The sequence below is a fragment of the Hemiscyllium ocellatum genome, chromosome 22 (assembly GCF_020745735.1).
Source record: "Hemiscyllium ocellatum isolate sHemOce1 chromosome 22, sHemOce1.pat.X.cur, whole genome shotgun sequence".
NCBI classification, from domain to species: Eukaryota; Metazoa; Chordata; class Chondrichthyes; order Orectolobiformes; family Hemiscylliidae; genus Hemiscyllium; species Hemiscyllium ocellatum.
In genome coordinates this window covers 37383537-37446299 of record NC_083422.1, presented here as the reverse complement: position 1 = coordinate 37446299, position 62763 = coordinate 37383537, and the positions used below count along the sequence as shown (strand labels likewise).

The following is a 62763-nucleotide window of genomic DNA, read 5'->3' as shown; positions in this document are numbered from 1 at the left end:
TGTCCTACGAGCTTATAACAGAGTCCGAGTGGAGCTGAGATTGAAAGTTGAAAAGCTGTTTAGAAGCACAGCTGCTAAAAGAGGAACACAGGAATGTTGAGAGCTTCTGAACGCTGTTAGACATTACAGAAGCTGCAGAAAATGAACAAAGAAGCATGCTGCAGCTGAAAACCAGACATATTGGGCTGAATTTCATTTTTTTTTGGCTAAATGCCCATTGTGTCCAAGTTTTTGAAGGACTCTTGTCATAAGGACTAGTGAGATTTCTCACTATATGTACCAATGTGTCTCACTATCTAACCCACCCCATATCACCCCTCATGCCTGATTTGATCCCCATGTTGCCATGAGCTTTGAAGTAACACCACAGAAGCCAGCATCCCATCACAAGTGGCCCTTTATTTACATATGGAGAGTCCTTGGTACTGATATAGCTCCCTCAGTGCCAGCTCTCAGAGTGAACAGAACCTCTGACACTCCTGTTTATATCTATCAGCCAAACTCCCTGATTGGACCAGATTAACAGCCCCAGTCAGGGAACTCATATTCTACAAGGTCCACCTGGCTGACTTCATTACAATTACCACATGATATTCCCGGAACAACTTGCTTGGCATCCCTTTTACCTTCATCATCTTTAAAAATCCTTAGCGCACCCAGAGAGGCATTTTTAGTCTGGAGCTGCCTGGCACGATGGAAATTGGAAGGAAATGGGTGTCCCACTTCATGGACAGGGTGGTGCAGAGGTAAGATGCGCTCTTCCTCCAGGACCATCAGAGCAGATCATGCCACCCAGGTCAGTTATGTCTCAGCCATTTGGAGACATGACCAACAGTGGAAAGAGTATCAATGAACTCCTCCACTCCACTAGAATAAGTCCCACCACTTCTCTCTGATCCCTCACACTCACTCTATCTTGGCTCCTGCACCCACCTCCCAACGAGGCTGATGCTCTAGTACTCTCACTACTCCCTGCAACATTCTGCCTCACTTGCTGTTATTGTCACAGCAAACCCCTGACAGTAGTCCTGCCTGTCAGTGTTGTCTGTTCATTCATTTGGAACATATTTCCACCTGCAGGAAAAGTAACAACTATGCCACCCATTTTCATCTTCCTTAATTCCTGCCCCTCTCTCATTCCAGGAGTATAACAGCCCACACAATAGGACAGAAAGAGTAAAGATGGATGGCAGGCTACCCCTTATGAAATCCCTGACTCTGACCATCCTGAGTGGCTGACTGACCATGTCCAAGCCACTGGACTGGTATCAGAGGCTGCCCTAGGCTTACTATGCTGGGACCCCCTGAATGCAGACTGTCCCCCTTGAGGACTGCCAACAACCATAACACGCCTCCTGGCTTTGTGACAGCACTAGCCAGCAAGACAAGGCAAATCAGGGATGCTGTGAGATTCCAGGTAGGCTCACGCTATCCTTGCAGCAGCATTGCAATTGGAACCAGGCAACAGGACAAACTCCGGGACACCCGCACCAATCAACCACACTGCCCCATGACCCAACATTTCAACTTCCCCTCCCACTCTGCCAAGGACATAGAGGTCCTGGGCCTCCTTCACAGCCGTTCCCTCACCACCAGACGCCTGGAGGAAGAACGCCTCATCTTCCGCCTCGGAACATTTCAACCCCAGGGCATCAATGTGGACTTCAACAGTTTCCTCATTTCCCCTTCCCCCACCTAACCCTAGTTCCAAACTTCCAGCTCAGCACTGTCCCCATGACTTGTCCGGACTTATCCTACCTGCCTATCTCCTTTTCCACCTATCCACTCCACCCTCTCCTCCCTGACCTATCACCTTCATCCCCTCCCCCACTCACCTATTGTACTCTATGCTACTTTCTCCCCACCCCCACCTTCCCCTAGCTTATCTCTCCACGCTTCAGGCTCACAGGCTTTATTCCTGATGAAGGGCTTTTGCCCGAAACGTCGATTTCGCTGCACTTTGGATGCTGCCTGAACTGCTGTGCTCTTCCAGCACCACTAATCCAGAATCTGGTTTCCAGCATCTGCAGTCATTGTTTTTAGCCTGTTTCACTAGTCAATGAGATCATGGCTGGTCTGTGGCCTCACTCCACATATCTGCTATTGACTCTTATCCCTTAATAGCTTTGCTTAACAAAACTTTATCTATCTCAGATATAAAATTGATAACTGACCTAGTGTTCACTGTCATTTGTGGAAGAGTGTTCCAAGAATCTACCACCCTTTGTATTGTCGAAGTGCTTCCTAACATCTCTCATGAGCAGTCTGGCTGCAATTCTCAGATTATGTCCTCTGGTTCTGCAATGGTAGCCATGATGTGGAGGCGCCCACGTTGGACCGGGGTGAACAAAGTCAGAAGTCACACAACATCAGGTTATAGTCCAACAGCTCCAAGAGCTTGTGATTTCAAATAAACCTGTTGGACTATAATCTGGTGTCATGTGACTTCTGACTTGGTTCTAGGATGATAGTTGCAGCTTGAGGTGCAGTAGATGTGGTCATCTGGTCAAACATGAGCAAAGTACAGTAACCAAGGACCATCAACCAGTGCAGTGCTTGCAATGAATACCAAGCTGAACAAGCTAGAGAGCTGCTGATGACACATAACATCCCAAAGTGCATTGTCTTTGCAGGAGGTGATTATCTGGTCACCATAGACTACTTTTCTGACTATTGGGAGGTGAACCTGTTCGCTTCATTGACTACCAGTGAAATTGTGGAATGTGTGAAAGCTACAGTTGTTCCAGCCTTCCAGATATTGCAATGTGTGACAATAGCCCTCCATTCACAACTTAATAATTCAGCCTCTTCATCAAGGATTGGGAAATTCAACACCAATCATCATCTTCACATTGTCACTGCTCAGACGGAAAAGCTGAGGCAGCAGTAAAAATAGCCAAAGGGATCACACAGGAACCAAGCAAATACACCATCATACACACACACACATATATATATATATATATATAATATAGTATATATATTATATATATATTAAACACACACAAAGCAATTTTCAAGTGAAGTATCATACCTACGTGAAACATGGAAAACAGTCCAGTTCAAAGATTAATATCATACTGTATCCAAACTACTCTTTGAAGAAACACAAAGTAGTAACAACCATGAGTGACAAAATCAAGGCAAAATGGCAGAAAGCCACTTTTCATTTCAACAAAACTACCAAGCCATTGCAAGAATTGAGCACTGGAGAGCCAGTCAGGGTATTAGTCTTTAACACTCTCAACAAGAATTAGCCCAAGTGGCAACCTGGGACCTGCCTAGAGTATTTGTACACTGGAGAAGTAAACAGCCAGATCCCAATCGGGGGCATACGTGCACAATTAGAGAAGTTATTACAGGGGTCATCACTACCACTGGCCAGGGGACAGCAGTGATTTTGCCAAACAATCCCGGAAGCATCGACTTGTGTTCCGTGAAGACCATGATGTCGACGGTGATGAACTTAGACAATCTCAAATGGGGAGGCTGGTGAAATGCCAAGTAACAAAAGTCCTTTGAGGTCTTCCATATGAATAGGGAAAATCAAGCAGGTAGACACTGAGGGAAAGACTGAAACCTGGGTTGTGGGGGTTGGGGAGGGGTGGATATGGGGCTGGGGGAGGGACAGAGATGGTGGAGGCGGGAATGGCATCACTCAACAGTGGTCACTTTGGCACTTGCATCGACCTCCTCACTCCTTCATTCATCCCAGGATTTGTGAGCCATCTGGTTCGGCCACTTTTGGAGTATTGCATATGATTCTGGTCTCCCTGCTATGGGGTCGGTGAGTCCAAAACTAGAGGACATAGGTTTAGGGTAAGAGGGGAAAGGTATAAAAGGGACCTAAGGAGCAGTTTTTTCACACAGAGGGTGGTGTGTGTATGGAATGAGCTGCCAGAGGAAGTGGTGGAAGCTGGTACAATTACAGCATTTAAAAGGAATCTGGATGGGTATATGAATAGGAAGGGTTTGGAGGGATGTGGGTCAAGTGCTGTTAAAGTGGGACTAAATTAGATTAAGATATCTGGTCAGCATGGACAAGTTGGACTGAAGGGTCTGTTTCCATGCTGTACATTTCTATGACTCTATGACTGCAGACAGATGTGAGGAAGATGCGAATTCACCATCTGCACAGACCACAGGTTAGCCATCAGTCCCAGAGGTCGACAGCATCTCAACAACGGAAATGGAACAAGTTACTGTGACAAGTGATATGTGAACCATAGTCCCTAGGGAAGGAACCTCATCTAGATGAATGACCAACAACATACATGGATACCTTTAAGAGACCAGTACGATTTTAACACTGTGTCCACAATGCATGTGCAGAGACTGACAACAGTAACAAACTGCTCATGTCGAAGAACAGTGTGTGCATCATAGCTAACTTGGGTAACCCAAGTATAAATGAAAATGATAGGATTTTCCTTGCAATATTGGCTTGCCATAGTCCTGTGACCATGGTCACAGAGATCTTACAACTGTTCAATGAAGAGACAGTTCAAGCCAGATCGTTGTAAACTTGTAACAAACTCTACCTTCTAATTTTAACTTCATGTGGATCCTCTATTCTGCTTTCCACATGACTGGTGGCCATGTCTAGAGCTGTCTCGGCTTATTCTTTAGAATACACACTGCCAAGTATCTCCACATCTTCAACTCCATCTCCACCTTTCAGACTTTGCTTCTGATATACCTTCTCAACCAAAGCATTTTGACCCTCCTAATATTTTTATATCTTGTCCATTTTTATCTGATTTCACCTATGGAAAGTCACTATGAGATATTTTTCCATGTTAATGATGCTAAACAATCAAGTTGTTGCTGTACTCCTGTGACCTTTTCATTAAATGCCAGTTCAATGCATCAGCACTGTTCTAATTCAGGATATTCAAATTTTGAGAGAACAGTTTCAAGGCGAGTACAATTTGTACATCTGTGATCAGCCTTCCTTTCTTACATTTTTTTTGGTTTTTATTGCAAGGCTCTGGATATTACAAGAAACAAAATATAAACACCAGAAGGAACCAATTATACCAATTACTCGGATTGAACACTGATATCAGAACAAGTAATCATGGAAGAAAACACTTCAACATTTCAGCCTATTTACCCTCAATCTTTATATTCAGAAAGAAAAGCACCATTGAAACTTCTGTAAGAAAGACTAAAGGTGACTGGTTTTCAAGTGTACAAAGCTGGGTCATACAACTTTGAGGCTGTATTTAGACAGGTTTCAGATAGCAGCTAGGATTGTGGTTTTCAAGTAGGCAGTATGGTGCTCCATTTACTTTGGTAAAAGGCCAAGTTCTGCATTCTGCAGATGCTTTTTTATATTCTTACACATACGCATGTTACTCATCACCTAAGTTAAATTTAAAATGTTTGTACAATGCAGGTGGCAATGCCCATGTCAGAACTGAAGAAGAATCATTTTGGATCCAAAATGTTAACTCGATTTCTCTCTTCACATTGCTTCCAGAACTGCTGAGTTTTTCCAGTATTCTGTGTTCTGTTTTCAGTTTGCAGGTTGGTTAAATGTGTTTTTCGGTCAAAGGAACCCTGAGCCTTCAACCAAGTTTGAAGTTGAACTCCATGCAATGTCAAACTGAAGTGAAGGGGTGCCAGTACCATCAACTCCTAACAGTCTCACATCGCTCTGTTCTGAGATTCTCTATGAAATTCATTTTTGGAATTTGCCTGTCACCCCACAGAGAAAGTGAGGACTGCAGATGCTGGAGATCAGAGAGCAGCAAGAGAATTGATGTTTTGGGCATAAGCCATTCATCAGAAATCCTGACAAAGGGCTTGTGCCCAAAATGCCGATTCTCCTGTTCCTCGGATGCTGCCTGACAGGCTATGCTTTCCAGCACCACACTCTCGACTCTGTCACTGCATGGCCAACATTTATTTCCCAGTTCTAATTGGCATTGAACTGAGTGGCTTGCTAAGCCATTTCAGAGGGCAGTTAACATTGTTGTGGGTATGGAGTCATATGTCAACCAGACCGAGTAAGAATGGCAAATTTCCATTCCTAAAGAAGATTAGTTTACCAGATGAATACTTACAACTATAGACAACATTGTAATGGTTGCCATTAGGTTAGCCTTTTAATGCCAGATTTTTATTGAATCTAAATTTTGTTATCTGCCATGGCAGGATTTGATACAGGATCAGCCACGACCATATTAAATGGCAGAGCGTTTGCTACTAGTTTCAATGTTTCTATGTCCCCAGAACATAGCTCTGAGGATTACTAGTCAAATGTTGTGGTACTGGAAAAGCACATCCAGTCAGGCAGCATCCGAAGGAGCAGGGGAGTTGATGTTTCGAGCATGAGCTCTTCATCAGGAATGTGGTGGGAGGTGGGTGGGGCAGCTAAGGGCGCTGAGAGATAAACGGGTGGGAGGTGGGGCTGGGGAAAAATAGCTGGGAATGCAATAGGCAGATGCAGATGGAGGTAATGGTGATAGGTCAGAGTGGAGGGTGGAGCAGATAGGTGGGAATGAAGGTGTGCGGTAGGACAGTTCAAGAGGGTGGTGCTGATTTGGAGGGTTGGATCTGGGATAAGTGGGGGGAGGGAAGATGAGGAAACTGGTGAAATTGAAATTGATCTCATGTGGTTGGATGGTCCCAAGGCAGAATATGAGATGTTCTTCCTCCAGGCGTCGGTTGGCTAGGGTTTGATAGGGAAGGCCCAAGACTTGCATATCCTTGGCAGAGTGGGAGGGGGAGTTGAAGTGGTCGACCACAGGCCAGTGGGATTGATGGCACGTGTGTCTCAGAGATGTTCTCTGAAACACTCCACAATTCAGCATCCTGTCTCCCCAGAGTAGAGGAGACCACATCGAGAGCAGCGGGCATGGTAGGTGAGGTGTTTGGATGTGCAGGAAAATCTCTGTCAGATGTGGAAGGATCCTTTGGGGTATTGGATGGAGGTGAGTGAGGAGATATTGGCACAGAATTTACATCTCTTACGTCCTTGTTGTGGTTGGAGGAGTGGGGTTCAAGGGCAGAGGTGCAGGAAGTGGAGGAGATGCGCTGGACAGCATTGTTGACCATGTGGGAGGGGAAATTGTGGTCTTTGAATTAGGAGGCCATCTGGGATGTGCTGGAGTGGAATTGGTCCGTCTGGGAGCAGACGTAAAGGAGGCAGAGGAATTGGGAGTAAGGGATAGCATTTTTATGGGGGAGGGAGAAGTTATAGCCCAGGTAGTTGTGGATTACTATTGGATTGCCTGAGGATTACTAGTCCACTGACAGTCCCACAATGCAACCCCTTCCCCAAGATTGTGTCAGTGCCTGACCCAGAATGGCCAGTGGAAATTGAAATTATATTGTAAAAATATTTTCAGGCGTAGGAGAAGACAATGTGAAAACTCCATTTGAAGACAAATTTCTGGGACTCTGGGTGGTGGTGAACTGTTTCACTTAACAAATTACCAATGTGAAAATAATCTCACTTTTCTTCATTTGTAGAGTAAAATTCTATTGCCATCAGGTGAATTTTGGATTGTGCCAGCAAAGTGTCAACATAAAGAAGAAATGATTGTTTTCTTTTTCTCTTGACAAAAATCATGAGAAATAACCTAGATTATCTAGACAGCAAGATTAACTAAACCATGAAGGTTCTAATGATAACAAAGTCCTCTGATCAGCTTACAACATCCATCAATGTAAATGATATCCACAATTCCCCTGCTTTATAAATGCGAGAAGGTAATCCTTCATTATTCAGGTCATCTTGCATAATTAAAACCTGGTTTCTGGGTGTAACTGAGGCAACTTTCCCAACTATTGTTGAGAAAGCATGTTACTTGATCTTTAAATATGGTAGCTAGGATAATTTCTATTCAGCACAGCAATAATTATATTCTGTGTTTACATTTGTCCTGGTAGATTAGTGTACAAAGCAATTATAAGCACAAAGACTTATGATAACCTAGCACATAAATTTCATCATTTATAATAAAGCTGCCAATACTCTAACTGGATTGCAAAAATGACCCTATAGGTTATTTTTGTACTTATTTTTTAAGAATAGCTGTCCAATTGTTAATGTTATGTGTTATGAATTGGACAGAGATTTTTATTGTAATTGTTTTTTTAAAAAGAATTGAAATGCCTTAAATTTTCTGGTACACTGCCATATTTCTCAAATATTCTAAAAAGATAGAGGTACAATCTTTTGCTTTATATCGGTAAATGTTGGGGAAAATACAAATTCAAACAAATGAACAGCAGTTGAATAAATGACCAGATAGCCTGTAAATAATGGTACAGTAGAGTGAGGAATGTTAGTCAAGATATCAGGAGAACTTCTTGATCTCTAAATTATGCCATAGAATCTCTAATATCAGGACCTCAAGAATAGGCAGATTGATTTAACATCTGGTTTGAAGCTATCTCCTAGCATACTGACATTGCTACTGTCAGATACTATGGTCTGAACGTTACATTGTTTTATTTAAGTTCAAGTTGTATCAGGTTTTTTGGACACTTTTCCACTAACCTAGCAGGTTTTATCACCGTATCTTAGCAAACTCACCATATTAGTTACAGACCGTGTGCCCCATTGGTATGTGTTACATATCATGTCCACCCCGTTTTATCTCATGCCCTTCCTGAAATCACTTGCCACTCAGTGGATACCCTTCTGTTTGTGTCATCTTTGAAAGGTCATTGTGCACCCAGATAAATGTTGACAATTAGGTGTTGTCCCTCACCAGAAATGTCATAGCACAGCAGCCCTTCAAGCCATACTACCCATGGACCAGAGCCAGCATGGCTGACACTCCCTTGCACATACAATCCCATTCTCTCTCCATAGCTGATGTTTAACCATCAAGCTACACTCTTTACCTGTCTGTACATCCTATCCCCATTGTCCAGTGTAGATCTGCAGTACGTGTTGTCCAGTAGGGGAACATCACATACAGACGAACAATTGGACAAATATAGTTAGGAGCTTTGATTTACAGAAACCAATAGAGGCTGAAGTTACTCCTGATAATGCAACTCGAATTTCTGCATCATGAACAAATATTAATTTACAGTCCACCCTGCTCTTTTCTCTTGGAACAGGATATAGGTGAAGTTCTGTCTGGCTTGTATCACCTAATGTAGCTGAACCCTGTCATGGACAAAGTCAGCTTTCTCCTCCCCAGTGTATTCCTCCTCATGAAGATTGCTCCTGTTCTCCCAGTTCTTCAGCATCTATCACATTAGCTGCTGCAATTATACAGAACACAGCATGCCAGGGTGATGTGATACACTCTGTCCAGATTATCCTTGAAGCTCCAAGAACAGGAGCCTCAGCAGTCCTGTCATCTGATCCAGTGAGGCCCTGGTTGAAGCCTGGACAACGGCAAGGACATGGGTTGCAAGACTCTGGCAGAACTAAGTACCTGAGTGCCCATAGCTCAGCCCTGAACTGGAATTGGATCAACCCCAGGACTGACTGCAGCAGAATCCCAGGACTGACTGTCGTCCTCCTTTGCCACAGGATTGCTATCTCCAGACTGTAACACATGGTCACATGCCTGAAGCGCGAAGTATAAACTGCTGGCATATGTTGCAGGCATCATGTTGATAAAGCTTGATGACACAAAGTGACATATCCATCCCTATGATTGTTCAGTGCTCCCCACCATAACAAACCACCTCCTGATTCCTCTGCACTGAGAAACTGGGAAACTGTAAGTGAGTACTGAAGACCTTGTCTTTTAAAGAAGTTATGTGAGGCACACAGAGGCTAGCAGGCTACACATCTGTATTGAGGCCAGCAAGTGAGCATGAAGGAAACTGTGTGAAGTATACGGAGTAAACGCAAAGTGATTGAGCATTAAGAAAGTGAGCTGAGAGCCATGAGATGCATCCTATGCAGATAGAGTCATAGAAATGTACAGCACGGAAACTGACCCATTCCGTCCAACCCGTCCATGCCAACCAGATATCCCAACCCAATCTAGTCCCATCTGCCAGCACCCACCCCATATCCCTCCAAACCCTTCCTATTCATATACCTGTCCAGATGGCTTTTAAATGTTGCAATTTTACTAGCCTCCATCATTTCTTCTGGCAGCTCACCAGCCTCTGCGTGAAAAAGTTGCCTCTTAGGTCTCTTTTATATCTTTCCCCTCTCTCCCTAAACCTATGCCCTTTGGTACTGGACTCCCCCAATCCATGGAAAAGACTTCGTTGATTTACCCTATCCATGCCCCTCATAATTTTGTAAACCTCTATAAGGTCACCCCTCAGCCTCCAACACTCCAGGGAAAACAGCTCCAGCCTGTTCAGCCTCTCCCTATAGCTCAAACCTCCAACCCTGGCAATCTCCTGTAAATCTTTTCGGAACCTTTTCAAGTTTCACAACATCTTTCCGATAGGAAGAAGACCAGAATTGCATGCAATATTCCAACAGTGGCCTAACCAATGTCCTGTACAGCCACAACATGACCTCCCAACTCCTGTATTCAATACTCTGACCAATAAAGGAAAGCATACCAAATGCCTTCTTCATTATCCTAGCTACCTGTGACTCCACTTTCAAGGAGCTATGAACCTGCACTCCAAGGTCTCTTTGTTCCGCAACACTCCTTAGGACCTTAAAATTAAGTGTATAAGTCCTGCTAAGATTTGCTTTCTCAAAATTCAGCACCTCACATTTATCTAAATTAAACTCCACCTGCCACTTCTCAGCCCATTGTCCCATCTGATCAAGATCCCATTGTAATCTGAGGTAGCCTTCTTCATTGTCCACTATACCTCCAGTTTTGGTGTCATTAGCAAACTTACTAACTATACTTCTTATGCTCACAATCAAATCATTTATATAAATGACGGAAAGTAGTGGACCCAGCATTGATCCTTGTGGCCCTCCACTGGTCACAGATTTCCAGTCTGAAAAACAACCCTCCAACACCAGCCTCTGTCTTCTATCTTTGAGCCAGTTCTGTATCCTTGAGGTAAATGTGTGATATTGTGTGTAAAATGACCTGGAGGAAGCACACAGATTATAAGTGCTCCTGAGCTTCAAATTGTTCAAGGCTTGAAGTGTTGACAGAGTTAGTCTGAGAGCAGGCATGCTGAGGTGATGACGCGGGTACTTTGCTGATGCCAACTTGCAAGGTTATAAAGTCCCACAAAGGATTGTGCGCATGGACATTTCTCTGAAGAAGCAGTTATATGATGGTCAATAAAAATATTCAGATAGTGGCAGCTACCAGGTAACCGCTCTGAATTATTTATGGAAAATTGTGCCATCCGCTTTCACGTTGGACAAGAGGAAAATTGAAGTGTTGCAATACAGTGTGTTGGGGCTTTAATGAGATGCCACTCAAGAATGAGATCCTGAAGTCACCATTTATGTCTTAAAGGGCAAATCAGGAAAACAATCTCAACATCAAAGACGTGTTTTTTAAAATTCTCACCATATTTTCCCACATTTCTTGCCATTGCTCATGTCACACCAGGGCACTCCATTTTCCAAGATGGGAATGAAAACAAGTATAAAGCAAAGTTACAAATTGAATTTAATACAACTTATATTGAGAAATTGATTAATATCAGGGAGAAGCAGGTAGATTCTGGCAAAATTGGACTGGAACCACAAGACTTAGGTTTATCTTCTGAATGTGCTAGAAACTTGGATATATCTTGAACTGCTTTTTGTATTTAGTAAAGCCCCCTTACTGTATTTTCCATGTTTCAACATGTTACATAGAGAAAGCCATACCAGTGCAAATGGAGAAAAGATAGCCAGGAGGAGAATTATGAGCTTCTGCAAAGAAGAGCTACAGTGGTGATGGAACAAGTCATACTTCTTTCAATCTATGGGGCTGAATATTACTCTTTTTGGCCAAGTATCAGTTTTGTTGGGTTTTCACAGAATGTTTCCCTCCATGGGTCCTAGAAAAATTTCTTGATGCATCTTACCAAACTCACTTCATTCAACTACCTATCTCACACCACCACCATTGGTGGGCGGCACGGTGGCATAGTGGTTAGCACTGCTGCCTCACAGTGCCAGAGACCCGGGTTCAATTCCCGCCTCAGGCGACTGACTGTGTGGAGTTTGCACGTTCTCACCGTGTCTGTGTGGGTTTCCTCCAGGTGCTCCGGTTTCCTCCCATAGTCCAAAGATGTGCAGGTCAGGTGAATTGGCTATGCTAAATTGCCCGTAGTGTTAGGTAAGGGGCAAATGAAGGGATATGGGTGGGTTTCGCTTGGGCGGGTAGGTGTGGACTTGTTGGGCCGAAGGGCCTGTTTCCACACTGTAAATAATCTAGTCTAATCACATGCCCCTTGTTTGATTCTAGCTCCATTCTACTATTTGCTGTACCCAATACAGGGATAACCTGAGATGCACTGGCATCCCTGCCATTGGTACCATCTATCAAAGGTTATTGTGCACTTGGACAAGCACTGTTAGTCTTGCGCAATGCCTGACATTTGCCCCGTATTTGCATATCTCACTGCATGGTGGAGTGTGCTCAGACCGCAAGGGTTTGCCACCAAGAGGTGACAATTTTGAGCTCCAAGGAATTCTTTCCAAACTTCTGTTGGCAACTTAGATCCTTTGCACACAGAGTGGTTAGAGCACAGTCAGTCCTGTGAAAGTGTATAATATATAAAATCATAATTTGGGAATTTGGATTTTTCAAATAGAGACAAATGAATTTTAGTTTCAATGTTGTGAAGGTAACCTTTTTTAAAAATAGAGGTCAGAAAGCCATTTTGAAAAGTGACCTAAACATATCATTTCCAAGAAAATAGATGACTTAGTAAAAGCCGAGCCATATTTAACAGTGCTAATTGATGGAGTTTTTAAACTGCTGAGTATTTTACGTACAGAAAAACAAATGGCAGTTTAGTTTGAGTTCAGTTCAAAAGAATTAGACTCCAGATTCATTCCTGCAGAAGAATTCAGATTTTGGTTCAGAAAAGCAGTTTCATCCTAGCAGCAAGGCAGATTTGTTGGGTTTGTAGAATCTACAAGTTGAAAGAGTTTGTGCAGAAATTACTTTTGGCTGTCAGAACTGAAAAGGAGTTTGACATTTGAAAATAAGTCAAAATGTTTCAACAGTCCAAGATGGAAAAGTGGTCAGTCAATTAACAATAAAGAATTAAGAAACAAGTGATATTTCTCTGGGATTGAGTATCTGAAAAGGATATTTTTGGGGAAAAAGTTTTGGCTGTTTATGTTAAGATATTTTCAAATTGGCATGCATATATACACATAGGTTTGTTAGTGTTTATTTTTCCTCTTTGAATAACAAACCTGTGTTCTTGTATTAAAAGATCACTGCAGCCCTTGTGTGAATATGCTCAGGATCCACCCAGTAAGATAACCAATGGCAAAAATAAAAATTATGATCTGTTCAAGCCAAGTTTCATTCTGGGATCTGATTTGTCCTGTAGTTTCATTAGCTGGGACCAAAACATTGGTAGGTCAAATAGATATTCATAGATTCATAGAGTTTCTACAGCCCAGAAAGAGGCTCCTTTCTAACCTCCTTGCTCTTGTATTCAATATCTTGACCAATAAAGTCCAATATCCCATTTGCTGTCTTGACTACCTTCTCTTTATGTCCTGTTGCCTTCAAGCATCCAGGGATATGCATATCAAAGTCCATCTGGGGCTTCCATTTCCTGGGGTCCTACCATTATACATGTACTTACTTGTCTTATTTGTCCTCCCAAAATTGTCTCACATCTCAGGATTAAATTTCATTTATTACTGTTCATCCCACTTGGGCTGGGCCAGCTTTTACTGCAACAAGTCAAAGGAGGGAATTAATTATTATGGACCTTGGATGAAAATTAGTGATGATGCAGTAGCAGGAGAGATGCTGAGCTGCCCCAGGCAGTAAATAGGAAATGTTGAGGATAGGAAGGGTTAGTTATTTGGGAGGATGAGGTGGGTGAGAGCGATTGAGTGGACATGATGCATGCAATATTGAGGGTTGCCTTAGTGAGTTGTGTATGCAGTGGTAGAGTTAGAATGGGTGCTGGCCATGTGAGTGAGAGGTAGCAGAGAGATGATGCCATTAAATGTGGTGGCAGAAGATCATTGACCTTCTTCCCATATAGGTGGCTATTCCAATTCACTTGCAATTTCTGTCTAAGTTGGCTTGGACCGCCGGCATGGCCTCCTGCAAATGGCTGCTTTCTCCATGTCTACTAATACTTCCAGGTTCCTGTGCACAAAGCAAGAAGCAAACTTTCCTTTCTGTTGGGCTATGTGATTTGTAATAATGATCAAGCACCACAGTGTGTGTTGTCACTCTTGATTTTCAGCATCATAAATGGCATATAGCTGCCTTTTAAAAATGGTGTCAGATGAGTGAAAGACAGAAGGCTCCAGCTGTGGCAAGTACTTCTCTCTCTCCAGCCACATAATCACCCAATAAAATTTTGCAAGAGCCTGGTCATACTATCAATGAAGTGAGAGCAGAAGGTTGTGTGAGATATCTTGTTACAAACTATGTTGGACCAGGTACAATGACTTGCGCTTGAATAAACATTAACAGAAAGTGGGAACATTCCATCCATAGAAGCAGACCCGAAATTTGGGGCCTTGAAATTTTACGCTAACTTTTATCACCCAATAAAATCAGTAAATAGTAGTCTTTGTCCTAATTGTAATCCTTAGTAGAAAACTCCCATATAAGGCATCCATAACTAAAGCAAGAAATAACCTTTACAAATTTTGATATAAATAGCAGCTAAAGTCTATATTGATGAGAGTCCTACACTTCCACTATTTTAAATAAATTACGTTCACAATGTGCATAATGATGCAAAGCACAAGATACGTGAAGCCTAAAGTCAATGCCATGTTAATTGAAACTAACCAGCAGGGGGTGCACAATGCTTCAATACATTATAACAAGTGCAATTTGAACACTGGCTCAGGTATATATCATCTTCACAAGTGGTAATGAAAATACCAGTTACTACATTGCGATAGCAATCATACTCGTTATAAACAACTACGCATTGGAATTTAATCTACTGGTGCTTGGTGATTATTTTTACTTCCAATTAAAAGCAACACTATTTGAGATCTTAAGAAATTGCTTCAAGAGGCTATTGTGCTTAAGAGTAAATTTTGTTCATGTATGGACATTTCAGGAGAAAACAAATTGGTTTGACAAGCTGCACTGAGCCAAGGTTCTTCCTTGTAAATATGATACTAGCATCAAATTCTTTTGGTTTGGGGGCATTGTGCCTTCATACAACCTCAACAAGAGATATTCTTTTAATGGAAGTGTTTCTTTCTATGAAATATGAGTTTATTGATCACTCTAAATTATGTAGGCAACCCATAATGTTCGTTTGAAAGCAAAAATTCAATTTATAACACAAATCCATTAACAAAATGTTTTATGAAATTTGTTTAGTAGATACTATTACCTCAACTTCTCAACATGCCCATTAAGTCCTCTCAGTTTCTTGTTTCTACATTTGTTAAGGTTTATCACTTACACAGAACTCTTTGTAAAGGCTAAAAATATGCACAAATGCCACTCAAAATCTGTAAATATATTTACTCCTGTTTTTGATCAATTTAAGAACATCAGACCACAGGATATAGGAGCAGAAACTAAGCCACTTGGCTCATCGATGGCTGATAGGTTTTTCAACCCCATTTTCCCAATTTTTCCCTGTAACCTTTGATCCCCTTGACATTCAAGAACTTATCTATCTATGTTTTAAATATACTCAATGACCTGGCCTCCCCAGCCTTCTGTGGCAATGAATTCCACAGCTTCACTACTCCCTGGCTAAAGAAGTTCCTCCTTATCTCCGTTCTAAAATTTCTTTATTCTAAGGTTGTGCCCTCAGGACCTCATCTCTCTGCCAATGGAAACATATTCCCAAAATCCACTCTGCCCAGGCTATTCAGTACTCTGTAAATTTCAGTCAGATCCCTCCCTCATCCTTCTATAATTCAAGTAAAATCCCAGAGTCCTCAAACGTTCCTCATACATAAAGCCTTTCATTCCTGGGATTATTCTCATGAACCTCCCCTGGACCTGCTTAAGGGCCAATACATCTTTCCTGAGGTACGCAGCCCAAAATTGCTCACAATACTCTAAATGTGGCCTGACCAGAGCCTTGTAAAGCCTCAGAGGTACAACCTTGCTTTTATATTCTAATACTCTCAAGATGAATGGGAACACTGCATTTGCCTTCCTAACTACCAACTCAACCTGCAGGTTTACTTTTAGAGAAACCTGGAGTAGGACTCCCAAGTGGCTGTATTTTTTTTTAAAAAGTATCTGTCACTTTGTATACCTGAGTTCAAGCTAGGAATTTGCCTATTCTGATAAAATAAATTGGGGTTAATACACAGCTTGCTAGGGCCAAACAATACCCAATTGGTAAATTCCCCATTGTTAAAAGTATCATCAAGGAATAAAGGGGTTCAAAGATCAGAGAAAGATTTAATTTTGTATACTTTATGGAGGAGAAATACAATATTTTAATATAATTATACACAAGATAGATTAGATTACATACAGTGTGGAAACAGGCCCTTCGGCCCAACAAGTCCACACCGACCTGCCGAAGCACAACCCACCCATACCCCTACATTTACCCCTTACCTAATACTACGGGCAATTTAGCATGGCCAATTCACCTGACCCGCACATCTTTGGACTGTGGGAGGAAACCGGAGCACCCGGAGGAAACCCACGCAGACACGGGGAGAACGTGCAAACTCCACACAGTCAGTCGCCTGAGTCGGGAATTGAACCCAGGTCTCAGGTGCTGTGAGACAGCAGTGCTAACCACTGTGCCACCGTGCCGCCCACAGAAAACAGTATGTTAAATATTTAAGAGCAGACACATAAAGATTAAAAATTTAATGAAGTATTTGCTATGTTTGGCAAAGACTGAAGTTTCAATAGGATTGCACCCCTCCACAAATCAGACTTCAGTCATTACAACAATATTCTTAGGTGATTCTGACCATTGCTTTTCATTTGTTTTAATGCAACTGGTGACAAGATGAGTTATCACAAAATATTATCAGGTTCTTTCTCTAAATTCTAAAAGCTAAGATAGCCCCATTAGAACGAAAAGTTTAGATAAACAAATTTCAGCCATAATCAACAAGACTTGTTTCTAATTTTACCAATGAGATTAGGGAAATCTAACATTTTGGTCCAAGGAAGGGTTGGACAAAGTCAAGTAAAATAGTTAATTGAGATTCCATTAACACGGGTGTGGCACATGTGTAACTATTACAAGGAAAACATAACCATATGTTTCTTGTCAAGAGTGGAAAATCAGATCAGGAAAGCTGCACCTTGATTTGAATTATGTAGAAAGATAATAATGGAGAAAATGGGCTAGAAATCACTCATGCAAGTCCTCAGACTCTTGAACACCAATTTTGGTGCACATGCACAGTTTGACTAGTTGGGCACTAGCTATCAAGATTGGATTCAAGTTTCAATGGCATTCTTAAAAGGATTCATTACATATAATGCAGTTACATGCAGGTATGTCATCACAGCCATAATTGTGTACATCACTGCCATTTTCTACTTCATTTCTTAGTTACTCTATAGCAGATTAAAAACTGCACATTAGAAGATGAAATGCTTTAAGTTACCGATTAGGAAGGTATGGAAAATGTGCTGATGGAGAAATGAGAAGCCAATCTTAGTTTGTATTTTCTTTCTAATGAAAGGTCACTGAATTTGAAATGTAAGCATTATTTTCTTTCTTTGGATGCTACCAGACTTGCCACGTTTCTCCAGCACTGTATTTGTTTCAGATTTCCAGCATTCACAGTTCATTATTTTATTTGCATTTTCATTTCAGGCTATTCTCTACGAAGTCAACACGCCCAGAGTGAACATGCAAAAGTATTACCACAATTCACTGCATTGTGTTAATGTTGCCTTGATGATCTTTGTCTGTTTTACATTTCACAAGGTAAATCCACCTCGCCACATGAACATAGAACTTACAAGTGGAATTAGGTTGATTGATTCTTTAAGGCTGTGCTGTGATTTAATTAGTTCTTAACTAATCTGGTGTTTTCAACTGTAATAGCCCGATTACCCTCATAGCCAGTGTCTATGAAGAAAATACCAGAGTTGAATAAATTCAATAACCCAAACACTCCTGTTTTCTGTGGAATTGAATTCAACATACTACCCTCAATCCCATTCTTAAACTGTATCCTTTCTTCTTGGTCTGCACAGTTGGAAGCATCCACCCAATCAAGACCCCTCAGGATATTCCATTCTTTGATAAGATCATCCCTCATGCTACTGAACTTCAATAGGTACAGGCCCAACCAAACCAAATTCACCTTATAAGACAAGCCTTTCATCCCAGGAAGGAGTTGAGTGAATCTTCCCTGAATTGTTTCTAATGCAGTTCTATCTATTTTCAAATGAGGCGGTTAAATCTGTGCACAGTACTCCAGCCATGGTCTCATCAAAGCCCTGAACAGCTTCAGTAAAACTGAAAACATTTGCAATAAGCAACGTTTCATTTGCTTTCCTAATCACTTGCCGCACCAGCAACCTTTCGTGGTTCATGTATCTAGATACTGAGGTCTCTCTCTACTAGAGAAGTGCAACCTTTCTCCGCTTAAATAAATAAATTACTTTTCTATTCCTCCTCTCAAAATAGACAAGTTCACATTTTCCCACATTATACTCCATCTGCCAAAGTTTATGACTACTCACTTTGCCTGTCCATCTCTGTTCAGAGGAGATAAGAGAGTTCAAACAAATTTCCTACTTATTTTAGTGTCTTCAGCAAATTGTACTGACATCCATTTGGCCTGTTCATTGAAGTCATTGATATAGACTGTAAAGTGTTGAGGACGTAACATTAACCCATACTGCCTTCCAATGGTTAATATCTTGCCAACCAAAAAAAAGTTTATCACTGTTCTGCTTCTTGTTAAGCTAACCAAGTCTCTAGGCATGATCAAATGTTACCACCGACATCGTGAGCCCTTATTATGTGAAGTAATTTTTGATGCAGCACCTTGCTGAATTCCTTTTGGAAATCAAAGGATCAAAGTTCCACTTCATCCATTTTGCTTACGAATTCTTTGAAACATTCTAATAAGTTAAACATGGCTTCCTTTTCACAAACTCATGTTAACTTTGCTCAATACCTCCACAATTTTTTTCCATGAATTCCCCAGACTTATGAAGGTCAATACTGACAGTGCTCAGTGGTTAGCACTTCTACCTCAGCGCCAGGGACCTGGGGTCAATTCCTGCCTCAGGAACGGTCTGTGTGGAGTTTGCACATTCTCCCTGGGTCTGTGTGAGTTTCCTCCCACAATCACAAAGATGCGTAGGCTTTGTGATTGTGAATGGACTATGCTAAATTGTCCAGTGTTATGTGCATTAGGCAGGGGCAAATATGGGTCTGGATGTGTTACTCTTCAGAGGGTTGGTATGGACTTATTGGGCTGAAGGGCTTGTTTGCATATTGTAGGGAATCTAATCTAGCTTCAGTTAGCCTTTCCCTCTGATTATCATTACACAAATTGCTATCCTACTGTTACTTTTTTGTTTTCCTTTGACTTACCACATCACTTCACACGTGATTCACTTACCTCCACTATTTAAAGTCCTCTCTACTACAATACTGAGGTAGGAAGAGGGATGAGTTTCAAAAGTAGATTTCAGGGAGTTGGGAAGGAAAATCAAGAGAGGTCCTCATAAGCAGTAGTCACAGGATTACTCCAGTGCGTTACGAGTGAAATTAAGGTCAGGAGGATCAATCAATTGAACACATTGCTGGAGAAGTGCTGTAGGAGGAGAGTGAGTATCAGATTTCTGAGGCTTTGGACCATATTGGACATGTACAGGCTAGTCAGGTTACATCTTAAATTGGGCTGGGACTGATCAAGAGACTTGACCTACGCTGCAAAATTCCATGATTCAAACCATAATAAAAAAAGTATTAAATATCATAAGCACACTGAGTAACAGGGAGAATTTAGACTTGGAGGGAAGAGACTATACTTTGAAATATTATTTCCAAACGAAGAAGCAAATTAGGAAATGTTGAGATATATTCAAGATGAATTTAGATTTTTTTGGCAATCTCAAGGGCACAAATATTAAATGGATTGTATTAATTGGGATAAGTACTCAGGAACTTAAAGGAGGTGGAGCAAGTGTTATTGGTTACAAGGAGTCATATTGGACTCAAAACATTAATTCTGCTTCTCACAGTTATGCTGCTAGACCTATTAAGTTTTCCCAGCAATTTTGGATTTTATTTCAGATCTCCAGCACCCATAGTGTGCACACTTTGGGGAGGTGGTAATGAAGTAGTAATGTCACTGGACTAGTTGTCCAGAGGCCCTGGCTAATTTGAATGCAAATGGAGAATTTGAATTCAATAAAAACTTGCAAAATTAAAAGCTTGCTTAATGGTAGCCATGTAACCAGTGTCAATTGTTATTGAAGCACACCGATACACTAATGCCCTTTAGCAAAGAAAATCTGAACATGGTCTGCCAGACCCACAGCAATACATTACATTGTGTTACCTTCTGAAATGGTCAACAAGTCAATCAGTTCAAATGCTTTTAGGGTTGGACAACAAATTCTGGCCTTGTCTGCAAAACCCACATCACATACAAGAATGTAGAAGAAAGGAAACATTTGGTCTGATAGCAAACAGATAAACTCAAAAAGGCTGCAACTTTAAAATTGTGCTGCACCTTTGAAAGAGCATGGTCATTTTGCTCTATTTTAATCCTGTTAATTCAAGGAAACGGTCAGGAAAGTGTTTGGAATACTTCCCATACTTGCCTGGACGAGTGCATCCCAAACACTATCAGGAGGCTTAACACCATTCAGAACACAGCAGCCCATTCTTTGCCACCACAACCACAACTTCACTCCCTCCATCACTATACCATGGTAGAGTGCTGTAACTATCTGAGCTGCACTACAGAAATTCACCAAGACTCCTCAGACAGCATCTTCCAAACTCAAATCACTACCACCTGGAAGTGGTATCTGGGCAGCCGACATGTGGAATACAACCAACTAGAAGTTGCCCTCCAAGTAATTCACTCTCCAGACTTGGAAACATATAGTCATTTCTTCAGTTTCAAAATCCTAGAATGCCTTCCTAACAGCACAGAGTCTTAACATATTAAGAAGCAAGTTCACAACAACCTTTTAAAAGAATGGATAATAAATTCTGGCCCAGCCAATGGCATCCACAACTCAAACAAGTTGAGGAACTAAGTAAAGGTTTATAAGCAAATCAAAACATCAAGGATGGAGTAGAAAATCAATTTTGAGAGAAGTAATTTGACAAGAGAAATTTTTTTTAGAGACACAGATAGTAGAGGCATAGTCAGTAGCGGGTTGTGATGAATTAGGTACTAATAGATCTACACATGGAAGCAAATGTCAAGGATGAGGTATGAATCAAAGAATGGCTACACTGAAGGAGCACAAAATGCCAGTCATGTCTAAGCTGGTTGTATGAGTTCCCTAGCCAGTCATACTTCCACCTGCCTTTTCTCTGTAGTTCTGCGACCCTTCTCTCTTCAGACAGTTACATGATTCCTTTCTGAAAGCTTTGAAAAGTCAACCCAAGTCAAACTCAATGGAAGGCAATAACTCTTAGAAAGCTTAAAGATATTGGGAAACTGAGAATACGGACACATTGGTAGAACGGTCTGGCATTTAGCAGATTAAGTTTAATAAAGAATGAGAAAAAATGAAGAATACAATTCAAAAAGTACAAAGAAGTGAGAGCTATTTGTGCTTAAATCATTGAAGGTGTGGGATAAGTTGGACTGATAAGAAGGTATGATATTCTGGTCTAACTACAAGTAATTGTAAAAAGCTCCTTGAACTCCAGTCTGAGCACCATACAGCAAGTAGATGGCGAAAACATTGGGCAAGGTGCAGAAAGATTTAGGAGGATAACTCTAGGGATGAGGCACATGAATTCATAGATGAAAGCTTGAAAAGAAAAAGGTTAAAACCAGCTTTCACAAAGGGTTTTGAAATCCTTGTGATTCGCCTGAGAGATATTGCTTCCAATGATGAAAGGACACCAATGTAAATTGAATGGAAAAAGAACCAACAGTAACTTGAAGAGAAATCTTTTTATACAGGGAGTGGTTAAGAATGTACAATGTGTTGGATGTACAAAAATAGTGGCTACAATAGAAAATTAGATAAACACCTGGAGAGAAAGTTTTGTAGGACTATGGGGTAAAGACTAAGGAATGGAACTAACTGATTTATTCTTGAAGAATGCCAGAGTCATGGAGGTTGAATAGATAACTTTCATGCTGCAACCATTTTATGATTCTATAGTTGTCATGCTGCAGAGATCCACTGCCAAAAATAATCCAAATGACAGAATTAACTCAGCACAACAAGCTTTAGGTATTTAACTTGCAATCTATTTTTCCAATGCTTTGGATGTGGAAACGAGAGAATGTGGAGAAGGTTCACTAAGTTGTTGCCTGCTCTCGAGGCCATTGGCCATGAAGAAAAAATTAAAATAAAAACTAGGATTGTTTTTGCTGGAAAGACACCAGCTGGAAGGAGACCTTCTAGAGGTCTACAAAATTATGAGAGGCATAGATAGGTTGAATAGTCAGAGGCTTTTCTCCCCACAGTTAAAGTTTCAATTACAAGGGGGCACAGGTTCAAGGTGAAGAGTTTAAGGGAGATGTGCGAGGAAGGTTTTTCCATGCAGAGAGTGGTAGGACTTTGGGACACACCACCAGAAGAGGTGGGGAACCAGGCAATTTGGTGACATTTAAGAGGCATCTGGATGGTGACATGAATAGGGAGGGGAGAGGCGGATATGGACAGAATAAAGGCAGGTTTGTTTTTTAGTCTAGTTAGGACATTATGATCAGCACAGGCTTGGAGGGCCAAAAGGCCCGTTCCTATGCTGTATTTCTCTTTTGTACTTTGTTTGCTAGCTAATGATCTGAATTTCTGAAATACAACACATTCCTGAGCACTGTTGCAGCTTTAAAAGAAATTAGAGGACAATGGAACATAAGCATGCATATCTTTATTTTGAGGCAGGCATGATAATGATATATTTTAAAAATCAAGTCAGTAGTTATTAAAACATTAAACTTAAATGTAGAGTTCATAAAAAATAAATCTCAGGAGACAATCAATTAATTTCTGGTACCTGGTTAGCTATTACCTCAATATTAGTTGTCACAATATATTGCCAGACCTTGTACATCTGGCTTTCTTCAAGACATGTCTTCTGAGAGAGAATTCAGTAGTCCTAGTTCTTGATTTCATTCAAAATTACTAGACAAACATTTTAAACATAGTACTTTAAAGGTTTCTGAATTTTAATCAGACAACCAACACTATTCTCTGGTTTAAAAACATATTCCAAAAAAATCCAAGATGGAACAAGAATAGTAAGAATGAAATTTAGAGGCTACTCCTTGATCTTTGCAAAGTATTCCTTAGAGGCTTTTGGGGAAGGCTTGATCTGTAAAATAAATCATGAACAAATTTATTACACTTTGTGAAACATATATTTGCTATTAAATTTTAAAAGATTAAATAAGTTACAGGGTGTAGTATAAACATGGGAAATTTTAAGTGCAAACAGCTCAAGGCAGTTCAGAAATTTATTGGAAATGGTCATTGGTAATATACTGAAAGCTGTTGTCTTATATTGATTATGGTGAATACAATTGCAATCCCATTTCACCCTTTTGACTTTGGACTGATTATGGAAGGAACTGAATGTAAATTAGTCAAATAAAACAGCATGACCGTGCACAAAATATAGCATCAACACACAGCATGTGTTAAATAGCTTCAATTCCCCAATGTCAAATCAAGATATCACATTGAAAAGGAGAAAGTGAGGACTGCAGGTGCTGGAATACCAGAGTTGAAAAACGTGGTGCTGGAAAAACACAGCAGGCCAGGCAGCATCCGAGGAGCAGAAGAATCGATGTTTCGGGCATAAGCCCTTCTTCAGGAGCCAAATAACTTCTCCAATATTGAAAATTGAGGAAGCAGTGTAAGCTTCCATTTTAATTATGTGGGATTTCTGTCCTAGTACCAGGATCTGACAACTGGATTGTTACTTTTGTTGGTAATCTTATGCATAAACTTGTTGACTAAACTTTAATATGTCATGAACTACAGATTAGCATTGCTGATAGCAAATTATAAACAGAATTACAGCAATTTGGGAGCACTTGAAGCAGCCTATGTTGCGAAAATAATTTATAACATTTAATACTGTAAAATCAAACCATTCTTCTTCACACGACTGTATTAAAGAAAAGACACCATTAAAGAAAATTAGTCTCCTAAAGCAGGAATGTTCGATTTTACCAAAACCAACATACAAAAACTGGAGATTAAAGATCAAAATGTACATTGTAAGAAAAGTTGTATTCAGCATAATCGTCATTAGTTTGAAGACAAGAAGAGAGGAAATGCATCTTTAGCTCTGCTGGAAGGAGGAACAGTTGATGTCAGTGGTTATTGGGAGTATGTTAAAACACAGCTATATTAAATGGGAAATCTACTGATTTAAACGCAAGAAATTTGACATACATGTGGACATTTGAGGAATAACCAGGAAATAGAGATTTTGTAATGCATGAAAAGAGTGTTCAAATCATTTGCACAGAATTCTGGTTTTGCTTTTACACAGAACACAAAGAAAAAACACAAGCATTAAATTGTAACAACTGAATTTGAACAAACCGTTGGAGAGTGAGGTGTCCAATCAGCTGGGCAAACTTCTCCATGTGTTTCCACAAACTGGAAGGCCTTAACCAAACGTAGAGTCTCTTCAACACTGCGACCTACAGGCAGGTCATTGATGCCAATATGCTTGATAATGCCGTTTGTATCTATGATGAATAGACCTCTGGAAAAATTGGAACATTTTAGATGTGAGTAAATGAGAAGATATAATTCTGTAAATATCTGTCAGTAATGCATTGATCATATCTCAAATTCATAATGCGAAGAACCGAAACACTTATATTCAAGCATCGTTAAACTGAAACGAGTTGAAAACATACCTGAAGTGTTTCAGTGATGGGTAAAAAGCATTAATGTTTAAAACTGAGTATAGGCAATAGATAGAACACAATGCTAGCACATGGCTGTTTTAATTCTGAATCTGAAGTTCAAGCGTTGTTCAAACTGAAATTAAGTCTTCGACACCTGATAAAGTGCCTTAAGTTGCTGAAGAAAAAACTACTTGTAATTTAGGACAGAGGGAAAGCTGTCAACATCAAGTCACAATAATTGATATGGAAGGTTACAATCATGCAGTTAAAGTTATTCAAGGTCATTAGTTGAGGTACACAATTCCTTCATGAGATGCTTTACACTGCAATGGCAAACTCAAAGTGCCATATGAGTAAATTCCCCTTTGGCAGCAATGATAAAGTATGTAATAACAAAATTGATATATGAGTGTTACATACACACAAAATTTGGCAACATAGAAAGGAATTGTTGAGAATAAGTATTGGTCACTTCTTCAGTCAGCAACTTAACCATCAACTTTTGATAAATGTGGCAGATGTAATCATATTTTGCTTTAAGTGATAGATACAGATGCCAGAAAACTTCAATAGACTTGTAATATTTCTTTCAGGTTCTAGGAGATTTGACAGGAGACCCTGAGGATGCAAGTCTTCTCTTAAATGACACTATTCATGAATAGGCAGTTCGAGTGAGAACAGAAGGAGGGATTGCTTGTTCTGCTTTTGCAGCCTTTATTCTGTGAATTCATGGAATGCTGGAGTACAGAACAAAGCCTTTCAGTTCATTATGCCCATACCAGCACTTGAAAGGAGCTGGACTTCCCCCATCTTTAACCTTACCCCAAAGTTTTTATCTATACATTTAAATCCTTTCTGAAATATTTCCATCATTCTTCCACAGTGGATTCCAGATCATTAAGACTCACTACATACAAAAGGTTTCATTTTTTATTATATAGGGTATTTTTGCCAACAACCTAATGTCTGGATCCTCCATTACCAATCCTACTGTTGAGGAAAAACTGTTTTTATATCTACTCCATTAAAGTACATGTTCTCAAAACTGCTTTAAGCCTGCTAAAGCACTCACATCCAAATGGTTTCTAGTGTAGCACATTCAAGACTTATTTCTGGGATTCAGAAGCATCACTACACTTATCCCATTCTACTCTAAAACATGCACAATCACATCTACTCCTGATGGCTACTCTTGTTAGGAAAACTGATCTTCCACAACCTTTTGCCATTGGAAAATGGACCCTCTTTTTCTCACCTTTGTTACATCATGTGAGCTTGTTCTGCCAACCTCCGCAAACCTGCATCCACAACCTTTTTTTTGAATGGTTTAAGAATTAACTGCAACAGTGTCAAGGGGCCCACATGCAGATGGCTTACAATCACAAGCACACGTCAGTTGTGTGCTTGGTTATGGTACTCTCAGATGTAAGCTACATCTACAAAGTAGCATTTCTGCATAATCTAGACAAACTTCTGAGCAGCGATGGATTAGTGCTGCACCAGCTAACAATGGGAGTCGTACTATATAGTGCAAGGTCTTTCTTTCTTTATCACTGCATGACAAGGCATTAATTCCAACATACAACTTAAGTGAAATTTCCATTCCTGTTTAAGTGGAGTAAAACTATAAATGTGCAAAAAGAAAAAGAACCGCACCATTCAATTTCAGGTAGGAACAAAATATGAATAAAACAGTGTACAATTCTGGCAGAACAGAAAAAGTTGCCAACTTTTTTCTGCAAATTCATATTGTAATGTGTAGTTAGTAAAAGCTCTATCTTCTAAAAATTTGTGGAGATGTGGAAAAAGACTGCCAACCAGCCTGAGTCAAGAGCTTTCATTTCAGTCTGCAAACAAACAAGTTTTAAAAATTCAAGATTTAAATTCAAGCTGAGACTAATGAAATAAAGCACAGGTTCAATTCCTGCTTTGCCTAAGGCAGAATGGGCACATGCCTCCTAGCTCTGCCCAGACAATCTACCATCGCAAATCTGCTAAGGAACTTGGCTGAGGACAAAATTATCAGAAGGTAATGAGCCAACAGCCGGCCTTTGGGCAGGATACAAAAGGGAATAGGGGTGAGGAAAATAATTTTAAAAACTTGCACTCCTATTTAGTACATTTTACATAGTCAGAAAATCCCCAAATCCTTTACAACCAATGCACTTTTCAAATATAATTATGTAGGCAAAGTCACAAACATTATGTATAGAGTGAAGCTCTACATTTGGACTATGAATATGTATCCTCAAAAGATCAGTTTGCGATTATTTTGAGGGAGGGAAGAAAATTGTAAGATCACTTGTGTCTACCTAAAGCAGCAGAATTAACAAATCATCCAAAAGATAGCACCACCAACAGTGCAACAAACTCCATTATAGTAGTGCAAGAAAGCAAGCAAAAAAGTGAAAATTTTGCCAATCTTTGGAACAGAGGTTGTTGGTGCTTGATTTTAACAGCATACTAATCTATAGCTCCTACTGATCCAGCCTGCTGGCTTGAAAAAACTATTATAATTGGAGCGTTCCATTTCGCAAGTCACAATACCACAGATTTTAATAACCTATGTCAGGCTCTACCTTAGTTGCACATAATTGTCCTGATATTTATTTTATGTTCAGTAAGATTACATAGTAATTTTAAACTCTTTTCATGGGACATGGCATCGCTGGCTAGGACAACATTTATTGCCTCTCTCTATTTGCCCTTAAAGCAGTGATGAGTTGCCTTCTTAAACCACCTCAGATCATTTGACATTGGAAGACCTACAATGCTGTTAGGAAGGGAAATTGATAAAACCTGTGTTATTTGTTGGTTTATCATGTGAGATTTTTTCCAATATGACTGGCTGCTTAGCCTGTCTAATGGCATCGATATTTCTAGAGTCTTCCTACATCTAACACTACACTGCATTTCTCAATGCTAAAGTTCATGACATCATGTGGATAGCTCAAGGTCAATGATAAAAGATAATGACTTCAGTGAGTGCTCGACCTGGACCAAATTAAACATAGATTTTATGGTCAATATCCAAACATATCTGCAAGCTTGAAAACACAGGTTGGAAGGCAGGCCTTTTTATCAATTTGCAAGCAACTAATCAGAACAAATTCCAATACTATTAGATTTGCTACAGTATGGAAACAGGCTCTTCAGCCCAACAAGTCCACACCGAAGAGTAACCCATTCAGACCCATTCCCCTACCCATATTTACCCCTGACTAATGCACCTAATACTATGGGCAATTTAACTTGACCAATTCACCTGACCTGCACATCTTTTGGATTGTGGGAGGAAACCAGGGCACCTGGAGGAAACCCATGCAAACATGGGAAGAATGTGCAAACTCCAGTGTACTTGATGACATACATTAAGCTGCTTTTAAAAAAAAAAGTGCCCTCAATCTCAACTTGTACCTCATTATTACAACTATACCAATTAATTCCACTACCACTGAGGTAGTCAAGAGTGAAATTAGACCACTGTTTCCATTCTGCTTAACCTGCAACAATGAAAAACCTCTTACCTCAGTGCAATACCAGCGTTTTCCAATAACACCCCATAATCACGAGAGATCTGCTTTGTTATATCAGACAACAGTGGTATATGCATATGCCCTAGACCTCCGCTCTGAATTGAGAGAACAGAGGAAAGTTACCAAAAACAAACTAAAAAGGAAAATTTACTTCCTAACACTGAAGTTACTAATTAAAAAATTTTATACTAAGTACAATAAGTTTGAGAATTTGTGATTACTGTGCCCGACTTTCTATAATAAGACTAATATCAACAATACTATTTTCAGATACCACCGAAAATATCATTTTATTAGTGCTTGATAAGACATTCTTTCCTTTTCAAAACTGTAATTTTGAAACAAATTCAATATTCTGAGAGTTTGAAACAGCATTGATTGTTTAGAGGTTATCTTATTCAAACACTAACTTTATAGAACTACCTCAACTGAAACAGTTGCTATTCAAATTTTTCTAAAAGGCAAATAAACTTCAAAGGTCCAGATGTATAAATCTTCATCTTTATTTCCATACCTTTCTCGGAGTGTTGATCCAGGCAAGGTGAGAGAAATGAGAGTCTACAGAAACACCAATTACTTCACAGTTTACATCATGGAACTCATTTGCTTTGTTACTGAATGCAACAATCTCAGTTGGACAAACAAATGTGCTGCAAAAATAAATTTGAGAAAAAAATTCAAGTGTAAGATCACGCAGTCTTTTTAAATCAACTAATAATAACCAGAACAGTAAAAGGTAAAACCTGGTTAAAAGAAAATCCATTATGTCTTACATTGTGGCAAACATTTAATAGGTTAAACACAAATACATGTGTTTTATTTGCACAACTGTATTTATAGAAATGGTTCATAAACTGCAACTTGAACTCTGGAATCTGTGTCCACATATCTATAGCATAAAATATAGTATTGGGAAAGAAAGAAAAAAGCAATAGGCAAAGTTTACGACAAATAGATTTCACTGTAGATGAATACGTTGTCACCCATTTTGGATGTAAAAAAGGGACAAAACAAAAGTACCATCAAAATGATGCACAGTCAGAAAGAGAGATCCAGAGAGATTTGGGTCTCCGTGCAGATAACAAAATTTTGTAGCAGCAGAAAGTAATAAAAAAACACAATGCCAACTTTCTATTTAATCCAGAGGATTATACAAAAGGAGTACAGACAGTCCAACAGTTAAATTTACTACATTACATAAACTAAGTTTGTATTCCTTGGATTTATATTGGAGGTGTTTTGAATCAAGTTTTCAAGATATTAAGGGAACAGATGGGATAAGTTAGGAGTCATAAGTTAAAAACTAGAACATGCAAAGAGTGGTAGAAGTTTAGACCTTTCTTCTGGTAATTGATGTTTGATCATTTGTGGAGGGATATGGGAATATATACAAACTTCAGCAAGTTTTATTTTAGGTACCTTTCCTCTGTTTGTTATTTCAACACAGAATGAAGGACTAGGGCAGACACATGCAATTAGGTCGCAAAATGGCCTTAGTGCCATTGAATAGTGGAACAAAATGAATGGCTGAAAAAGATCATGTGCACTCAGAAAAGACAGACATGTTGAAGGAAAATAGGAACTGATAATGAGAGAAGGAAAAGTACCCAAATACCTCAACAACTGCCCAATTGGTCTTTAGGATATACACATGACTACGTTCAATGCATTATTTTGTTCAATTTTAGAAATAATTATCATTCATTGACATTTATTACTCTTAAAGTGTGAGGCATATTTAGTACAACGTTTAATTTACAACATTTAGAAAATGTGCCAATACTAATGGGGCACTTATTTATACGTTTTTGATAAAAGTGCTATTAAAATCTTAAACTCAGTGATCATTGAAAAGGAGCTATTTAGTAAACAGGGTTAAACAATCTAAAAGCTGTTTTGAAAACATACATGTACAGTTCTCAGCAGGTTCATCTCCAAAACAGTCAGAAGTGTTTGATGTGGGAAAGCCATCATGATTGCTCAAGCGTGAATAATTGAGAAAAAAGCCCCAAGATCAGAAAACAATATATCATTTACAACTTCATAAAAACTGCCTGTAGAAATCTGATTATTTTTAATGTAACATTTAATTTCTGGTCAAACTTCCTAAATATTGCAAAACAAACTCGTGCATAATAAACCAGCAATTCTAAATACCTTCAACAGTGTGGTTAAATACATTTAATTCTGCATAAAAAACAAAATATTTTGTTTTTCACTTGCTATACTACAAAAAGCATGACTGGAATGCAGACCAGAGATTACAACAACTATCCCATCCCTACAAAAATGAACATTTGAGCCAGGAAATTAAAAGTAGAAAGGTAGCCATGCATTATTGTTTATTTGGTGGGGTTAGGTTTACAGTTATCGTGTGAAATAGGGATTCAGAATAGAATAAAACAAAGTTCCAGGTCAGAACAAACAAAAAACAGAAGTGAAAGCTGATAAAGAAAGTAACAGAATAACCAAAAACTATACACAAGTTAAAAATCATAGATTAAACAAACCCCACCCACAAAGTAGTGTGAGTAATCAAGATATGGAAGCACAACAGTTGTTCTTCCCTGAAAGATGTACTCCACCCATCATTTGCCTAATATTTTCAGAACTGATAAGACAAGATGTGCAAGGCCATCTCCTCCTCAACTGAGCAAAACAGTGTAATTTCTGTCATGACTATAAAACTATCCTCAGAAAATAATCAAAACAAAATACTGTTTGTATGCATTAGAATTGGTCTTGAAAAAGATGTCAAGAGGAATTTTGAAGACTACAAAATGAGAGAGAAGTGTGGCAAAAAAATTTCTTCCTCTTAAAATAAAACTTCTTAGCAAATTCAGATACCAAGGTTACTTACAAATCCAAAGGATAGAAGAAAATGACGAGATATTTTCCTTTGTAGTCATCCAAATTGATCTCTTTGAACTCACCATTGACCACAGCAGTGCCCTTGAAAAATGGAGCAGGTTGGGTAACAGCAGGAGTAAAGTTTGAATAAGCTGGAAGGTACAAGGGCCAATTATCTACACTCTTCCTATTAACCACTCAATTACACACAAAGAACATTTGCACAAATATTCATATCCTTAGCATGCCTGCATAAAGAATACTTTTAGAATTGCTAGAATAGAAACATCAATTCGCATTCTCTGGAATGTGAAAATATGATCCTCAAGAGAAAATACTAACCAAAAGATCAGAAAGAGGTAATACACACTAACAAAACAAAGCAATATTTTTCACAAAGTGGAGTTTTAAAATATAATTCTAAAAAAAAATACAAAACACTGGAAAACCACTATTTTCTACAAAGACAAATCTTGTTAATTCAGAAATATGGTCATTTTGCAATAAATTATGAGTGGAATCCATTCCAAGTACCATTTAGTTAGTCACTAAAAAAAGTCTTGTTAGACAAATCAGGAACAATATTTCAGTACTTTTGGGGAAGACTAGTAAACCAATTTTAAAAAACCCAAATGGTGCATCATAGCAAGTTACTCAATATGCAAAATTCAATCACATTCTGTTTACTAGTTCACACTAATATGATACTGGGAATAGTATAAGAAAGCAGATAGATCCAATTTGTAGGGTAAGCACAATGATGCCCATTGCAAACTCATGAAACTACGACTACGTTTATTAGAGAAGTGCAGGCTTAGAGGTAATTATCAAATAAAGTAAACAGATTTTGTCCAACTGGATAGGTAATTTGAAAAGCTACCAAGGTGATATCATTTAGAGTACCTGTATTTGCAAGGCCAAAGTGAGATTACATGGCAAAGGAAGAATGCTTCAAGGCATAAAAAGTTAACTGTGGAGTAGCTGACGACAGAAAGACTTGACTTACTATTGTCTCCCACAGCTTGTCTGATTCCCTTACAACACAGAGACTAACCTCATAGTCCTATCATTAAATTGTCTCGTTCTATTCCATATTTTGTTTCTTCCAGAAAATGGATACAGGTTTGATAACAGTGTCTGTTGCTGCATTAATTTGAATTTCTTGCTTATTAGTGCTGGCGAGTTTAGCAATAAAAATCAATCTGCTTCCATTCAGTCTCAAGGGATAGGCTCAGTTTAATGATTTTCACTCAAACTAGCTGAGGTCATTTTAGAACACATTAGCTTCCCAGAGTACTTACTTGTACTGAAATTGCATTTATGATTTATGAAACATGCTGAACTCCGCCAGCTTGTTGCATTTTGCTGTACGTAGTGCAGTCGGAGAGCCGCAGAAACTCCCCTGGCGAATAAGCATGCTCGAGAAAACTACAAATCAACAGAAACAGAGCAAACAAGAAATTACACCAACTGAATGTACGTTTAGACAAATGTTACATTTGTGTTTCTGTAAGATACAAAGATAAATAAAACCATACGCTCATAGTAGCCTAGCTCCCCAAACAAATTAAATTAAATTATGATAAATTCAAATCACTTCGTATCGTTTAACTTGGCAAAACAAAAATGCAGAGAGATGTTGGGGGAGGAAAAGGGAAGGTTGACCTTCAGCAACTGCACGGCAGGAATTAAAGGTAGGCAGGTTGCCTCCTGATACTGCTCTAGTGAACACGCGAAGTCATGTCGCCATGTGATTGAGCTAAAGCTGGTTCCGCACAATCACTACGCGGCACGGAGCTAAAAAAACATAAACTCCAAGTCCCTGTCGAGAGGGACAGGACACATGGGAGTCCAGGGCATAGGACACTGAGAGCAGCGAGTAGCCAGAGGGTCCAGTAAACACTATCGAAGCCCACGGTACTCATAAATAGGGACGTTTAGAGATCAAAAAATAAAGTCAGCATGCAGAGATAACCGGGAATTCGTAATGACCGAAATCAGAGAGAAATAAAGAGAGAAAAAAAACCCTTCTCCTCACCCGACTCACAGCTACCGCCGCCATCTTGGTGCCCACAGCCCCGCCCCCTCCAGGAGAAACCTGCTGCCGCTAACAAAGACGGTCAATAATAAAATCAAAAACATCCCTCAGTCAATAACATTGAGTCCGCGATACATCAAATAGAAATAAAACAAACAAAAATAAACAGAAGGCGACGCCAGCTCAACCAATCGGATGTGACGTCACCAGTCTCGCGCCTATTTCCGGAGGAGCAAGATGAACTACATGCCAGGAACAGCCAGCCTGATAGAGGACATTGACAGTAAGGGAATATACTCTATTATCATCACAGGGAGTTACTGTCGGCCTGATAGAGGACATTGACAGTAAGGGAATATACTCTATTATCATCACAGGGAGTTACAGTCGGCCTGATAGAGGACATTGACAGTAAGGGAATATACTCTATTATCATCACAGGGAGTTACAGTCGGCCTGATAGAGGACATTGACAGTAAGGGAATATACTCTATTATCATCATCACAGGGAGTTACTGTCGGCCTGATAGAGGACATTGACAGTAAGGGAATATACTCTATTATCATCACAGGGAGTTACTGTCGGCCTGATAGAGGACATTGACAGTAAGGGAATATACTCTATTATCATCACAGGGAGTTACAGTCGGCCTGATAGAGGACATTGACAGTAAGGGAATATACTCTATTATCATCACAGGGAGTTACTGTCGGCCTGATAGAGGACATTGACAGTAAGGGAATATACTCTATTATCATCACAGGGAGTTACAGTCGGCCTGATAGAGGACATTGACAGTAAGGGAATATACTCTATTATCATCACAGGGAGTTACAGTCGGCCTGATAGAGGACATTGACAGTAAGGGAATATACTCTATTATCATCACAGGGAGTTACAGTCGGCCTGATAGAGGACATTGACATTAAGGGAATATACTCTATTATCATCACAGGGAGTTACTGTTGGCCTGATAGAGGACATTGACAGTAAGGGAATATACTCTATTATCATCACAGGGAGTTACAGTCGGCCTGATAGAGGACATTGACAGTAAGGGAATATACTCTATTATCATCACAGGGAGTTACTGTCGGCCTGATAGAGGACATTGACAGTAAGGGAATATACTCTATTATCATCATCACAGGGAGTTACAGTCGGCCTGATAGAGGACATTGACATTAAGGGAATATACTCTATTATCATCACAGGGAGTTACTGTTGGCCTGATAGAGGACATTGACAGTAAGGGAATATACTCTATTATCATCACAGGGAGTTACAGTCGGCCTGATAGAGGACATTGACAGTAAGGGAATATACTCTATTATCATCACAGGGAGTTACTGTCGGCCTGATAGAGGACATTGACAGTAAGGGAATATACTCTATTATCATCATCACAGGGAGTTACTGTCGGCCTGATAGAGGACATTGACAGTAAGGGAATATACTCTATTATCATCACAGGGAGTTACTGTCGGCCTGATAGAGGACATTGACAGTAAGGGAATATACTCTATTATCATCACAGGGAGTTACTGTCGGCCTGATAGAGGACATTGACAGTAAGGGAATATACTCTATTATCATCACAGGGAGTTACAGTCGGCCTGATAGAGGACATTGACAGTAAGGGAATATACTCTATTATCATCATCACAGGGAGTTACTGTCGGCCTGATAGAGGACATTGACAGTAAGGGAATATACTCTATTATCATCACAGGGAGTTACAGTCGGCCTGATAGAGGACATTGACAGTAAGGGAATATACTCTATTATCATCACAGGGAGTTACAGTCGGCCTGATAGAGGACATTGACAGTAAGGGAATATACTCTATTATCGTCATCACAGGGAGTTACAGTCGGCCTGATAGAGGACATTGACAGTAAGGGAATATACTCTATTATCATCATGGGGAGTTATAGTCGGTCTGGTAGGTAACATTTTCAGTGAGCCTCCTGCTGAAGCACTGTTCATGTATCCTGCTTTCTATTTATATGTTTGATTTTCCTAGGGTGGTTGAATCATTCCCTGTGGTGACAGCATTTCCCATGGTGATTTCATTTACTGTTCTTTTTCTCGGGGTGGTAAATGTTGATGTGTTTGTTTCGGTTGGAATGCCATGCAATTTTCGTGCATGTCTCTTTGGCTTGTCCTAAGATGGATGTCTCAGTCAAATTGGTGTCCTTCCTCATCTGTGTGTAAGGATACTAGTGAGCGTGGGTCATGTTGTTTTGTGGTTGCTTGATGTTCATATATCCTGTTGGCTAGTTTTCTACCTGTTTGTCCATTATACTGTTTGTTACACTTCTTGCAAGGTATTTTGTACTTGTCATTAATTTTGCTTGTTTGTGTTAGGGTCTTTCAAGTTCATTAGCTGCTGTTTTAGAGTATTGGTGGGTTTGTGGGCTCCCATGATGTCAAGAGATCTCAGTTGTCTGGCAGTCATTTCTGATATGTCTTTGATGTAGGGGAGAATGACTAGGGTTTCTGGACATGTTTTGTCTGCTTGTTGCTGAGAAATCAGTGGACTGTGTTCATAGGGTACGCGTTCTTTTTGAATACACTGTATAATTGACTTTCCTCTGATCTGTGTAGTTCCTCTGTGCTGCGGTGTGTGTTGGCTCATTGAAATAAAGTTCTAATGCAGCTCTGTTTGTGGATGTTGGGATGATTGCTTCTGTGGTGTAACATTTGGTCTGTATGTGTTATTTTCCTGTAGATGCTGGTTTGAAGTTCCCCATTGGCTGTTTGCTCTACTGCAACATTTAGGAATGGTGGTTTCTTTTTTATTGTTGCTTTTCTCCTCCTTTTTAGTGAATTTTATGCCAGTAAGGGTATTCTTGATGGTCTTGAAGGTTTCCTCTCATCCTTCAGACAAACTGATGGAACAACCATGGTATCTCCAATATCATCGAGGAGAAAGTGAGGTCTGCAGATGCTGGAGATCAGAGCTGAAAATGTGTTGCTGGAAAAGCGTAGCAATTCAGGCAGCATCCAAGGAACAGGAGATTCAACATTTCGGGCATAAGCTCTTCTTGAAGAAGGGCTTATGCCCGAAACGTCGAATCTCCTGTTCCTTGGATGCTGCCTGACCTGCTGCACTTTTCCAGCAACACATTTTCAGCTCTATCTCCAATATCAGGGTTCTTAGCAGTGGCAGTAATTCAGAGACTTGAACAAACACTTCTGCCAACCATCCAACCCAAAGTTTGGATCCGCGAGTTGGATGACACCTTTGTCATCACTAAATGAAACTAATTAGAGGAAATCTCTAACAGCAAACACATTGACTTGGATCCTGTTTATCACCCTCTGAGAAAAAGAACAGGAAATTATGTCACCACAGGAAATGACACCACCAACCCTAGGAAACTCAAACATGTAAATAGAGAGCAAGTTACGCCACCAGTGCTTCATTCAGAGGCTCATTGAAGATGTTACCTAGTATGGTGATGAAACATCTGAAAAAGAACATTCTAGCTCAGAGAGCAAACCTACGTTCAGTAGCCAGTCTCATCGAGGGCTATTGACAGCAAGGGTATATGCTTAATTATCATCATATTAAGCTTTAGCTAGTCTGATAAAGGGCATTGACAGTCAGGGAATAGATTGAGTTATAGTCAAGTTGAGTTGTAGTCCATCTGATAGAGGAGATTGAAGTCAGTTACCATGTTGACAAGTAGTCAATCCAATAGTAGACATTTATAGGCAGGGAAAGTGCTCAATTATTATCTTGTTGAACTGTAATAATTCTAATACAGAATGTTGATAATAAGGGCAGATACTCAATTATCAGTATGTCAAACTGCAATCACACTGTTAAAAATCACACAACACCAGGTTATAGTCCAACAGGTTTAATTGGAATCACACTAGCTTTTGGAGCGACACTTCTTCATCAGGTGATAGTGGAGGGCTCGATTGTAACACAGAATTTATAGCAAAAATTTACAGTGTGATGTAACTGAAATTATACATTGAAAAATTGATTGTCTGTTAAGCCTTTCATCTGTTAGAATACAGTGATAGTTTCACTTCTTTCATGTGTAAATCACAAAAACTTTTTTTAAAAGTTGCATTCTCAGGTTAGCTGTTAACAATGGTGATAGCTAGACAATATGTTGAAGGTGTTAGCCCCCTGTGTTCTGTCTATGACCTGATGTTTAGATTGATTCTAATCTAAAAAGTGAGATAACAGAGTTTTACATAAATTCATGCAGTTTTTGAGCTCAGAGTTCTACATGAATATATGCACTTTTGAGCAAAGTGCAATGTAACTCTGCAAGTACAAATTCACCCCACAAAATATATGTGTGCATGTGGGTCTTTGTCTGTGTGTGTGTGTCTGGGTTGGGGGGTGTGCACTCTGCACTCACTACACTCACAACTCCCACTCCAGAGACACATACACAGACAGACAAAGACTCAAATGCACGCATATATTTTGTGGGGTGAATTTGTACTTGCAGAGTTACATTGCACTTTGCTCAAAAGTGCATACATTCATGTAGAACTCTGAGCTCAAAAACTGCATGAATTTATGTAAAACTCTGATTCTAATCTAAAAAGTGAGATAACAATCTAAACATCAGGTCATAGACAGAGAACACACGGGGCTAACACCTTCAACATATTGTCTAGCTATCACCATTGTTAACAGCTAACCCGAGAATGCAACTTTTAAAAAAAGGTTTTGTGATTTACACATGAAAGAAATGAAACTAACAGATGAAAGGCTTAACAGACAATCAATTTTTCAATGTATAATTTCAGTTACATCACACTGCAAATTTTTGCTATAAATTCTGTGTTACGATCGAGCCCTCCACTATCACCTGATGAAGGAGCGTCGCTCCGAAAGCTAGTGTGCTTCCAATTAAACCTGTTGGACTATAACCTGGTGTTGTCTGATTTTTAACTTTGTACATCCCAGTCTAACACCAGCATTTCCAAATCCATGCAATCACGCTGATAGAGAACATTTACAGTAAGGTCATAGACTCAATTATTATCATGTTGACCTATAGCCAGTCTGTTGGAGACATTGAAAGTAAGGGAGATGACTCGATTTATTGTCATGTTGAGTTATAGTCTGTCTCACATATAATCATCATAGCACACTATAGACAGTGATTTGGGACATGGAAATAGAGTCATAGAGATGTACAGCATGGAAACAGACCCTTCGGTCCAACGTGCCCATGCCGGCCAGATATCCCAACCCAATTTAGTCCCACCTGCCAGCACCCGGCCAATATCCCTCTAAACCCTTCCTATTCAAATTCTGGATCAGTGGTGCTGAAAGAGCACTGCAATTCAGGCAGCACCCAAAGTGCAGCGAAATCAACGTTTCGGGCAAAAGCCCTTCATCAGGAATAAAGGCAGTGAGCCTGAGAGGAGGAAAACTTCTTCAAGGCAGGCATCCTTGCAAGACGATTCACAGTAGGGTTAAAATCAATAAGGTAAAACAATGACTGCAGATGCTGGAAACCAGATTCTGGATCAGTGGTGCTCCAAATGCCTCTTAAATGTTGCAGTTGTACCAGCCTCCACCACTTCCTCTGACAGCTCATTCCATACGTGTGCCACTCTCTGTGTGGAAAAAGTTGCCCCTTAGTTCTCTTTTATATCTCCCCCCCCCCCCCCCCCCCCCACCCTAAACCTATGCTCCCTAGTTCTGGACTCCCCGACCCCAGGGAAAGGACTTTGCCTATTTACCCTATTCTTGCCCCTCATAATTTTGTAAACCTCTATTAGGTTACCCTTCAGCCTCCAATGCTCCAGGAAAAACAGCCCCAGCCTGTTGAGCCTCTCCCTATAGCTCAAATCCTCCAACCTTGGCAACATCCTTGTAAATCTTTTCTGAACCCTTTCAAGTTTCACAACATCTTTCTGATAGGAAGGAGACCAGAATTGCACTCAATATTCCAACAGTGGTCTAACCAATGCCCTGTACAGCCACAACATGACCTCCCTACTCCTTAACTCAATACTCTGACCAATGAAGGAAAGCATACCAAATGCTGCCTTCAGTATCCTATCTACCTGCGACTCCACTTTCAAGGAGCTATGAACCTGCAGTCCAAGGTTTCTTTGTTCAGCAACCCTCCCTAGGACCTTACCATTAAGTGTATAAGTCCTGCTAAGATTTGCTTTCCCAAAATGCAGCACCTCGCATTTATCTGAATTAAACTCCATCTGCCACTTCTCAGCCCATTGGCCCATCTGGTCAAGATCCTGTTGTAATCTGAGGAAAACCTCTTCGCTGTCCACTACATCTCCAATGTTGGTGTCATCTGCCGACTTACTAACTGTACCTCTTATGCTCACATCCAAATCATTTATGTAAATGACAAAAAGTAGAGGACCCTGCACCAATCCTTGCGGCACTCCACTGGTTACAGGCCTCCAGTTTGGAAAAAACAACCCTCCACCACCACCCTCTGTCTTCTACCTTTGAGCCAGTTCTGTATCCAAATGTCTAGTTCTCCCTGTATTCCATGAGATCTAACCTTGCTAGTCAGTCTCCCATGGGAACCTTGTCAAACACCTTACTGAAGTCCATATAGATCACATCTACTGCTCTGCCCTCATCAATGCTCTTTGTTACTTCTTCAAAAAACTCAATCAAGTTTGTGAGACATGATTTCCCATGCACAAAGCCATGTTGACTATCCCTAATCAGTCCTTGCCTTTCCAAATACATGTACATCCTGTCCCTCAGAATTCCCTCCACTGAGGTCAGGCTCACCGGTCTATAGTTCCCTGGCTTGTCCTTACCGCCTTTCTTAGACAGTGGCACTACGTTTGCCAACCTCTGGTCTTCTGGCACCTCACCTGTGACTATCGATGATACAAATATCTCAGGAAAAGGCCCAGCAATCACTTCTCTCGCTTCCCACAGAGTTCTAGGGTACACCTGAGCAAGTCCTGGGGAATTACCCACCTACGTTCGGGACACCACCCACGCCCTCCACCTCCTCCAGGATTTTCGCTTCCCCGGTCCCCAACGCCTTATTTTCACTATGGACATCCAGTCCCTGTACACCTCCATCCCCCATCACGAAGGACTCAAAGCCCTCCGCTTCTTCCTTTCCCGCCGCACTAACCAGTACCCTTCCACTGACACCCTCCTTCGACTGACTGAACTGGTCCTCACCCTGAATAACTTCTCTTTTCAATCCTCCCACTTCCTCCAAACTAAAGGAGTTGCCATGGGCACCCGCATGGGCCCCAGCTATGCCTGCCTCTTTGTAGGATATGTGGAACAGTCCATCTTCCGCAACTACACTGGCACCACCCCCCACCTTTTCCTCCGCTACATCGATGACTGTATCGGCGCTGCCTCGTGCTCCCACGAGGAGGTTGAACAGTTCATCAACTTTACTAACACCTTCCATCCCGACCTGAAATTCACCTGGACTGTCTCAGACTCCTCCCTCCCCTTCCTAGACCTTTCCATTTCTATCTCGGGCGACCGACTCAACACAGACATCTATTATAAACCGACTGACTCCCACAGCTACCTGGACTACACCTCCTCCCACCCTGCCCCCTGTAAAAACGCCATCCCATATTCCCAATTCCTTCGTCTCCGCCGCATCTGCTCCCAGGAGGACCAATTCCAACACCGCACAACCCAGATGGCCTCCTTCTTCAAGGACCGCAGATTCCCCCCAGACGTGATCGACGATGCCCTCCACCGCATCTCCTCCACTTCCCGCTCCTCCGCCCTTGAGCCCCGCTCCTCCAACCGCCACCAAGACAGAACCCCACTGGTTCTCACCTACCACCCCACCAACCTGCGCATACAACGTATTATCCGCCGCCATTTCCGCCACCTCCAAACGGACCCCACCACCAAGGATATATTTCCCTCCCCTCCCCTATCAGCGTTCCGCAAGGACCACTCCCTTCGTGACTCCCTTGTCAGATCCACACCCCCCACCAACCCAACCTCCACCCCCGGCACCTTCCCCTGCAACCGCAGGAAATGTAAAACTTGCGCCCACACCTCCACACTCACTTCCCTCCAAGGCCCCAAGGGATCCTTCCATATCCGCCACAAGTTCACCTGTACCTCCACACACATCATCTATTGCATCCGCTGCACCCGATGTGGCCTCCTCTATATTGGTGAGACAGGCCGCTTACTTGCGGAACGCTTCAGAGAACACCTCTGGGCCGCCCGAACCAACCAACCCAATCACCCCGTGGCTCAACACTTTAACTCCCCCTCCCACTCCACCGAGGACATGCAGGTCCTTGGACTCCTCCACCGGCAGAACACAACTACACGACGGCTGGAGGAGGAGCGCCTCATCTTCCGCCTGGGAACCCTCCAACCACAAGGTATGAATTCAGATTTCTCCAGCTTCCTCATTTCCCCTCCCCCCACCTTGTCTCAGTCGGTTCCCTCAACTCAGCACCGCCCTCCTAACCTGCAATCCTCTTCCTGACCTCTCCGCCCCCACCCCACTCCGGCCTATCACCCTCACCTTGACCTCCTTCCACCTATCCCACCTCCATCGCCCCTCCCCCTAGTCCCTCCTCCCTACCTTTTATCTCAGCCGGCTTGGCTCTCTCTCTCTTATTCCTGATGAAGGGCTTATGCTCGAAACGTCGAATTCTCTATTCCTGAGATGCTGCCTAACCTGCTGTGCTTTGACCAGCAACACATTTGCAGCTGTGATCTCCAGCATCTGCAGACCTCATTTTTTACTCGAAGATTTATCCACCTTCACCCATTTCAGGACATCCAGCACTTCCTCCTCTGTAATATGGACATTTTGCAAGATGTCACCATCAATTTCCCTACAGTCTATATCTTCCATATCCTTTTCCATAGTAAATACTGATACAAAATACTCACTCAGTATTTCCCCATTTTCTGTGGCTCCACACAAAGGCTGCCTTGCTGATCTTTGAGGGGCCCTATTCTCTCCTTAGTTACCCTTTTGTCCTTAGTGTATTTGTAAAAATCCTTTGGATTCTTCTTAGCTTTGGTAAATAAAATTATCTCATGTTCCCGTTTTGCCCTCCTGATTTCCCTCTTAAGTATACTCCTACTTTCTTTATACTCTTCTAAGGATTCCCTCGATCTATCCTGTCTGTATCTGACATATGCTTCCTTCTTCTTCTTAACCAAACCCTCAATTTCTTTAGTCATCCAGCATTCCCTATACTTACCAGCCTTTCCTTTCACCCTGACAGGAATATACTTTTTCTGGGTTCTTGTTATCTCATTTCTGAAGGCTTCCCATTTTCCAATACCATCAAAATTGGCCTTTCTCCAATTTAGAACTTCAACTTTTAGATCTGGTCTATCCACTTCCATCACTATTTTAAAACTAATAGAATTATTGTTGCTGGCCCCAAAGTACTCCCCCACTGACACCTCAGTCACCTGCCCTGCCTTATTTCCCAAGAGTAGGTCAAGCTTTGCACCTTCTCTAGTAGATACATCCGTGTACTGAATCAGAAAATTGTCTTTCAAAGTTTGGGAGAAGATTTGTAGCTCGGGTGCTCGTTATTGTGGTTCTGTTCGCCGAGCTGGGAATTTGTGTTGCAGTCGTTTCGTCCCGTCTAGGTGACATCCTCAGTGCTTGGGAGCCTCCTGTGAAGCGCTTCTGTGATCTTTCCTCCGGCATTTGTGGTGGTTTGAATCTGCCGCTTCAGGTTGTCAGTTCCAGCTGTCTGCTGCAGTGGCCGTTATATTGGGTCCAGGTCGATGTACTTATTGATTGAATCTGTGGATGAGTGCCATGCCGCTAGGAATTTCCTGACTGTTCTTTGTTTGGCTTGTCCTATAATAGTCCTGTTGTCCCAGTCGAATTCATGTTGCTTGTCACGACAGAGAACAGTCAGGGAATTCCTAGACGCATGGCACTCATTCACAGATTCAATCAATAAGCACATTGACCTGGACCTAATAGACCGACCACTGCAACGGACAGCTGGAACTGACAACCGGAAGCGGCAGATTCAAACCACTATAAATGCCGGAAGAAAGATCACAGAAGCGCTTCACAGGAGGCTCCCAAGCACTGAGGATGTCACCTAGACAGGGGACGGAACGTATGCAACACAAATTACCAGCTCGGTGAACAGAACCACGACAACAGAAAATTGTCTTGTACGCACTTAACAAATTTCTCTCCATCTAAACCTTTAACGCTATGGCAGTCCCAGGCTATGTTTGGAAAGTTAAAATCCCCTACCATAACTACCCTATTATTCTTACAGATAGCTGAGATCTCCTTATAAGTTTGTTTCTCAATTTCCCTCTGACTGTAAGGGGCTCTATAATACAATCCCAATAAGGTGATCATCTCTCTCTTATTTCTCAGTTCCACCCAAGTACCTTCCCTGGATGTATTTCCAGGAATATCCTCCCTCGACACAGCTGTAATGCTATCCCTTATCAAAAATGCCCCCCCCCACCCCCCCGCTTCTCTTGCCTCCCTTTCTATCCTTCCTGTAGCATTTGTATCCTGGAACATAAAGCTGCTTGTCCTGAAGAGAATTGACTCAATTATCGTCATGTCAAGCTGTAGTCGGTCTGATGAAGGACGTTGACAGTAAGGGAATAGAGCTGAAAATATGCTGCTGGAAAAGCGCAGCAGGTCAGGCAGCATCCAAGGAGCAGGAGAATCGACGTTTCGCACATGAGCCCTTCTTCAGTAAGGGAATAGACTCAATTGTCACCATGTGCTGAAGTGATTCTGGTAGAGGACATTGACAAGCATGGATTATACTTACATTATACTCCTAGTATACTCAAATGTTGTCACATCGAGCTTTAACCAATCTGTCCAAGTAGTTTGATAATAAGAGAATATACTCACTATGCGTACTCAATTATTGTCATGTTGAGCTATAGTCAATCTGCTAAAAGACATTGACAATAAGGGAATATACTCGCATTGGGTGACTAAAATCTAGCAAAAATCATGAAAAACCACCCGTAAAAGCTTCAGTAAAGTTTTTAAGATGTAGATATTTGACTGAAACAAATATGGATCCTTCACAGGTAAAGTTAGTAGAATTTATGATGGGGAATCGGAACATGAGAGAGAAGTTAAATGATTTATTTTTGTCTGTTTTTATAAGAAAATACCAGAAATCTATCCAAAGTAGAGATCCCAGTGACTGAAGATAATGAGTTGAAAGAATTTAGAATTAGTATGAAGATTGTACTAGAGAAACAATGGGTCTTAAAGTTGATAAGTGCCCTGGCTTGAAACAATTCATCCCAGAGTGTTGAAGGAACTGGCTATAGAGATTGTCATTGCATTGAAGGTTATGTTTCAAATTTCTGTTCATTCTGTAAAGATACCTGTGGATTTGAAAAATATCAAATGTCACCCCACTATTTAAGGGACTGAGAGGGAAAACAGGCAAGGACACACCTATTAGCCTGACATCAGTAATCGGAGAAAATGCTAGAATCTATTCTAAACGATGAGATAAGTAGACACTAGTTGATGATTACTTGGTTGGGCACAATCAGGATGAATTTGTGAATGGAAAATTGTTTAACAAGCTTATTGGAGTTTTCTGAAAACGCTACAACAATGAATAAAGGAGAACTGATGGATTTAATATACATAAATTAAAATAGGAAAAAAAAGTTCACATCATATTCAGGAAATATCAAAATGAATTGTATATGTAGAACTAGTACGAGCAAGCTAATGAGATACATATCTGGTGAAATTGCTCATAAGCCAGTGCATAGAATGGAAGATATGAGTCTTTTACACCTACTCTGAGCATTTAGCAATCCAGATCAACTGTAACACAGAATGATGGTTACTTCAGGTGTGTGGGGCCAGGTGTAGATGTCTTGTCTGTTCTCCACAATGTATCCAATGATCTGCACTAAACTACAGACATAAGAGTGTAAGTTATGAGTGTGCCTTTGGGGGCTCTGTTCATATTTGATTATAGTAATTGTGGGAAGTGTTAATACATATAGCACTAGCCATCAGTGCACCAGAGACTGATTTCCCACATGAAGTACGAAGTGCTAAGTGTTCTTTTGAAATTATTTCTAAAAGTGTATATTATAAATGTCATTTAAAGAACCTTTTGCTGTACTATAGACTTAAGTTTGATTCTATAAAGTTAACAGACCTTCACATCAATTGAACGTAGTAATGTATTTCATCATTGTTTGACATCAAATATTGTTGCATGACTATGAACATCATGACATACAAAAATGTACAGTATCAAATTAAACTGAAGACATACTTTTTCTCAGTTATTTTAAGAAGGAAAATATTATGCAACTTATAACACCAAGCATGTATATTTTGACATAAAGCATTTGAAATTGAAAGTATTGCTCTTGTGACCCCTTTTAGTATTTCAAACAGTTAAACTTTACTTTGAAAGAATCACTTTTGAAAACCAGATAGATCTTCGAATCTGAAGTTTTTTTTTAATGCATCCAAAGTTTGTGAATCTTGCTCATAGAAGAGGGCTAATTTCCTATTAGTTATTTGTTATTCAATGAGTTGGGATTATCTTTCTTTTCAGACCAGATAGTAGTGGTAAAAAGCTATTTTAAAGAAATTCTCAGTATAAACTAAACATTGGTAAGTGGATCATCCATGGGAATAATGGTTTTTTTAAAAAAAAGTGTAGTATTGAGACTGGTTTCCAAATTTGATAGTATACTTGTCTTTGCACTCTCATAAAAGGAGCTTACCTACTATAAGTTCTGTGAATAGATAAATAAACCTCCAATCTTTATGCAGTAACCCCCCTTTTTTTATTTATTCATGGGATGAGCATATCACTTGTAAGGCCAGCATTGATTGCTCATCCTAATTACCCAGAATGCAGTTTAAAGTCAATCACATTGCTGTAGATCTGGAGTCACATGTAGGCCGGACCATATAAGGATAGGAGCTTCTTTCCCTAATGGACATTAGTGAACCAGATGGGCTTTTCCCAACAGTCAGCAATGGATTCATGTTCATTCTTACACACTTAATTCCAGATATTTTTTTAACCGAGTTCAAATGTCACCATCTGCCATGGCAGGAATCAACCTGGGTCCCCAGAACATTACCTGGGTCTCTGGATTAACAGTCCAATGTTAATATCACTAGGCATTGCCTCTCCTGAAAGTGTTTAAGATTAAAGTCCCTGTATACATAGTAAATTGATGTGCATGTGTGTGTTTGATGAGTAGAGAGTATCATTTTATATCAGAACAGTTATATCCTTCCACTATCAAAATTCACTCATTGTTTTTAAGCCTTTTACTGAAACTAAACACATGTTAGAGAGGGTTTTGCCATACCCCATGGTCCAGACCTGAACATAATTTACTATGTTGAGCAAAGGAAATTTTCGAAGGTCATGTTTACTCTCTTCATACCAAAGGTGCAAGAGAGTACCTGCCTCTTCAAATCTAGTTTCCAAAATGACAGTCCAGCCACCATTAGGAAGAAACTGCATGGTTCTTTTCAATTGCTTTATCCACAAACCACTTGCAGTGAGCCACTGCCAAAGTACACCTTCTGAGAAAAAAGATTTTGTGTGAGAAATGACTTTCCTTTTAAGGCTTGAATAATTTGATAGCATAGTCAGGAAAGGATTCTTCCCCACTGGTTAACACCATATTTGACACTGACTCCTCATTAGTGATTTTATTTGTTAGTTTATACTGTATTTTCTTGCATTCCTCCGTATTTATTTTGTAAAAATTCCTCATCTAAAAACTTTGTTTTGAAACAAAGTATAATGAGCTATTTGTATAATCTGTCAGATTTAGCTGATTATGCTCATTATAACAGAACCTACACTGTAAATATTGCATATTTTTTTCCAGATCGTTTCCTTCAACTGATTGGCACGATCATTGTTTGCTATGTCTGACTGCTACGTGCAAGATGGCAAAATGCCTAGGTTGGCTATTGTCTTTTTCCTCCATATACAGAGGGATTGGTTACACCTTCTGCTATCCATCATCCACCTGTGGTTGAAAACAAATTCTGGTTAATCTAACTCTGTCCAGCTGCTGAACACGTGCCTGACAGTGCCCAGTTGACTGTTACCTGTAAACTTAAAAAAGAATGAACATACAAGGCAAAATTGGACTACAGATTCTCCTCGTATAAAAAGTGAGGTCTGCAGATGCTGGAGATCACAGTTGAAAATGTGTTGCTGGTTAAAGCACAGCAGGTTAGGCAGCATCCAAGGAATAGGAAATTCGACGTTTCGGGCATAAGCCCTTCCATGCCCGAAACGTCAAATTTCCTATTCCTTGGATGCTGCCTAACCTGCTGTGCTTTAACCAGCAACACATTTTCAACTACAGATTCTCCTCATCAACATTCGAAAAGCTTGTGTGAAAGAAAATTGCTAATCCCTAATTTGTATTCTTACATTTGCATCCTCATCTTTTTCCAGCATTAATCTGTTCCTATGATTTAAATTTGGCTCTTCCTATCCACCTAGCTTTTACTCCTAGTTCAAATAGGATCAACATTAGTACAGCAGTCATTCTTGTCAGTTTCCCCCATGGCAACTTAACCTTTGTGAGCTGTCACCATTTCCCTTTCTGGTGCTGTCTGGAGAAGCTTCTGTGCTGATGCAGTCAGGAAGTTCTTTTAAAGGTATAGCTTTGCCCTTTCAGAAAAGTTTAAACCAAATGATCCAAAAATAATTTTGGCAAAGCAAGCAAGTATACTGACAAAATTCTCCTTTTTGATTAAAGAGGAGGTAATGACAAGGACTGCCTGAGAATATGCAGACCGATGTTCTTCATTGAGTTATACAGTTATCGCGTTGTACAACACTGAACAGACTGTCAGGTCCAACTTGTCTACGGCGACCAGACATCCTAAACTAGCCTAGTCCCATTTGGTCCATATCCCTCTTAAACTCTTCCTGTTCATGAACCCATCTTGATGCCTTTTAGATATTGTAATTGTACCAGTCTCCACCACTTCCAGTGGCAGCTCATTCCATGTATACACCACCCTATGTGAAAAAGTTGCCCCTTAAGTCCCTTTCAAGTCTTTCTCCTCTCACCTTAAGCATATGCCCCCTAATTCTAGACTCACCCACACTGGGAAAACTCCTTGGCTATTCATCGTAACCATGTGCCTCATGCTTTTATAAACCTCAACAAGGCCACCCTCAGTGTCCTACACTCCAGGGAAAATAGCCCCAATCTATTCATCCTCTCCCTATAGCTCAAACCTTCTAACCCTGGCAACATCCTTATAAACCTTTTCTGCACCCTTTCAAGTTTAACAACACCTTTCCTATCGCAGGGAGACCAGAACTGAACACAGTATTCCTAAAGTTGCCTAATTAATGTCCTGTATAGCCACAACATGATATCAATGCACTGACCAATAAAGACAAGCATATGAATCGCCTTCTTTCCTACCCTATCTACTTGCGACTCCACTTTCAAAGAACTATGAACCTGTACCCCAAGGTCTCTTTGTTTGACAATACACCCCAGGATCCTATCGTAAAGTATAAAAGTCCTGCCCTACTTTGCCTAAAAACAAAGCAACACCTCACATTTATCTAAATTAAACTCGATCTGCCACTGCTCAGCCCATCTGATCAAGGCCCCATTGTATTTCAAGGCAACCTTCACTGCCCACTACACCACCAATTTTGGTGTCATTTAAAAACTTACTAACTACACCTCCTATATTCACATACAAATCACTTCTATAAATGATAAAAAGCAGTGGACACAGCACTGATACTTGCGGCTCACTGTTGGTCAGGCCTCCAGTCCGAGAAACAACCCTCGACCATCATCGCTCTATATTTCCCTGGCTTTTGCTTACCACCTTTCTTAAACAATGGCACCACATTAGCCACCCTCCAGTCTTCTAGCACCTCACTGGTGGCCATCAGTGCAAATATCTGACCAAGGGGCCCAACAGTCACTTCCCTAGCTTCTCACAAAGTTCTAGAATGCACCGGATCCGGCCCTAGGGATTTATGCACCTTGATGCATTTTAAGGCGCCCAGTACATCTTCCTCTTGGACACTTTTCAAGATATTGCTGTTTAGTTCTCAAAGTTCTATAGCTTCCAATTGCTCCACTGTAAATACTGGTGCAATATTAGATATTCATTTAGTATCTTATCCATTTCATGTGATTCCACACACACACTGTCTTGTTGATGTCCCTAGTTGTTCTTTTGCCCTTTAATGTATTTGTAGAATCTCTTCAGGTTCTCCTTAATCCTTAATCCTTAATCCTAATCCTTAACCTTATTTGCCAAAGCTATCTCATGTCTCCATTTTGCCTTCCTGATTTCCCTCTTGGGTTTACTCCTACTGCCCTTATATTCCCATTCACCAGCTGATTGAGCATTTCCAACCCCTCTTAATCTACGCAATAGAGATCCACTTGACCTTTCAAGATAGCATGACTGGCGGGATAGAAATAGATTTATTACACGGGGGATATTTTGACTTTGTGTAGTCAAATGAGTGATTGCAAATTTTCAACCTGTTTTACATCTTTCCTAGTTCTCTTCCACTGCTACCATTAAGAACATCATTGCAATATTTAGCTCTTTTGCCTCTCTTACAGAGCGAAAAGATCGAGAAGTATTGCATAGTGCCTTGTAAAATGGAGAAGATTGCTGTGAAATGCTGATTTGTAGAACATTCTCTGAATTTGCATTCCACTCTTGAATGAATCACTTAATAAGCAAAGCTTCTTTCTGAAGGGAAATAAAATAAACAGCGTTAAAATAACATCAAGCACTCAGTGCTATGGATTCTACTGTTTGATACATATTCAAGGAGCCTCGTAGTATTTTGCTTTTGTGTTGAAATAGACAATCACTTCTGGAAACTAGAAAGAAAAACAGAATTCTGGGAACTTGCAATAGGTCAGGCAGCACATGAAGTATTAGCAGTCCATCTCTCCATTTTCCATTTCACTTATGTAAGTTTAGTGATTTTCATATGAAATTTCAATAGCAATTACTTATTTTTATTTTGAATGTAAAATGTTATCGGGCAATTGTTTCCCATTTACAAGAACGGGGAACTATGCTATCTGAACAATATGATTAGGAGGTCCCTGCCCTATTTGTAGAGAAAATGGGAACATTTCCAGCAACCTCTATTATACTGCAGACAGAGCTGGATAGCGCATTAGGATGCTAGTTATCAGCAGCGGAGCCCTTGGCGAAGAGATGCTGGCTCATTGTAACTTATTTTTGAGTGGAATAATAACAATGAGCAAGCTAAGTTTTCTTCCATCAGTGAGCCATTTTACTCAACTTAAAGAAATGGCTTCTAACTATCTTCATGTAATCTTCTGAAGCTAATGAAAGTTTGCCCTCAAAACCTGTTTCAAAACCTGTTGCCTGTGTTTCTGTCACTGTGCTCACAACAAAAGAGGAAAGTCTCAGCCAGAACAACCACTTTCAATGTTATAGTCTACCTCATCAGCAATTTAATTATCTTTCATTTTCAGTTCCTTATTTACAAATACTTTGCACTAAGGCAAATCCCATTAATCTAACATTTGACTTGTGATAATGCTACTTGCCCTCATCTGTTTAATGACATCACAAAGTTATTTGGTCCATTTTACTTTTCTATGTTCAAGAGCTGATTGGCTCAAAATTAAAGCTCTGAAATAATGGAATAACGATTTTCATGTTTTAAAATTTGAAATATGATTGGTTTACTAAAATGGTTGGCCTGAATCCTGCAGCTACACATAGGACCTTGCTGTGTCAATTCAAGAGCTTTTAGTAACATATCTTTCATTCTTGTCCTCTTTTTTGACCTCATATTAGTACTGTTTCTTCTAAAATTGAAACAATTTGTATTTTATTAAAAATATTTATTTATATCTATTATGGAAAATGATACCAAAAAGTTGCACAGAGATGTAATGCAAAATTAATGTTAAAACAAAATGAAGCTACTTCTAACCAAAACAGGAATTTGAGGGGAGTTTGGAAAATATTTATTGTAAGAGACAAAAACAGCTATAGGAGTATGTAATCAGAAGGAAGGTTCTGTAGCTGCATGACATACAAATTAATTTCACAGATCATGAAATATTTCCAAATCAGCAGCCCTGTCAAGTTGCATTCCACATGAACAAAGTTACCTCCACAACTCTGATATATGAAGATAAAGCAATCTCCCCAGGCTGAGTGAATTTTCTTATGTATGTATCCTATTTTAGATTGTCTCAACAAATGAAGGAAATTTATCTCAAAATGTTGGCATACAGCATGCTGCTAGGTGCTTTAATCCACTTGAGGTTATTTGCAAACAAAAGAATTCTTCTGCTTCTTGTTTACTCAGAGAATCAAAGGATCACAGATGTTTGGAAAACCTTTTATTCAGAATAAACTGCCATGTATCAATTTCATGTTAATAGATTAGATTAGATTAGATTAGACTTACAGTGTGGAAACAGGCCCTTCGGCCCAACAAGTCCACACCGACCCGCCGAAGCGCAACCCACCCATACCCCTACATTTACCCCTTACCTAACGCTACGGGCAATTTAGCTTGGCCAATTCACCTGACCCGCACATCTTTGTGACTGTGGGAGGAAACCGGAGCACCCGGAGGAAACCTCCGAGTGCCTGTGGGAGGAAACCCACACAGACACGGGGAGAACGTGCAAACTCCACACAGTCAGTCGCCTGAGTCGGGAATTGAACCCGGGTCTACAGGCGCTGTGAGGCAGCAGTGCTAACCACTGTGCCACCGTGCCGCCCATATAGCCGTGATGTAAGTGACAGATTGCTGTATTTCAATTTATAAATTAAAAGATGCCAATATTCATCTAGACAATGCATTTTTAGAATGCAGAACGGGACCGTTTTTAAACAATGTAGCAGCAAAAATGGCAACATCTACTGAAAGGAGAAAGGTGAGATCTGCAGATGCTGGAGATCAGAGCTGAAAATGTGTTGCTGGAAAAGCGCAGCAGGTCAGGCAGCATCCAAGGAGCAGGAGATTCGACGTTTCGGGCATAAGCCCTACTTCAGGAATGAGGAAAGTGTGTCCAGCAGGCTAAGATAAAAGGTAGGGAGGAGGGACTTGGGGGAGGGACGATGAAGATGCGATAGGTGAAAGGAGCTCAAGGTGAGGGTGATAGGCCGGAGTGGGGTGGGGGCGGAGAGGTCAGGAAGAAGATGAGGCGCTCTTCCTAGGTTGGTTGGTCCGGGTGTCCCAGAGGTGTTCCCTGAAAACACCTCCTGGGACACCCGGACCAACCAACCAACCCAACCACCCCGTGGCTCAACACTTTAACTCCCCCTCCCACTCCACCAAGGACATGCAGGTACTTGGACTCCTCCATCGACAGACCATAACAACACGACAGTTGGAGGAAGAGCGCCTCATCTTCTGCCTAGGAACCCTCCAACCACAAGGGATGAACTCAGATTTCTCCAGTTTCCTCATTTCCCCTCCCCCCACCTTGTCTCAGTCAAATCCCTCGAACTCAGCGCCGCCTTCCTAACCTGCAATCTTCTTCCTGACTTCTCCGTCCCCTACCCCACTCCGGCCTATCACCCTCACCTTGACCTCCTTCCACCTATCGCATCTCCATCGCCCCTCCCCCAAGTCCCTCCTCCCAACCTTTTATCTTAGCCTGCTGGACACACTTTCCTCATTCCTGAAGAAGGGCTTATGCCCGAAACATCGAATCTCCTGTTCCTTGGATGCTGCCTGACCTGCTGCGCTTTTTCAGCAACACATTTTCAACATCTACTGAAATATGTGCTCATCCTATGTTCAAAATTCCAAAAGGATACCTCACATCATAAAATAACTGCTATGTCATTTTTAATGTTTAACCAATTTAATTGATAAAAGAGGGGAATATTCTCAACTTATGCTATTAATTCAATATTGAAAACAACCCATTTATTTTATAACAACTACCCTGTTTCCATAGCACTTCTAAAGCAATAAAATATTTTGAGGCATTGCGCAAGAGCATTATGTGTCAACATTTGGCATCAGAAAATATGAAGATAGTTGATCCAAAAACTTTGTCATAAAAGTAGGTTTTAAAGGATGCCTTAAAATAGCAAAGAGATAGAAATGTGGAGTGTGCTTTATGTGTGGAGTTCATGATCGTAGTGCCCAAGCATCGGAAATCAATATTCCCTGAAATCTCTGTGGCTGCGTATTCACTTTAAACAGCATGTTAATGCTGTGCTGATGCATTCACTTCCAGTTTCTCCAGCCTTTCCCTCTCACCAACCTCAGAGGTCCAAGCAGCAGGTGGAGAAATTAGTGGGAACATTGACTGAATTCATTCTCAACAATGGTAAAACAATTAAATTGGGAAAGTTTTGAGATGCCAGAATAAGAGGAGTGGCGGTTTCTCTGATTTTATAGGGCTGGAGGAGGTAATGAAAAGGAGGAGCAAGGTCTTGGATGGATTTATAAACAAGGATAAACATTTTAAAATTGAATGCCTGTCGTTACTTAGTCAGAAACTGATGTGTGAACGTAAGCGGCATGCACAAGGAATTGGGATTTGGTGCAAGTAAGGGCAGAGGAAGCAGAGTTTTCTAATGCCTTGAGTTTACAGATAGTAGAATGTGGGAGCCTGACCAGCATGAAATAGTCAAGTCCAGACTATCAAAGGCATGCAAGAGTGTTTCAGCAGCAGACAGGTTGAGACAGGGCAGAGTGAGATGATGTAAGAGGAGGGAATATGCAGTTTTAGTGATGGCACGAATCTGTGGTTGGAAGCACATTTTTGTATCAAACATGATTCCAAGCTTCCAAAGATAGTTCAGCCTCTTAACAGATGCTAACAAAGTGATAACAGTCAGAGCGAGGAGATGGAGTTTTAGCATGGTGATGAAAAATAATGATTTCAATCTTCCCAATGTATGATTTTAAGCAAGTTTTGGATGTTAAAAATTCTGATAACTTTGAAATAATAGAGGAGTCGAGGAAGGTGGTGTGACATGGAGCAGGGTGTCATCAGTGTTGATGTGAAAGTCACTGCTCTGTTTTTGGGTGTTGTGTTTTTGACTGAAGAGGACAGTTAAATGTTTCAGAGACACCGGTGAAACTAGTGCTGGAGCAGGAAGAGAAGCCATTTCGGATGATGTGGGCTACAATTAAATAGTAAGGTCAGGTGAATTGGCCGTGCTAAATTGCCCGTAGTGTTAGGTAAGGGGTAAATGTAGGGGTATGGGTGGGTTGCGCTTCGGCGGGTCGGTGTGGACTTGTTGGGCTGAAGGGCCTGTTTCCACACTAAGTAATCTAAGTTGAGAATGGAGTAAGGCAAGAACAATGTTAACTACTTCAGAGAAATATAAATTGTTGGATTATGAATTGTTTGGCCATTAATATATATTGAATGAAGAAAAAAGTCAGTATCTGCAATGAAGGAGTCTGTACGGTTTAAATTTGATGTGCTTGAGAAGACTGATAGCCATGGGAGGTCAAAAAGCACAGGATAATGGGTAAGTAGGATTTGGTTCAAGACAGAGTACAAGCATCAAGGTTTTGGATGAACAGAAGGTGAAGCTTGGGAAGTTGGGGGGGGTGGGAGGGGGTGGTGGTGATGGTGGTGATGGCTGGGGGAATGGTGCTGGTGCTGGCTTGGGGGGCATTGGGGAAAGCATTGGAACTGTTGAGTTTGAAGATATCAAAGGAATGAATGTGGGTTTCAGCAGAAGTATGGCAGTGACAGATAGGCACTGTCACAAGGATAAAAGCTGTTGGTTTTTGTAATTAGCAGAGTATGAGTCTGAAACCTCACAGGTTAATGCCTCAGTTAAGATAACAGTCAGCGGAATGTCAGGCATCAAGCGCTATCCTTCACACAATATAGGTTCAAGGTTTTAATAATGGTTTATTCGGAGACAGAAACAGACCATCTGACTCAAGTCCAAATTGATGTCTATGTCTACCAACTTCTGTTTCTGCTTACTCTTCAATAGGGAAGGTCCTGTACTGTGCATTGTCATTTAGGGATGGGACCTTCAAGCATTCCAAAGTACAATTGTGTACTTGTGTTGAAGTACAGAGCAAAATTGCCTTTAGTTTATTCCTATCAGTTTGCAAGACTATTTTTTCACTGGACCTTTATGATTAATTGTACTACATAAAATATCTCTTTTTTTATTAACAGAGAAACATTTAGTTGTACTTCGAGATGGGAGAACGTTAATAGGATATTTAAGGAGTGTAGATCAATTTGGTAAGTATTATTATGCGAACAAAATAAAGTTATTTAAGCATTGTGGTGGATCAATCATTTTTGATCATTAAAAGTTGCGTTGGCCATGTGGTCAAAGTTGTTAAATATCTCCATAGACAATTAAAAGAATTGTTGTGTTGCTATAGTGATGGATTTGAATCAGTACGGTTATTGCAGATCACTAGAGCTGGGAGATATTTTAGCATCACAGGAAGTATGGAATTGTTCAGATTCAGATTGTGATTTGTTTTAATTGAATGCAGAAGCAGTACAAATGTAATAGGGATATCATTACTCCTCCCAGAAATTAAATAGAAGCAAAGAGGTATGAAAAGTTAGAATATCCATTTTAATGTATTAAGAACATTTCACGTATAACTACATGGCAGAATGCACCTTGACACAATTGAAAGGTACAGTTAATAAAGAAATTGACATTGGTGGTCACAAGGAACATTAAGAGATTTAGATATTCATATGCCAAGCCAGTAGTTTATAATAGCCTGACAAGAACTCCAACAAATGTGGTTAAATAAAATCAAGACTGAGCTTTCAAATATAAGAGAAGCAGTTCGAAAAAGGGGACGATGCAAAGCTCTACAGCTGGAATTTCTGTGCATTTGGAAGACTGAGTTTTATACTGTGTTGAGAGCAAGATTAATTAATTGTCTCTTGAAAGTGTCCAAATATGGCCCTTTGCTCAAGCAGGCCTGCAGAGCGCTGAAGTTCACAATTGGAAAAATCAAACTTAGTTTTTCAACCATCTCAGTTAGAACATTTTCATTTTTTTGGCCTTTTAATAGTTAGTCAAATGTGTTTACTAAACATCTTAGGAGAGTTTATTGTTCTTGTACAATTCAGAGGGATGGGAAATATTTTGTGTCAGCTTTGTCAGTGACTTTTCTCAACAGTTCTTTTTGATCCTGGATATAAACCCATAATTTCTTCATCCCTTCGTAATTTTGCCTCTATCTGCTTAGAGTAACTCAAGTCACTTGTGTTTCAGCAGGAGAGATCATCAGTCTGCAAAGGAATATTATTGCCAATAGAAAAAAAAACCTGTTAATGACATGCCCCACTTTGAAACTGAAAAATAGAATGGATTCAGGAAGATTTCCCTGAGGATTCTCTGTTAGGTGTTGTGAAGTGGAAGTGCCGTATTGGACTGGGTTGGGCAAGGTCAAAAATCACACAACACCAGGTTATAGTCCCACACATTTATTTGAAAACACAAGCTTTTGGAGCTTTGCTCCTTCAGGTGCTAGGCATGAATGCAGGATAAGTGCTCTGGCTGGGATGTTTGCTATCATCATTTCAGCAGTTGTGCAATGGGTTGAGAGTTGTAACAGACTCTGTAATGTTTGAGAATTGCTTCATTTTTAGATTCTGAGTTTGAGACTGCAACTAGTTGCTAAGGAGATGGCAGGTTGTACAGCAATTATGTCAAAAAAATCAAAATGCAGTTGCTAAGGTTTATTGGCCTGAAAAGTTGCTTTCCACTGAACTTCAGTTGTCCAAGTAGTTTAAACAGGTCTTAGCAAGACTTATACACTTAATAGCAAGATCCTAGGGAGTGTTGCTGAACAAAGAGACCTTGGAGTGCAGGTTCGTAGCTCCTTGAAAGTGGAGTTGGAGGTAGATAGGATAGTGAAGAAGGCATTTGGTATGCTTTCCTTTATTGGTCAGAGTATTGAGTATAGGAGTTGGGAGGTCATGTTGCGGCTGTACATGACATTGGTTAGGCCACCGTTGGAATATTGTGTGCAATTCTGGCCTCCTTCCTATTGGAAAGATGTTGTGAAACTTGAATGGGTTCAGAAAAGATTTACAAGGATGTTGCCAGGATTGGAGGATTTGAGCTATAGGAAAAGGCTGAACAGGCTGGGGCTGTTTTTCCTGGAGCGTTGGAGGTTGAGTGGTGACCTTATAGAAGTTTACAAAATCATGAGAGGCATGGATAGGATAAATAGACAAAGTCTTTTCCCTAGGGTGGGGGAGTCTAGAACGAGAGGGCATAGGTTTAGGGTGAGAGGGGAAAGATCTAAAAGAGACCTAAGGGGCAACATTTTCACCCAGAGGGTGGCACGTGTATGGAATCAGCTGCCAGAGAAAGTGGTGGAGGTTAGTAAAATTGCAACATTTATAAGGCATTTGGATGGGTATATGAATAGGAAGGGCTTGGAAGAATATGGGCTGGGTGCTGGCAGGTGGGACTAGATTGGGTTGGGATATCTGGTCGGCATGGACGGGTTGGACCAAAGTGTCTGTTCCCGTGCTGTACATCTCTATGATTCTAAACAGAGAAATGGTTAACACTAATGTGTAATTAGAACTTGAAGAACCACATCATTCTAGAGCATATCAAAGTGATCTTTGGATGGAAAGTTTAATACAGCTGTCATTTCCACTCACTGACCTCTCAGCAAATATGTCAAAATGTCACACAGCAGAGGGTAAAATGTGACTCCTGTCATGACTCGAAAGGGTAGTGCATTGGAAATCCAACCCCACTATTCCCAGATTTGTCACAAATATCAAACCACTGAATTGCACAATTTTATCTAATTGTCTAATTCAGGTTAAATAAATGTGCACACCAGGTTTTCATGAACAGGAAAACAACTACGTATTGTAATAAAACTATTTTAACCAATAGCGATAAGGAGACATGAATTATTAACATATAAGTCTATAATTAAAAATCTACCCCTTTCTAAAATTTCCATACACATACAAACCTGCAAAAGAGACAAGAGATGAGTATTATAGATGTTGGAGAAGTACAAAAAGGTCAGAGAAGCACATTTCTGGTCCCATTCTGGATCTCAGATGTTGATGTGTTGTTTCCTTTTGGCCTTCTTTCAACTCCTTCTAATTCTTTGCTAATCCCATAAGGTTGTGGATGCTCTGATTTCCTCTCTTTCACTCACTAGTTGAGGATTCGCCTTTTCAATGCCTCTTAAGATGGCTTTCCCTCTTTTTCTTTCAACAGGGGATTTTGTAGAGGGAGGAACTTACAGAGAAAGATGGGGGCAGTAAATAACTACTAGATGTTTTCTTTCCCTTATCCCACACAGAAAGGGAGAGAGAGATGGATGTTTTCTCTTAGCAGACTGGATTTTTCTCCTGTATTGTTCACACCCAAGACTGCAGCTAGATGCCCAGGAATCAATCAAGTGAATGTTACTATGCTGAACCTTCGAAAACCAATCAGAATGCTGTCTCTGGGTAAAATTGACTTGATCACATCCGGGTCATACCTTTCTGTCCTGAATGTTCCCTCGTTATTTGAATAAAGCAACATTAATCAACAAGAATATGTGGTTTTTAGATTTAAAATATGTGGCATTACATTTGGAATATAAATCTGTAGTGGCGGCCGTCAAACGATCATGGACTTAAAAACCCATCCCGCTCACTTGTCCTTTGAAGGAAGAAAATCTATCTTACCTGGTCCAGCCCACATGTGATTCCAAACCCACAGCCATGCTGTTGATTGAAAACTGACCTTTGAAATGGCTTAGCAAACTACTGAGTCCAGGAGTAATTAGGAATGGGCAACAAATATTGGCCCTCCAGTGATGTCTACATTCAGTGAAGGAATTAGTGAAGATCCTATGTCAAATACATGTTGACTGTGAAATACTATCCAGTGGTTTATCTGAAACCATGCTGTTTGAAATTGACTTTGGAATTTTACCTTGGGTAATAGGAGAGCTCTCTTTGAATTTGAACTTTGCACAAGTTAGCTTATTTTGTCAACATATTCATTTGATTTTCCCAAATCTCCTATGCAAATCTACTTCAGTGATGATTTAAATTGCAGTATGATTCAAATGCAAGCTGTTGTGGAGAAATGGTACTTTTTCTTTTGATGAAAATTATTGTAGGTAAAACTATGGTTGGTGGGTTTGGATTGAGTAGAAATGTAGCAACAGTTTTGACCAGCATGTTTCAAACTGTTCAATTCATGAGTTAAATAAGTATCATTTCATACAACTCTGATATTAAAAAATTTTAAGAATTAATTTTATATATAACAGTTGAGACTATCCTAGCAAAAATTGTGATGTGACATATCACATTGCCCCTGGGATGTAAGTTTATGAGGCTAATCCTCATGACACTTTCATCCTAACAGATCTAGGTTCATACTGTCCTGTAATCTGTTATGACTGAGATCTTTATTTTACATTTCACTGTATGATCTTTAAATATAACCTTTAGAGAGAATTAGGTGTGAACTAAGAATTAAGCTTGAATTAAGCTGTAGAATTGCAATGCATTTTCAACACAAAAAATGTGCTTTTATTGATGATCGTGTAGTGATCTTCTTCATTGATTTAAAATTTCTTGAGAGTGGAATCCATGCTAAACGCCAAGGCAATTATGTTTATGCTTCCATCACTGTGTTGCAGCTAATTTGGTTCTTCATCGGACAGTGGAACGAATCCACGTAGGAAGAAAATACGGTGATATTCCCAGAGGAATTTTTGTTGTCCGAGGAGAAAATGTGGTGCTTCTGGGGGAAATAGTGAGTTTAGTTTTTCTCTGATTTCCTACTTCATTATTTTTGAACTGTATTAGTCAAAACATTGACAGAAAATTGGAGAATAACTTTAGATTGATGTTCTGCTTTGCAAAAATTAATTAACCATTGATTACACCACCTATTTCTACCTAGATAGCATTGCCTGATGTCCCTGTCTCACCTCAATTCCTGGTGAAACCATCATTTGCTCTTTCATTACCTCTGGGCTTAAATATTTAAATGCACTCTAGGCTGGTCTCTCCCACGCTATCTTCTGTAAACCTGGGATCGTTCAAAACTCGACTGCTTGTATCTTAAATAATAGCAAGTACCATTTCCCCTTTCAGGACAGCACTCACTGCCTTACATTTACTGTCAGTGAAGCAATATTTTGTTTGTAAATTTGCTTCCGTATTGTCAAACCATCTGTTGCCTTACTCCTATCTATCTCTGTAATCTGCAGCACTATAACTCCTTGAGATATCTGCACTCTCCTAATCCTGACCTTTTGTGCATCCCCATTTTTTATTGCTCCACTACTGGTGGCTGTTCATTCAGTTGCCTTAACCAGAGTTTTCAAATGTCCCCTGTACACCTCTGCATTCTCTACCTTATTTTCTTCCTTTACACACACTCCTCTTTGACCAAAATTTTTCATCATTTTATCCATTGTCTCCTCATGTGGTTGGATACCATACTATGTTCATAATGCTTCTGTGAAGTGTCTTGGGATACTATTTTGTTAAAGGTACAATATAAATATCTTATTGTCATTATAGGATTAAGATTTGCAATACTTTTCCTCTAATTCAGCAAGCAAAATGATGGTCTTATCTTGTTTAAATTTGATATTCTATTGCATTCCTTTAATGGCTGATTTTGCCTTACAGGATCTGGAAAGGGAGACTGATACTCCCTTACAGAGGGTGTCTATTGAGGAGATCCTGGAAGCTCAAAGAGTTCAGCAGCATGAAAAACAAGAGGCAGAAAAGGCAAAAAGTGAAGCTTTGAGAGAACGAGGATTATCTGTCCCCCGTACAGATACTCTTGATGAATACTAAAGAAATCACTCTTAAGAATATAAAACCAGACTTTACCACATCACCTTTTTTTAAATGACTGAAGTTGGTAGGTTTCACTGCTGAAATGGGATAGATTATAACTATAAATGAATGAACTCCATGTGTTTTAAAAAAAAAGTTTTTAACAGACATTTTACAATGGACTTGCTGTGCTTTTCAAAACACAGCAACAAAGCAATAGAAAAATGCATTGAGTTAATTTATGGGTTGTTGAAATCCACTCTATCAGTCTGAAAATGTAACAGTAAAAGACAATGAAGCTTTAATCACACGTGATGGGCTTTCCATTCAGCGAAAGGATGTGCCATACCAATCAATGTGTAGGTAGGTGTTTCTTACATTATCTTGCTGTGTATTTACCAAAAATAAAAATATCATTCATTTCATAATTTGCATAGTTTCAACTCATCCCTTTGTTAATTGTAGGATCTTGTTTATGCACAGATCAGTTCTCTTGTTTGAATGCAAAATAACACCATATTGAAAGTTGTGAGCAATGAGTGAATACAATTTCATCGATAATCTATTATATGGCAATCTCACAATAACATTTGCTGATATACACTCATCTATGACCTAATTTCCACTCTTCCTGGCTACTGTGAGCAGTAAAGTAGTATTAAGATATTCCTTTACATGGAAAATTTGTATTTCCACTAGTAGCACTCTGGAGGGTCAGCATATTTTGGTATAATTTTTGTGAAAATGGCAAGTTTTATCCTACTTTTGGTTTCTTTCATAGTTCCAACCATTAAATTAATTTGCTGAAACTGATCTACTGTTACTTGGTTATGTCTTATATTTACTTTGCAAGTTTTTAGTTTTGGGTGCAAGTGAGGATTGCAGATGCTGGAGGTTAGAGTCGAGAGTTTGGTGCTGGAAAAGCACAGCAGGTCAGGCAGCATCCAGGAGCAGGAAAATTGATATTTCCTTCATCAGGAATTTTGTATATTGACCTACTGCTGAATGAATGTCTTCTGTATAGTTGACATACAATATATATTGCTTCATAAATAACATATTTCTTTGGGAGCAGCACATAAAATGCCTTAGAAATGTGCCTATATTGAAGTTACGTAAGAAGTGTTTGCTTAGCCCATCTGTGGAGAGATTTTAGAAGCAAATGTGTTGAAGATAGAACTATTCAGTTCAGATCTCAAAGTACTAATACACATTTTATCATAAAGATATATTTGGCTGTGCAACATGATTATAGTTCAAAGATCTCAACATCGGGGTATACATTCGGTTCAGGATAGACAGTAACTCCTTCAATTTGCAAAGGCTTAAGTTTCACATAAGAAGCATAGAATAGCTAAATGAACGGTAATTTGCCAGTTGTATCGTCCCTTGTCTCATAACACATAAGCCAGGGGACATTCAGTTTCTTATTTATTGCTTTGCCCAAGCCGCTGA

General features: G+C 40.2%; 2 protein-coding genes across 4 annotated transcripts; one reads left to right on the top strand and one right to left on the bottom strand.

Annotated features, from left to right (window-relative positions):
• Positions 1-23058: 23058 nt before the first annotated feature.
• LOC132826291 (thioredoxin-dependent peroxide reductase, mitochondrial-like) lies at positions 23059-33583 on the bottom strand. Its single transcript, XM_060842084.1, has 7 exons — positions 33497-33583; positions 32760-32886; positions 31469-31610; positions 29123-29258; positions 28600-28703; positions 24759-24924; positions 23059-23517 (listed from the first exon to the last, which is right to left on the bottom strand). The coding sequence occupies exons 1-7, from the start codon at positions 33518-33520 to the stop codon at positions 23464-23466; spliced, it is 753 nt and encodes a 250-aa protein (XP_060698067.1). The 5' UTR covers positions 33521-33583; the 3' UTR covers positions 23059-23463.
• A 138-nt stretch (positions 33584-33721) lies between these two features.
• lsm1 (LSM1, U6 small nuclear RNA associated) lies at positions 33722-61736 on the top strand. 3 transcript variants are annotated; one of them, XM_060842081.1, is made up of 4 exons: positions 33722-33779; positions 55666-55734; positions 60153-60268; positions 61156-61736. In XM_060842081.1, exons 1-4 carry the CDS (start codon positions 33734-33736, stop codon positions 61324-61326), a joined length of 402 nt encoding a protein of 133 aa, XP_060698064.1. In that variant the 5' UTR covers positions 33722-33733; the 3' UTR covers positions 61327-61736. The 3 variants fall into 3 exon arrangements, with proteins under 3 accessions (XP_060698064.1, XP_060698065.1, XP_060698066.1); XM_060842082.1 differs by lacking the exon at positions 33722-33779 and adding an exon at positions 35380-35442; XM_060842083.1 differs by lacking the exon at positions 33722-33779 and adding an exon at positions 47408-47438.
• The last annotated feature ends 1027 nt before the right edge of the window (positions 61737-62763 follow it).

Excerpts from the sequence above, each read along its gene's own strand:
- LOC132826291 (XM_060842084.1), bottom strand. The coding sequence starts at position 33,520 with ATGGCGGCGGTAGCTGTGAGTCGG. Across the intron at positions 29,259-31,468 it reads TTCTTCTATCCTTTGGATTT|CACATTTGTTTGTCCAACTG; the intron begins GTAAGTAACCTT and ends TTATTTTTGCAG. Across the intron at positions 28,704-29,122 it reads GGATCAACACTCCGAGAAAG|AGCGGAGGTCTAGGGCATAT; the intron begins GTATGGAAATAA and ends CTCTCAATTCAG.
- lsm1 (XM_060842081.1), top strand. The coding sequence starts at position 33,734 with ATGAACTACATGCCAGGAACAGCCAGCCTGATAGAGGACATTGACA. Across the intron at positions 33,780-55,665 it reads CCTGATAGAGGACATTGACA|AGAAACATTTAGTTGTACTT; the intron begins GTAAGGGAATAT and ends TTTTATTAACAG. Across the intron at positions 60,269-61,155 it reads TGGTGCTTCTGGGGGAAATA|GATCTGGAAAGGGAGACTGA; the intron begins GTGAGTTTAGTT and ends TTTGCCTTACAG.